Source organism: Nicotiana sylvestris, chromosome 9 (genome assembly GCF_000393655.2).
Source record: "Nicotiana sylvestris chromosome 9, ASM39365v2, whole genome shotgun sequence".
Taxonomy (NCBI): domain Eukaryota; kingdom Viridiplantae; phylum Streptophyta; class Magnoliopsida; order Solanales; family Solanaceae; genus Nicotiana; species Nicotiana sylvestris.
This window is the reverse complement of record NC_091065.1, coordinates 133761355-133833443: the sequence shown is the minus strand read 5'-3', so window position 1 is coordinate 133833443 and position 72089 is coordinate 133761355. Positions and strand designations below refer to the sequence as shown.

The 72089-nt window shown below is 40.0% G+C and overlaps 2 protein-coding genes across 2 annotated transcripts; both read right to left on the bottom strand.

The window, feature by feature from the left end:
* Positions 1 to 1893: 1893 nt before the first annotated feature.
* On the bottom strand, positions 1894 to 2325 carry LOC104228084 (uncharacterized). Its single transcript, XM_009780481.2, has one exon. It carries the CDS (start codon positions 2323 to 2325, stop codon positions 1894 to 1896), a length of 432 nt encoding a protein of 143 aa, XP_009778783.1.
* A 39489-nt stretch (positions 2326 to 41814) lies between these two features.
* Positions 41815 to 42591, bottom strand: LOC138878255 (uncharacterized). Its single transcript, XM_070157922.1, has one exon. It carries the CDS (start codon positions 42589 to 42591, stop codon positions 41815 to 41817), a length of 777 nt encoding a protein of 258 aa, XP_070014023.1.
* Positions 42592 to 72089: the final 29498 nt, after the last annotated feature.

Genomic DNA, 72089 nt, shown 5'->3' with positions numbered 1-72089 from the left:
TATGTAATCCGGAGATTTCTTCCATTTTACCATTTTGTATGCCCTATAATTTATTGGTTGGTCAATCACCATCTGTATATGTTCCCATGAAGGTTTAAAGTTCACTTTCCTGAATCTTTCTTTGATCAATTCCGAAAGGTTGTTTGATATACTAATCTCTGATCTACGGACTGAAGGGAGTTCATTTCCATACCTGGCTGCACACCTTGATCTCCATAACTCCCATAATCATTGCAGGGAGTACTTTAGACATGAATGAAGCAATAATATTAACATTCCTATGGTTCCACCATTTGTCTATCAATTGACTAAGTTGCAGGCCATCCACTGATATGCCAAAAGGGCTTGCGAACCTTTTCCATACTATTTGGGCATGCCTTCCTGGAGGTTTCTAACTCATCTACGGGGGGAGAACAACAAAAGCATCCAGCTTGAAGGTTGTACCCAAATTTTGCAACTCTATCATCCGTTGGTACTCTACCATTTAGGGCCCTCCTGTCATAAACGCCATCTTGAAAGGTACATACTAGTGCCATATTTTTGTATTTATGATCATGTGTTCTTTCTTGTGTCTAAGGCATTCCCATGCCGATGCCATTGAAAAATTTCCAGCTGCACTAGCAGACATATCAATTTGTCCGGCAAACCTGGAAATAGAGCCTAAGTGTTGGTAGGCCACTATAGTTATAACTGAGTCAGGAGCTTCTACTTCAGTTTTGTCATAAATCCAATTTCCTTCAATTAGGATATCCTTCAATAGGACATTCTTTGGCTTCACTCCGTCTTGAAGATAGATGTCGAGGGCTCCTTGTTTTGTCCAATTATCATACCAAAAGGACAGGGCCGGCTCCATAATGCCCATTTTTTAAAAATAATAAGTTTGTAAGTATTTAGAAAATAATATTTACTCCCTCCGTTTCAGTTTATGTGAACATGTTTGACTGGGCACGAAGTTTAAGAAAAAAATTAAGACTTTTGGAATTTGTGGTCCTAAACAAGTCTAAATGGGCCCCAGAGAATTTGTGTGGTTATAAAAGCTTCTTATTAAGCATACAGTTGTAAGTTTAAGCTAAATTGTTACCAAATTTAGAAAGGGGTCATTCTTTTTGGAACGAACCAAAAAGGAAATAGGTTCACATAAATTGGAACAGATGGAGTAATATTTTTAATATAAAAGTAGAGTTTTTAATATAAAAGAAAAGAAAACTTTTTAGATAAATAAATGAGGTAATAATTTGACTTACTTAAAAATGGATAGATGAATACTTTTTTCAATGTTTCGATTTTCCACTTTTTACTCCTTTATTAAAATTTTTGCTCTCTTCCCTAATTTGTCCAAGTCACTCTTCTTTTTTCTAATCTCTTCATATATCCGAAAATTCTATATATTTTCTGTCTTTCTCTTTGATATTCCTACTCACTTTCTTTCTCCAAGATTTCATTATTCACCTTTTTTTAAAGATTTCATTTTTTTTTTCCGGGTCAATCAAATCATTGATCAATTAATGAGGGTCAAACGTCTATTTCAAAGACATTTTTGTATCCTCTCCTCGTACAAGTAGGTCCAAAGACAAAATTTAGAAATCGTTACAAATATGCAGAACTCCAGAATCAAAGTCCACTAAAATTTCTTATTTGTATATGTTATCGACTACTATCTGTCAAACAATATGACTTTGATGCCTAGCGGCAACACGGATCTTATGTTCTTTAGATGCCCATGATATCAAAACAGACCAAATAGAAGACTCAAAAACCAAAGTCAGAGATACTCGAACTGGGGTTAAATCATCCGTCTTTCCATGGAAATATTTCATCCACAGCTGACATGCTCACTTGGTATGAAGCTGATCTCTGCCTTCTAATGCGCAAATCTTCTTTAAATGTACCTCTTCAGTCACTTTTTAATTGGTTTTGTGGCTGTGAGAAAAACTCTTTGGCATTATTTGCCACTTCTGCCTCCAGTATCGCTTCTAACACAATGTCAGACCCTTTTGCTTCATCAACGTTATTTGCAGCTGCTGTGTTGATGCTGTCTACTAGCCTCGATGTCATTGGACCAGGATTCATAAAAGAGATAGTTCGAATTTCATGACGTATGGCTTCCAGTTGAGCAATGGTATCTTGCAAATCCTTATGCACCTGACGAGCTTGAGACTGCTGCATAACACTTTCAAATTGACCACGGGCCAATTGAACATAACCAATGGAACGCCCAGCAAATCTGCCAGTTGTTCTTGCTATGATTGGCAAATCTTTAGGTCCAATAAGAGCAGCAGTAGCGCCAAGCAAGAGAAATAGCTCTCCATATGAAATTCCCAACATATCTCTTCTTTCACTTTGTTTCTGTCATATGTTTGAAGAGGAACGCGATAGGAGATTATAAAACAAGGACCCGGCCTTATAGAAAATTTGGTCGGAGAATTCGTCTGAGAGTACCCCGCCGGTGACTCGTTTGCACTTAACCATGCTAGAGACGGTGGACCACGCTGAGGGTAATTGGCTCTCGATGAACAAATGAATTGTTTAAAAATTTCATTAGTTCAAGTGTTCAGCAATATTTTTAAGTTTTCAATAGTTCTATACTTCTATTGCTCTGTAAAATTTTATCTAATACAACAATATCTCAAGAAAGATTAAATGAGTTAGTTATATTATCAATTGAACATGAACTATTAGAGAAAATCGATTATAAAAAAGTTTATTAACAATTTTGCATCTCAAAAAGTTTGAAGAATAGACTTCAAATAAAAACATATCTTATGTCACTTTAAAAAAAAATTAGGTCTCATATTAAACTATGGCTTTTGGCCCCGTATATGCTTGAGCCGCCCCTACAAAAGGATATATTTCCTTCTTTTGGAACCATATTCTGCTCCACTTTCTTTATTATTTCACATAAGGCCTTCCGACTGGTTGATTGTCCAGATCTCCATTGGGCTGCAATCGGATGTTTTCTTTTACAGTATTTAGCTACCATGAACTCCTTCCAAAGTGAGTTTCTAGTTCTTAGGTTCCACCATGCCTTCGCTGTGAAAGCATTATTTATGTCTTGCAGACTTCCTAAGTGAGCTCCACCCTCTTGATAGGGATAATACATTGATTGTGATGATCAAAAGGGTTATCTTTTACTTTAGAATTCGAATTCGGGTTTCAAAACCTTGAAAACCTCATTTTATTCCTTCTCAATTTGCGTGCACAGTTCGGGCGCGTTTCCGAAAAGCTGTTATGTGAAACTTAAGAAAAATATGGAAATTTGCCTTTAAAATTGATTAAAGTTGACTTTGGTCAATGTTTTGGATAAATGGACTCGGAGGCGTAATTTGACGGTCCCGTAGGGGCCATAGTAAAATATGGGACTTGGGAGTATGTCCGAAATCGAATTCCGAGGTCCCTAGCCTGAGAAATAAATTTTTGTAGAAAAATATTTGCTGGAAAATATAAGGATTTTTCGAAATTGAATAATGGTTAAAATCGTCGGTATCAGCCCGTATTTTGGTTCCGGAGTTCGGTACTAGTTTCATATAGAATTTAAGTCGTATTTATGAAATTTGGTGAAAAACAGAAGAGATTTGATATAAATCGGACCCTTGGTTGAGGAAATAGAAATTTTGAACTATCTTATGAATTTCATGAGTTTTGGTGTTAAATTCATTGTTTAAGATATTTTTTTTTTGCGATTAGATCGCACGAAAAAGTCCGTATGATATTTTTAGACTTGTGTGCATGTTTGGTTTGGAGCCCCGAGGGCTCGGGTGAGTTTTGGATAGGCCACAGAGTGAGTTTAGATTTAGAATAATCTCTGCTGCATCTGGAATTTTGTTGCAGGCTCTCATCTCGTAATTGCGAGGTCAGGCTTCACAATTGCGAGCCTCACAGGCTTGACAATTGCGAGGGCTTGATCGCAATTGCGAAGAAAACCTTGGCCAGCACAGTTCGCAATTGCGAACATTTCCATCGCATTTACGAAGTCAACAGGGAGTCAACCTTCGCAATTGCGACATAAGCAAATATTGCATCGGGTTCGCATTTGCAAATGCGACATCTACAACTGATCAAAACATCACTTGGATGGGATTTTGAACTCATTTCACAAATTTTCAAACCCTAAACTCCCATAGGCGATTTTCCAAAGAAGGGTTCTTCCCTAAATCATAGGTAAACGATTTCTAACTCATGTTTTCAATCTATTTCATCTTTTTAGATGATTTCATCTCAAAATCTACGGGGTTGTATGGGAAATTGGGTGTTTTTGGGTAGAATTTAGGAATTTTGAAATTTGGGGATTTGAACCTCAAATTGAGTTCGGATTTCAAAACCAATTGCATATTTGAGTTCATGGGTGAATGGGTAGTCGGATTTTGGTTCGAACTTCGAGTTTTCACTAAGCAGGCCTGGGGTCGGTTTTTGACTTTTTGGGGAAAACATTGGGAAATCTATACTCATGCATAAGAATTGGTTTATTCAGTGTTAATTGATGTTAATTAGTTAATTATGCATAGATTCGGGCGGTTTGGACGTGGAAATCAAAGGAAAAGCGGTAATTGATGCTTGATTTGTGGCCGTGGAATCGAGGTAAGTGTTTGGTCTAATCTTAGATTGATGGAATAGGAGTTGTGGTCTTTTTTGCAATGTGTTAGTGTTGAGTACGACGTATAGGTGTGGTAACGAGTATCTATACGTTGATGTCGAGCATGCAAGTGAGTCTTAAACTGTGACTGTTGTGATTCTTATTATGTACTATTCATGCTTAAATTGATGATTATCCATGTTGAACAAGACTTATGATATTTTCTTGGTAATTGACCATTGTTGAGTATTGACTTAAGTTGAGATTTATTTTGTGAAGTTAACTGTTGAAACGAGATTGGTTATAGCTAATTCCCTTGCTGGGATGTATTTGTTTCTATTGTTGATTCCCTTGCTGGGATATTATTGTTTCTACTGTTTGGGTCAGGAAAGAGTGATAAAGCACGAAGGGTGATGCCATGCACATTCATACTTATGCATATGATGAGAAAGAGTGATAAAGCATGAAGGGTGATGCCGTGCACATTTACATTTATATTGCTACATACGATGAGGAAGAGAGATAAAGCACGAAGGGTGATGTCGTACACATTTCTATTACTGATTGCATGGTGAAGATTGAGAGTAAAAGCACGAAGGGTGATGCCGTGCACATTTCTATTACTAATTGCATGGTGAGGATTGAGAGTAAAAACACGAATGGTGATGTCGTGCATTTTTCTGTTTGTCGTGTTCATTTGCTGTTATCGATTCAAGTGTTTTAACTGTTTTAAATTCCTTTACTGCTGTAATTCTTTGTGTTGATACCCCTCATAGTATGTTTCCCCTTCCCACTCATTTATGCTTAGTTTTTATTAGTTGTTATTCTGTTATTATACTAATTAACTGCACAGGTTCATGATGTTTGTCGTGTCCTAGCCTCGTTACTATTTCGTCGAGGTTAGGCTCGACACTTATCAGTACATGGTGTCTTGTACTGATACTGCACTCTGCACTTTTTGTGTACATCTCGGTGTCGGACCGTGTGAGTAGAGTTGGGTGGCTGCCTTCAATCCAATGGAGACCCAAGGTAGTCCTACAGGCGTCCACAAACCTTGGTGTCCCCTTCTATCATATTTCTTTTCTGTTTATCTACTTTCGAAACAGATGTACATTTCTTTGTTCAGACCATTGTTGTAGTATTCATAGACCGTTAGTGAGTTGTGACACCAGTTCTGGGTGGGGTTTTATTACGGTTTCGTCAGGGTTTTCAAGGTGGTTACTCAGCCCGTCAGGGTCAGTTTCAAGGTCAGCAGTCTCAGCAGCTGAAGTCTTGTTATACTTGTGGCGATACGAGCCATATTGCTAGATTTTGCCATTGAGCCTCGAGCAGTTCTCAGCATCGCGGTTCTCGTGCCATAGTTCCAGCACCGGGTGTTCCACCGCCTGCTCAGCCAGCTAAAGATAGCGGTCGAGGTATTATAGGTGGAGGGCATGCCGTTAGAGGTAGAGGTCAGGCAGCTAGAGGCGGAGGATAACCAGCAGGAGGCCGTCCCTGGGATGTAGTTCAGAGTGGTAGGGCCCAGCCCCAATGTTATGCTTTCCCAGCTAGGCCTGAGGCTGAGTCCTCCGATGCAGTTATCATATGTACCATTCTGGTTTGTAGTAGAGATGCTTTAGTCCTATTTGGTTGTGCCTCGTGATTCTTTGAGTGCTCCCATATATGTGTCCACACCGGTTGGTGATTCTATTGTGGTAGATCGTGTCTATCGTTCATGTGTAGTTGTTATTGGGGGTCTTGAGACTAGTGTAGATCTCCTACTTCTCGATATAGTTTACTTCGGTGTTATTTTGGGGATGGATTGGTTATCACCTTAGCATGCCATATTGGATTGTCACGCCAAGACCGTGACCTTAGCATTGCCAGGGTTGCCTCGATTGGAGTGGAGGGGGACTCCTGGTTATTCTACCAGCAGGTTTATCTCTTATATGAAGCCTCGACGTATGGTCGAGAAGGGTTGTTTGGCTTATTTGTCTTATGTCCACGATTCTGGTGCCGAGGTTCCTTCTATGGATTCTGTGCCAGTTGTTCGGGAGTTTCCTGAGGTATTTCCTTCAGATCTACCGGGGATGCCACCAGACAAGGATATTGACTTTTGCATTGATTTGGCTCCGGGTACTCAGCACATTTCTATTCTGCCATATCATATGGCCCCGCTATAGTTGAAAGAATTGAAAGAATAGTTGGAAGACCTGCTTGATAAGGGCTTTATTAGACCTAGTGTCTCGCCTTGGGGTGCACTAGCATTGTTTGTTAAGAAGAAGGATGGATCGATGAAGATGTGCATAGATTATCGGCAGTTGAACAAAGTCACCATCAAGAACAAGTGCCCATTATCGAGGATTGATGATTTGGTTGATCAGCTTCAAGGTGCCAAGGTATTTTTGAAGATTGATTTGAGATCTAGCTACCATCAGTTGAGGATTAGGGCATCCAGTGTCCCTAAGACAGCTTTTCGTACCCGCTACAGGCATTATGAGTTTCTTAAGATGTCATTTAGGTTGATAAATGCCATAGCAGCTTTTATGGATATGATGAACCGGGTGTTCAAGCCTTATCTCGATTCCTTTGTGATTGTTTTCATTGATAATATTTTGATCTACTCCCGCAATGGGGAGGAGCATGAGCAACACCTTCGAGTTGTTCTTCAGACTCTGAGAGACAACCAGTTGTATGCTAAGTTTTCAAAATGTGAATTTTGGTTGAGTTCAGTAGCATTTCTGGGTCACGTCGTATAAGCAGAGGGTATTTAGGTGGATCCTAAGAAGATTGAGGCAGTCAAGGACTGGCCTAGACCCATATCAGCTATAGAGATCCGAAGTTTCTTGGGTTTAGCGGGTTATTATCGTTGGCTTATGGAGGGGTTTTCATCTATAGCAGCTCCGATGACTAGGTTGACTCAGAAGGGTGCCCAGTTTAGGTGGTCGAACGAGTGTGAGGCGAGCTTTCAGAAGCTCAAGACAGCTTTGACTACGACACCGGTGTTGATATTGCCCATAGGTTTAGGGCCATATAAAGTATATTGTGATGCATCTCATATTGGACTTGGTGCGATATTGATGCAGAATGACAAAGTTATTGCATATGCTTCGTGGCAGTTGAAGATTCACGAGAAGAATTATCCAGTCCATGATTTGGAGCTAGTAGCCATTGTTCACGCGCTGAAGATTTGGAGGCACTATTTATATGGCATGTCATGTGAGGTGTTTACTGATCACAAGAGTTTGCAATACTTGTTCAAGCAGAAGGAGCTAAATTTGAGGCAGAGGAGGTGGTTAGAGCTATTGAAAGACTATGATATCACCATCTTGTATCATCTTGGGAAGGCCAATGTGGTGGTTGATTCTTTGAGCAAGAAGTCAGCCAGTATGGGCAGCCTTGCGTATATTCCAATCGGTGAGAGACCGCTTTCTTGGGATGTTCGGGCTTTAACCAATCAGTTCATGAGGTTGGATGTTTTTAGCCCAGCTATGTTTTAGCTTGCACAGTCGCTCGTTCTTAATTATTTGAGCGTATTAGAGATTGGCAGTATGATGATCCTCATTTCCTTGTCCTTAGAGACATAGTGCAGCACAGAGGTGCCAAGCAGGTTACAGTTGGAGATGACGGAGTTTTGAGGATGCAGGGTCGAGTTTGTGTGCCTAATGTGGATGAACTTCGTGAGTTGATTCTAGAGGAGGGCCATAGTTCCTGGTATTCTATTCATCTAGGTGCCGCTAAGATGTATCAGGACTTGCGGCAGCATTATTAGTGGAGAAGGATGAAAAAGGATATTGTTGCGTATGTAGCTCGGTGTTTGAATTGACAACAGGTAAAGTACGGGCATCAGAGACCTGGTGGTTTGCTTCAAAATATTGAGATTCCTGAGTGGAAATGGGAGCCTATCATTATGGACTTCGTTGTTGGACTCCCATAGACTCAGATGAAGTTTGATGCAGTGTGGGTTATTGTGGATAGGCTGATTAAGTCAGCGCATTTCATTCCTGCAGCAGTTTCCTATTCTTCTGAGCGATTCGTAGAGATTTATATCCAGGAGATCGTTCGTCTTCATGGTGTGCATGTGTCTATCATTTTTGACCAAGCTACGCAGTTTACCTCGCATTTCGGCAGTACAACATGAGTTGGGTGCACGGGTCGAGTTGAGTAAATCATTTCATCCTCAGATGGACGGACAGTCCGAGCGTACTATTCAGATTTTGGAGGATATACTCTAAGCATGTGTTATTGACTTTGGAGGTTCTTGGGATCAGTTTTTACCGGTAGCGGAGTTCGCCTACAAAAACAGTTATCAGTCGAGCATCCAGATGGCCCCCTATGAGGCATTATAGGGTAGACAGTGTCGATCGTCGGTTGGGTTGTTTGAGTTGTGAGAGGCTTGGTTGTTGGGTACAGATTTAGTTCAGGATGCCTTGGAGAAGGTTAAGATTATTCAGGATAGGCTTCGTACAGCTCAGTCCAGGCAAAAGTGTTATGCCGACTGTAAGGTTCGTGATATGGCATTCATGGCCAGAGAGCGAATATTGCTTCGGATGTTGCCCATAAAGGGCGTGATGAGATTTGGGAAGAAGGGCAAGCTAAGACCTAGGTTCATCAGTCCTTTTGAGATCCTTGATCGAGTGGGAGAGGTGGCTTACAGACTTGTGTTGCTACCGGGTTTATCAAGTGTGCATCCAGTGTTTCATGTGTCCATGCTTTGGAAGTATCACGACGATCCATCCCACGTATTAAACTTTAGCACTGTCCAGTTGGACAAGGACTTGACTTATGAGGAGGATCCAGTTGCTATTCTAGACTAGCAGGTTCGTCAGTTCAGATTGAAGATTTACCCTTCGGTTCGTGTCCAGTGGAGATGTCAGCCAGTCGAGGCAGCTACCTGGGAGTCCGAGTCCGATATGCGGAGCCGATATCCCCATCTTTTCACCGACTTAGGTACTTTTCTATGTCCTTTTGAGAACGAACGGTTGTTTTAGAGGTGGAGAATGTGATAACCCAAAGGGTCATTCTTTGTTTTAGAATCCAAATCCTGGTTTTGAGGCCTTGAAAACCTCATTTTCTTCCTCCTCGATTTACGTGCGCAGTCCGGGAACGTTTCCAAAAAGCTTTTATGTGAAATTTAAGAAAAATATGGAAATTTGCCTTTAAAATTGATTAAAGTTGACTTTGAACAACGTTTTGGGCAAACGAATTCGGACTCGTGATTTGACAGTCCTGTAGGGTCCGTAGTAAAATATGAGACTTGGGCGTATGCCCGGAATCGAATTCCGAGGTCCCTAGCCCGAGAAATGAAGTTTTGAAAAAAATTATTTGCTGGAAAATATAAGGATTTTTAGAAATAAATAATGGTTAAATTTGTTGGTATCGAACTCGTATTTTTGTTTTGGAGCCCGGTATAGATTTGATATACTATTTAAGTCGTATTTTGTGAAATTTGGTGAAAAATGGAAGAGATTTGATATAAATCAGACCCTTGGTTGATGAAATAGAAATTTTGAACTATCTTATGAATTTCATGAGTTTTGGTGTTAAATTCGTTGTTTAAGATGTTATTTTGACGATTTGATCGCACGAGCAAGTCCATATGATATTTTTAGACTTGTGTGCATGTTTGGTTTGGAGCCCCGAGGGCTTGGGTGAGTTTTAGATCGGCCACGGAGTGAGTTTAGACTTAGAAAAATCTCTGTTGCATCTGAAATTTTGTCGCAGGCTCTGATCTCGCAATTGCGAGGTCAGGCTTTACAATTGCGAGCCTCACAGGCCTGACAATTACGAGGGCTTGATCGCAATTGCGAAGAAAACCCTGGCCAGCACAGTTCGCAATTGCAAACATTTCCTTCGCACTTGCGAAGTCAACAAGGGGTCAACCTTCGCAATTGCGACAGAAGCAGATATTGCATCAGGTTTGCATTTGCAAATGCAACATCTACAACTGATCAAAATATCACTTGGACGGGATTTTGAACTCATTTCACAAACTATCAAAGCCTAAACTCCCATAGGCGATTTTCAAAGAAGGGTTCTTCCCTATATCATAGGTAAACGATTTCTATCTCATTTTTTTAATCTATTTCATCTTTTACATGATTTCATCTCAAAATCTAGGGGTTTTTTTGGGAAATTGGGTCTTTTTGGGTAGAATTTAGGAATTTTGAAAATTGGGGATTTGAACCTCAAATTGAGCTCGGATTTCAAATCCATTGCATATTTGAGTTCATAGGTGAATGGGTAGTCGGGTTTTGGTTCGCACTTCGAGTTTTGACTGAGCAGGCCCGGGGTCGGTTTTTGACTTTTTGGGGAAAACATTGGAAAATCTATACTCATGCATAAGAATTGGTTTATTTAGCGTTAATTGATGTTAATTAGTTAATTATGCATAGATTCGGGCGGTTTGGACGTGGAAATCAAAGCAAAAGCGGTAATTGATGCTTGATTTGTGGCCGTAGAATCGAGGTAAGTGTTTTGTCTAACCATAGATTGAGGGAATAAGAGTTGTGGTCTTATTTGCTACATGTTTGTATTGAGTACGACGTATAGGTGTGGTGACGAGTATCTATACATTGGTGTCGAGCATGCAAGTGAGTCTTAAACTATGACCGTTGTGATTTTTATTATGTACTATTCATGCTTAAATTGATGATTATCCATTTTGAACAAGACTTATGATATTTTCTTGGTAATTGACCATTGTTGAGTATTGACTCAAGTTGAGATTTATTTTGTGAAGTTAACTGTTGAAACGTGATTTGTTATAGCTGATTCCCTTGCCGGAATGTATTTGTTTCTATTGTTGATTCCCTTGCTGGGATGTTATTGCTTCTACTATTTGGGTGAGGAAAGAGTGATAAAGAACGAAGGGCGATGCCATGCACATTCATACTTATGCATATGGTCAGAAAGAGTGATAAACATGAAGGGTGATACTGTGCACATTTACATTTATATTGATGCATACGGTGAGGAAGAGAGATAAAGCATGAAGGATGATGTCATGCACATTTCTATTATTGGTTGCATGGTGAGGATTGAGAGTAAAAGCACGAAGGGTGATGCCGTGCACATTTCTATTATTGATTGCATGGTGAAGATTGAGAGTAAAAGCATGAAGGGTGATGTCGTGCATTTTTCTATTTGCCGTGTTTATTTGCTGTTATCGGTTCAAGTGTTTTAACCGTTTAAAATTCCTTTACTTCTATAATGCTTTGTATTGATACCCCCCATAGCATGTTGCACCTTCCCGTTCATTTCTGCGTAGTTTTTATTACTTGTTATTATGTTATTATACTGATTAACTACACAGGTTTATGATGTTTGTCATGTCCTAGCCTCGTCACTGCTTTGCTAAGGTTAGGCTCGACACTTACCAGTACATGGGGTTGGTTGTACTGATACTGCACTCTGCACTTTCTGTGCAGATCTCAATGCCGGACCAAGCGAGTAGAGTTGAGTGGCTACCTTCAGTCTAGTGGAGACCTGAGGTAGTCCTGCAGGAGTCCGCAGGCCTTGGCGTCCCCTTCTATCATATTTCTTTTCTGTTTATCTACTTTTGAAACAGATGTACATTTCTTTGTTCAGACCATTGTTGTAGTATTCGTAGACGGTCCATGAGTTGTGACACTAGTTCTGGGTGGAGTTTTATTACAGTTTTGTTATTTGTATTAAAATAATCTGTTAAATTCTGTTCTTTCGCATTCATTCCGCTGAATTACTTTTGTTAACTTGCACATTGTTAAAAGATAAAGGAAAAAGGTGAAATAATTTGTAACGTTGGCTTGCCTAGCGAGTACATTGTTAGGCGCCATCACGGTCCTAACGGTGGAAAATACGGGTCGTGACATTGATTTCCATGATATCCAAAGGTGTCTCTCGTTTCCATTTTAGCCCCTCCAAAAAAGTTAGACAAAATTCTTTCTATATGTGTGAAGACCCCTTTTGGTGGATTCATAGTAGCCAATAGATGTATGGGCACTTCTTGAAGCACATGTTTGATAAGAATTGCCTTTCCCCTGTCGATAACAATTTTGTTTGCCATCCTCTCACTTTACTTGTTACCTTGTTGATTAATTCAGAGAAGTAGGCGATCTTTTGTCTTCTCGCAAATAGAGGGAAACCTAAGTATTTTATGGGAAATTGTTTAAAGTGCATCCCGGTAATATTTATTCCTCTACTAATTGCATTTAAAGAAGCCCCTTGTTCTAGCATGAAGAAGCTCTTGCTTTTGTTTATTTTTTGACCTGAGACTCTCTCATATTTAGCCAATGTATCTATCACTAATTTCAAAGTTTTTCTCCGACCACTTGTAAAGAGAATGATGTCATCTGCAAATGCTAAGTGATTAACTCATGGCCCTTGTCTTGACAAATAAAAACCCATGTATCTTCTTTTACTTTGGAGATCATTCAACATTACCGAGAAAAGTTCGGCACTTAGCACAAAAAGGGATGGTGAAATTTGATCACCTTGCCACAATCCATTTTTAGATTTGAAAAAACCAAACCTCTGCCCATTTACTATCAAAGAGTACCAGTTACTCGATCCGTGATAGTAGATTAAATTCACTCATTCCTTTGAGAACCCCATTCTCCTCATTAGGCTACACAAAAAATGCCCAATCGACCTTATCGTATGCTTTGGTCATGACGAGCTTTAGTACTACATTTCCCTTCTTTGGCTTTGAAATGTCTTTTATAACCTCTTGTGATAGCAGTATATTCTCAGATATTAATCTTCCTTTGATAAAACTTGACTGGTTACGGGAGATAATCCTTGGTAGGAGTTGAGAAAGTCTGGCATTTAGTATGTTAGCAAAAATCTTGCTCGAGACATTACATAGGCTAATTGGCCTCAAGTGTGATAGCTGTTGTAGGAAGTCCACCTTTGGAATCATTACAAAACATGTGTGAGAAAATAATATTGGGATAGCAGATCCTTGAAAAAAGCCAACACAAGATTATAAGCATCCTCGGCAATCACTTCCCAGCATGTTTGATAAAAAAAGGTATTTAGTCCATCAGGTCACGGAGCACTATCAGTACTAATTGGGAAGGCACTATTTTTAACCTCTTCCATTGCTGGTAATGTCGTAAGCATTTCATTATCTTCATATGTGACTGTTTACCTCAAAAAATGGGGATAACAATTAAAGATACTTTGTGATTTTAACGATATGCGATATATTCTAATACTAGTGATTATACAAGTAATATTGAGCTTAAGTAAGAAGAAATAATGAACCAAATTAATGTTGTCGAAACAGTAGGGGCCTCGAGCTCGTATATCAAAGGACCTCGAGGTCAGCTAAGACCAATCAAGTATGAACAATAAAGTAAAAGCAATAAAGCTGAAGAATAATTGATGAGCACGTTAAATAAGAAAAGAATAAGAATGTTCTATTGCAGTGAATGATCTGATCTCTACAAAATGATTGGGTTCCCTTTTATATAGGAGGAGAAAATCCCAATATAGTACCTTGCTCATAAAGGTAAAGAATCCTATTGATACAGGTGTATAAAAGCCTAGTACGAACCTGTACCATTTCGTACAATCCTTATCCTACAATTAATACGCTGATCCACGTGTCCTAAAGAAGTTCCCGCTCTTTCTTGATTGACTTCGAGATTATGCTGCCCTCGATGCAAGCCGTGTCAGGCCTTTGATCATCTTCCTTGAGGTAGGTGTCCCTTAGCCGAATCTACCCCCCAATTCGAGTCTCCCGAGTTCAAACTCAAAGCCTAATCCAAAACTTCAAAATCGGGGTGCTTGATTTTGACCGCATACAGATAGTCCCCTCGTTTCTTAGAATGGAATGATATGAAATGATTTTGACCTTGATTTTCCCAAACCCCTAGTGATGATGTCATCCTTGTGAAACCAACGTTCGAAATGACTGAAACACCCTATCGGCCCACTTCCCCAAAAACATTAAATGCACGCCAGTGTTGGTCGATGATTAACGCCTTCAAACCGTCGCTGCCCCTCTATAAATATGGGGCATCTTTCTTTAGCAAATAACTCTATCTTTCTTAAATCTCTTCCAATCCTCATCTCTTTCTTTAATCTCTTCCAATCCTCATCTCTTTCTTCAATCACCTGTTTCCTCCGCCTCATTAAATGCCGTAAAATACCAAGCTCTAGCCGGAAACGCTGCATCCCTGTTCACCCGCATTTCTTACCTTACAACCATGGCCAAAACTTCCAAAACGGTCCCTAAAAAAGATAAAGCATCATCTTCCTCTGCTTCCCGGCCGGCCAAACTGGTGGTGCCGCCAACACTTGAAGAGATCACCCCTGGGATTGCATCATCAAGAAGGATTTTGGTATCGAGAATCCTCCAGATGTCGAGGGCCGATACAATCACGTGTCACGATATATCAGCCTGATAACCAAGAAACTCATATTGCTTTGGCCAAAGATCTTAAGGACCTCCGTATTGCTTTGGCCAAAGATCAAAATAGTGAGTCCGAGCTGGACGAGAAGGTAACTTTGCTTTTAACAGTGTTTGGCATTCTTGTCCCTGATTCAGAGGCTAATACATTGATGTATCAGCTGTAGCAAAAGCTGGACATGATTGGGCAGCTTCGGGGCAAGGTGAATCAAGTTGGGGCTGATTGCCACCAGTGGAAGGAGAACATAGATCGACTTGCCGCCGAAAAAGAAGCTGTAAAGGCTCAACTACGCTTGGCTAAAGCTCAGCTCCGTGGTGCCGAAGCGAAAGCCTTGGCTCAGGCCAGGGAAATCGAGGGGCTGGGGGCCGAGCTGGCCAAATCCCGGACTAAAGCTGCATATGCTAAGGTTGAAGCTACACAAGCCAAGGCCAAAGCTGAGAAGACAAAGGTTATGGTCGATAAATCCATTGCTATATACAAGAGAGAAACCATGACCGTTCAAGTTGAGTTGAGGGCAGCCTCCAACCGTTCATGAAAATTTCTGATGATTCACATGTTAGGTTTGAGTATTGGTTTAGACTCGTAATAAGCCCTTAGGCTTCTATTGCCCAATATCGTACCCCTTAGGATTTTATACGATCCCTAAGCCACTTAATGTCAAATTAATGCGAGCTTGAGGCCTTTGGGTCCGGGTTAAACGAGAACGGGGCCTCAAACTCCCATAGGTCTTTGACCCTATGTTTCTTTCTTTTTAAGCTAGCCCTTAGGCTCTAGTATATAGGCCCTTAGCCTCTGTTTTAGAGTTGGCCTTTAGGCTCTTTTAGGTTAACCCTTAGGCTCTTTTTGGTTGCCCCTTAGGCTCTTTTAAATTGCGTCGTTTCGGCCTCCAAAATGGCTATATAGTTTTCCCTCACTTCGGCTAAAAGTCTTAATGAAATTTTAGTTATTCCTTAGCATGTATTTTTATACTTGTTGGGGTTTTCGATGACTCGACGTATCGGAACCTTATTAGTCGTTTTGTTTGTGTGGACATAGTCGATTATCTCTTAAGGGTTTTCTGAAGGATGATTTATCAAAGCCCTTGGATTGTTCGAGGGCTGATTTATCGAATCTCTTAGATTGTTCGAGGGACGATTTATCGAAGCCCTTTGATTTTCAGGGGCCGAATTTATCGAGGCCCCTTATATTTTGCTTTTGCCATGGGTAGCCTGTTTTAACCGAGTTTTCAATGTTTGAAGTCCTTTAGTTTTATAGTGAAAATCGAATGTATCTGAATCGCGTTATTTTGGTCGTAGCCTTTATGTGACCGTAGTCTTTAATATGGCCATAGCCTTCGGGTATGTCACTTGGACTTGTTTCCTGATAACTCTTCGAACTTATCCGAAGAGTTAGTCCCCGAGTATATTGGCCATGGCCTTTGTTTTGATGGAGGTGCCTCTTTGAGGTCTTATGGGTCTGAGTTGTCGATGACTCGAATGTGTTGTCTGTCAGTGACAATCCCCGAGTTTTTTGGGGTGTTTTGGACCTCGAGCTGCTTCCCGTAGGATTGTAGGTGTAGAGCTCATACGATAGTAAACTTTTTTGAGATACAAAGTGTTTATTGATATAACTAGAATGCTTCTTCAAATAGTTATTATATGCGTACATGTTTTGCCATTGGGGCTTGATTATTCTATATGTACACAGTTCATTTAACCGTTTGGACCATTACAAAGTTCTCCTGCCGAGGCCCTTTTAGGCGCGAAATATCTTTCTCAAAGCTATAACCTCCGAGGTTGATGCCCCCTAGTATTCGAGGTTGAATGAAAAGAAGCCTTGAATACTTATTGAGTGACCCTCAGGTAGAATATAGGTGTTGCCTTGTGAAAAACCTTGCCGGTAAATCCCATTTGGGATAAAACCCGATCTAAGGGAAAAAAGAGTGCAACACATGCTTTCAAACACAAGGTCTTCAAGCTCAGCAGTAATATTGCTTGAGCATTGATATGTTCCAATTATTTGGTAGTAGCTCACCTTCTATTGTGCTGAGTTTGTAGGATCCTTTCCCTATTACTCCAAGGACACGGTACGGTCCTTCCCAATTGGGACCTAGCTTCCCTTCGTTTGGGTCTCGAGTATTAGGAGTGACTTTCCTTAAAACTAAGTCCCCGACTTTGAAATACCGAAAGTTTGTCTTTCTGTTGTAATACTTTTCGATTCTTTTTTTTGGGCGTCCATTCGAATTAATGTTGCCTCATGTTTTTCATCTAGTAGCTCGAGAAAGTGTTCATTGCTTCGTGATTTGAGCCTTCGGTGGCACACTGAAACCTTGCACTAGGCTCCCCAACTTTGACTGGGATTAAAGCTTTGGACCTATATACCAAAGAAAATGGGGTCTCCCCCGTGCTTGACTTCGATGTTGTCCGATATGTCCATAATACCTCGGCCAACATTTCTCTCCATTTACCATTTGCATCATCTAGCCTTTTCTTCAAGTTTCGAATAATTGTTTTGTTGGAGGACTCGGCCTGCCCATTTGCACTCGGGTGGTAAGGTGCTGATAGAATCCTTTTGATTTTATGGTCCTCGAGAAATTTTGTCACTTTGCTTCCAATGAACTATTTTCGTTGTCACATGCTATTTTGGCATGTATCATGAACTGGCATATGATGTGATCCCATATAAAATCGATTAATTCTTTTTCTCTTACCATCTCGAAGGCTTGCACTTTAACCCAAAAGTAATCAGTCATACACAAAATGAATCTAGCTTTACCTGGCACCGTTGGTAGGGGGCCGATGATGTCCATCCCCCATTTTATGAATGTCCATAGGGATAGGACCGAGTAGAGTTGTTCACTGGGTTAATGAATTACTGGTGCAAATCTCTAGCATTTATCACACTTTTGAACAAACTCCTTGGTATTTTCTTTCCATGCTATCCCCATAATATCCTTCTCTGATCACCTTGCGAACCAAAGAGTATGCACCAAAATGGTTCCTCCAGGATCCCTCGTGGATTTCCCGTAGCACATAGTCTGTATCCCCGGGTCCCAATCATACTGCCAGTGGTCCATCAGAGGTTCTTCTGTATAACGTTCCATTTTCATCGAGCGAGAATCGAGCCGCTTTGGATCGGAATGTTCTTGACTCCTTTGGGTTTGCGAAGAGCTTCCCATGCTTTAAATAATCGATGTACTTATTCCTCCAATCCCATGTTAAGCTTGTCGAGTTAATCTTCGCATGGCCTTCTTCGACCACCGACTTCGATAGTTAGACGACAGTCCCCGGTACGATATCGTCTTCTTCAACTGATGATCCCAAGTTTTCAAGTGCATCAGCCTCGCTATTCTGTTCTCGGGGTACATGATCCAGCGTCCACTCCTTGAAGCGGTGCAATGTCACTTGGAGTTTGTCCAAGTACCATTGCATTCGGTCGTCTCGAACCTCAAAGCTCCCGTTTACTTGACTTACTACAAAAAGAGAGTCACACTTTGCCTCGATGACTTCAGCCCCGGGGCCCTTGGTTAGTTTAAGACCTGCAATCATGGCCTTATACTCGGCTTCATTGTTAGTCAATTTAGGAGTTTTAATAGATTTCCTGATGGCACTGCCCGTAGGTGGTTTTAAAATAATGCGAGCCTGGACACTTTCACATTTGAGGCATCGTCTGTGAAGAGGGTCCATACCTCAGATGGCGTACCCATTTTTAGCAAAATTTCCTTTTCTACTTCGGGTATGAGGGCATGCATGAAATCGGCTACGAAATCTGCCAAAATTCAAGACTTGATAGCCGTTCGAAGCTGATATTCAATATCATATCCTCTGAGTTCGATGTCCCATTTGGCCAATCTTCCCTATAATTCGGGCTTATGCATGATATTTCAAAGCGGGTATGTAGTCAGCACACATATATGGTGGCTTTGAAAATATGGTTTTACTTTCCTAGATGCGCTTATTAATGCAAAAGCTAACTTTTCCAAATGTGGATACCTGATTTCAGCATCCCCAAGGTCCTACTCACATAATAGATAGGAAATTGCGTACCTTGATCTTCTCGAACCAACACACCACTTACCGCCACCTCAGACACGTCCAAGTACAAGTAGAGTGTTTCATCCTCCTTCAGAGTATGGAGTAGGGGTGGGCTCGAGAGATATCGTTTTAACTCTTCCAAGGCTTGTTGGCATTCTAGAGTCCATGTGAAGTTGTTCTTCTTATTGAGGAGAGAGAATAAATGATGGCTCCGATATGATGATCTCGAGATAAATCGTCCTAGGGCAGCTATCCGTCCGGTTAGCCGTTGTACGACTTTCACATTGTTCACTATGCTGATTTCCTTGATGGATTTGATTTTATCGGGGTTGATCACGATACCTCTGTTTGACACCATGAAACCCAAAAACATGCCCGAGACGACTCTGAAAGCGCATTTTTCGGGGTTGAGCTTCATGTTGTACTTTCTTAGGATGTCGAATGTTACCTGCAAATGGGTTAAATGGTCCTCTACGAGCAGGGACTTAACTAGAATGTCATCAATACTTCCATGGACCTGCCTATTTGATGTTCGAATATCTTATTAACTAGGCATTGATATATGGCTCATGCGTTCTTTAGCTCGAGGGGCATTACATTATAGAAATATGTGCTATACTTCGTGATGAACAAAGTCTTTTCTTAGTCCTTCGGGTTCATTTGAATCTGATTGTACCCGGAGTAGGCATCGAGAAAGGTAAGGATCTCGTGGCCAGCCGTAGCATCGATCAATCGATCGATGTTGGGCAGTGGGAAAATATCTTTAGGACATGATTTGTTCATATCCTTGTGTCGCGCCCCCTTTTTCTCTCGAAATCGGGTTTATGACATTTGGGAGACAACTCCTTCCCTTTTGGGAATTAGGTTTTGAATTGAAGAGTCGCCACCTAATTATTAAGGTGCATTAGGACACTAGGAGGGATTTGTTTTGAGTAACCAGAGATTGGGTAAGGGCTTGAAATTATCCCAAGGGGAATGTGTTAGGCACCCCTTAGGATCCACTAGTGTGGTTCACGGCCAAACTATTGTTGTGACTTAAGTGCAAATAACACATAGGCAAATAAAGGCTTCAAATAAGAGGGGATTTTCATGTAATGGTTACAGATAAACAAAAGTAAGAAAAAGGAACTAAAAAGAGTTGATTTTCTTAAAAGAAATAGTTTAAAAAGATTTAAAAGAAATAAAGAAAACAAAGGGAAGGGGGGTCCTAGGTTTATTAATAATATTTCATCCCACACAACATCCGGTAACCACTCCTCAGTGAGGGGCTACACGTGATGTTATCGCATGATCATCATATCCATATCTACCCTTTCCCACCCCGTTAATGTATTAAGACGCAGAATTGTCTCATTTACTTATTGCATGTTATTACCCACCCAATCCTATCAGCCCCGGAGGCACTTGAGACTACTAATCCTAAAGGGAGGAGGTATTGGGCTTATTTGTGGTTTCAAAAGGTAAAATACTAAGGCAACAACCAAAACACATATAGCAAGTTTGGGGAAGCATATAAACAAATAAAAGGGCTCAAACAGACCTCCTTTAAACCAAAGTAAGCACATAATGTAGCATGACTTGCATATACTGTTTAGGGTCTGATTAATACTTAAAAGGTTGAGGCAGACTGATTTATTACATAGTTCAGATAAGAAGCCCGAATCAGGCTTTCCTGCTGGTTGTAGCAAATAAAATCTAATTCAGTTTATAAACTTTCACCATATGGCTTGCCTAAGTGTTACACAAAGACCCTATGGACATGATATCTACTGATTCCAGAAACAATGAAGTAAACATGAATACATACTGATTTAAGAAAAAATCATTTGTTATTAGAGAAAGGCAAGTTTTAGCAAGAGAGCATGCATTACTGTTACTGGTTTTAGACTTATAAGCGAGTGAAGCGGTTCAGATTCGATGCGTCACCTATAGGCATGCTTTCTATGTGTTGTCAATTTTGGACACTTTTATAAACATAGTAAAAAATGCAGAAATCCTATAGGCATGGCATCTAGATGCTGAACTTTATATGAACATGATATCTAATTGCAGTTGGTTATTTAAGACCTACAAACATGTTTGCCTAATGAAAAATGGATATGCAAGATTCAGAAAGACCTATAGGTAGGCTATCTATATGATATGCAAAAATTCAGAAATAAACTATAGGCATGGTATCTATATGGGAATGCAAGATTCCTATAGACATGGTATCTATACATGAGAATGTAGAAATTCTTAGAGACACAGTATCTATATAAGAATGCAAGATTCCTATAGACATGGTGTTTATATGAGAATGCAGGAATTTATAAACTCTAATTGGCAGGTTATCTACCCCTTTTTGCATACATAGTTACCCTTCCCTTTTCACTAGCCATCCTTGAGAGTCTTATTACAAAGTTATTACAGCCCAGAAAGAGTAAAGTAAAGAAAAAAAATACAATCAGAAATTAAAAAGTACAACCAAGGAGAGCCTGATTCAGACTTCCTGTCTGAAGTATGAAGTAAACCAACTCCAAAAGATCTTATTTCAAATCCTTTCTCCCATTTGGATGTGTCAGAGTTCCCTAAGAGTTTCATAAGAACTCCGGGTAGTGTTTACACCCAAATGTATCACCAGATTAAGCCATAGTGCAGTGTGGAAGGGCCAACCCTCAGGTGTCCAAGTTCAGAGGGAACTCAGGTCCCAAGGGAAGGCTTACAAGAGGGGGGGGAAGCACTTAGGGACTAAGAGAGAGTGAAAGTGCAAAAGTAGGACTTTGAAAGGGTAAAAGGAAAAATGGGAATAACTTAAAATCAGTATACATAAGGGTGTAGGGGAATGGGGAAGTTGCAAGAGGCAAAAGAAAAGCAGGCTGAAGGGCATACCCAGCAATGGGAGATACTGGCACACCTTCCAGTCTGTTTGCTTAGAGGTCAAGACCCCAGTGGTTCAAACTTAATTCATGGACAACAACTTACATTGTCATGCCTTAAGTCACAACTCAAAACACATAGGGGTGATAGGGATAAGGAGCAAGGATTCACAGCAGAAACAATAAAGTAGACATGGATATAAAAGTTGTAAATGAACACATTGTGATGATGCTGAAGCTTAAATTAGGACATACCAGTTTCAAAGAAACAAATAGAGAAAATGCAATAGTCTTGTAAAAGCCACAGTGCAGACAAGAAGAGAAAATACTATTATGTGTAAGTAAGAGTTCAGGCGGATTGTGAAAGTGTCTTATTGTTTGTGAAGAGGGTCGTGCCTTTTATAGTGCAAAATCAGGCAGAAATAAGGTAAGAAAATAGTTGAGGAACTGATTGTCAATCAATTACACAAAACTCCCTCTAATTAAGGGATTCATATTCAAAACGGGTAAAAACCATTTAAGAAAAGAAAAAAATATACTTTGTGCAAGGCATGTAATTAGGGGCAAGCACATAAAAGGTTATTTAAGGACAAGGTTTTGAAATACACGGTTTGTGCAAATAAGGTAAGCAAATCAATTAACAGGCAATAAATCAAGAGGGTCTGAGATTTTGTATGAATGAACCTAGTCAGAAAAGATGAAGAAGGGTTTTAACTTAAGCCGAGTCACAGAGAAAATCAGCAAACAATGGAAAGAAATCAATCAAGCCATATTCAGAAGGGAGTTTGAACTAATTGCAAATTTGAAAAACATTTTAGAGGGAAACTCATCATATATAAGGAGCATACGAACATGTTGAGCATGAAAAAGACTGTGGTGTCATTGTAAAATCAATAGAAAAATCCAGTTGAAAAGAGTTTAGCAAAAAGCCAGAATCAAAAGATGTCCAAACTCAGTTTAGAGACCCGAAATTGGTCTGAAATAATTAGGGGTTCTGAAATAAAACCCTACTTCAAGCCAATCAAATAACCAAACTTGGAAGAACCCCAAATTCTTTGGTTTCCACCATTAATCGAGTACAGAGATAAGGAGGCAAGTGATCGAAACAGGTTCAGAGATCTCAGGGAAGAACTGAGACCCCTTGCATGTTTCTTTCAGCAGCAGAAACTCATGGGAAAACAATGATAGCAAGTAACACGCAGAACATAGTAGACGAATTCAAAGAAAATAGAGTAGAAGAAGATAATACGAAACATAATAGAAAAGACTGATACGAACAGTAGAAGAAGCATGCTAAGAAATTTTATAAGAAACTTAAACAGAGCTCAATAGAAAGAACTTAATAAGGAAACTTAAGAACAGAAAAAATACAGTAGAAAAAACACAAGAACATAGGAGAAAAGAAATACAATAGAAAAGCATGCGAGAACATAGTATAGGAAAACACAGTAGGAGAAGCATACAAGAACATGGTAAAAGAGAAATACAAGATCACAGTAGAGGCAAATACACACAAATATAAAAGAAAGAAGGTCAAAGAAATATTTCAGAAAACCCTAGATCGAAGAAGAAATGGTTTTAAAAGTAATTTTTGAAAGAAAAGCCAGAGAAATCGTTTGAAAACTCAGGGAAATCATAGATACACAACAGATCTAAAGGAATCGGAGAAAACCTTGAAGGTTTAGGGTTTTAGAAGAACCCTAGAAATGAAAAAGGCTTTGAAGAGTCACCGATCTGAGTCGGAAAGGTCAGAATCAGGCTCAAACAACCATGGTACGCCGGAATAAGGCCGGAGATGACCATGAAACTTCGAATCGACAGAGGTATGGATACGACCCTTCATGGTCAGGCCTTGAATCTTCAAAAATCAGACGTGTGGGAGCCATAGGAGTTTGGTGTACGCTTTCCATAGCCTTGGACGCCATGGATTCCGGTGGCTTTCTGGGCGGAAGCGGTGGAAGGCGGCTAGGGTTTGAGAAGCTTCAAGAGAGTTTGAGAGAATTGGGGGGGGGGGGGTTCAGAGGCGGCTGGTAGGTGGAAATGATTTAGGGTTGGTGGGGTTGGTAAATTAAAAAAGGAAAGGAAGAAATGTGGCCATTTATCATTTCGATCAACGGCCTGGATTAAAAGGAGGGTCGGGCGAGTCATTCAAACGGGTTGTGGATCGGGTAATTTTAGGAATTGGGCTGGGGTTCAATTGGTTTAACTGGGGTAGAATTTGGGCTACAATTGAAATAAAATATGGCTAGATTTTAAATAGCCATTTTCCCATTTATTTTATAAATAATAGCAAATTAAATTCTGGAAATAAATTGAAAGTACTAAACTGATTTATAACATATAATTATCAATTAAAAAATGCTGGACTTAATTTTTATAAATATAAATGCAATCAAATCATAAATGAGGCTAATATTGCAATTAAATGCAGTTGAGCTTTAAAAATACTAAATAAATTTGTAAAAACATTAAAAATTATCTGAGTTGTAGTTTAGGATAAATATGAGAACTCAACAAGTGAATCACCAAAAATGATAATTTTGGACACTTATTGGATTTTTCTTGATAAAATAAGGCAATAAAAATGATTATAAAAGCCTTAAAAATTAAGAAACAAATAATAAAATATTTGTAAATACTTATATATGCATACATATGCTATTTTGAAAGTATTTTTCATAGAAAAATATAAAGGGAAAAATTGGGTATCAACAGCTGCTCCTCTTTACCGGGGAAGGATGAAAGAGTTGTCAGGTAAAGATATGATGGCCGATTTTGACCAAACGAAATGGTTTGAAGAGGTTGATCGTGCTCTAGTTCTTGAGCTACCTACATATCCCTGGTCTTACAGGAATCAGGCCATATGTAGTTCAGGATCCGTCAGCGGAATATGCCGATGGAGATTATTCAAGACGGACACGATATTTGGGTTGGGATGGATGGTTAAAGTCTAACAGGGCTGCGGGAGTTGGAGAGGGATTGCTCCTATTGAGACGGCCATTGCTCGGCGGTTTATCTACAAATAAGCAATACAAGTGTATGTAATGCGGAAATTTAAATGTGATGCAAGTTCCCGTCGGACCATAAATGTTGTCTTTGGACGGTTAGGATGACATCCTCAGACCATGACGTCCTGGGCCATGAAGCATATGATAAGGGATTTGCAGGCCATGAAATGATGCTCTCGAGCTATGAGAATGATTCCTCCAAACTATGACGCCTTTGAATAATGATATGCAAAAGATAAAAGGGGTCCTCAGGACATGACATAGCATTCTCAGGCTATGAAAATGGTGCCTTCGAACAATGACGCCTTTGGATAGATTGGAGATCTTTGAGCCCATGATGTAGAAGGTGGCGGTCTTTCAGCCGATTCAAGATGTAAATGAAGTGGCGATCTTTCAGCCGATGCAAGATGTAAACAAAGTGGCGATATTTCAGCCATGCAAGATGTAAATGAAGTGGCGATCTTTCAGCTGATGCAAGATGTAGATGAAGTGGCGATCTTTCAGCCTATGCAAGATGTAAATGAAGTGGCGATCTTTCAGCCGATGTAAGATGTAAATTAAGTGGTGATCTTTCAGCCGTGCAAGATGTAAATGAAGTGGCGATCTTTCAGTCGATGCAAGATGTAAATGAAGTGGCGATATTTCAGCCATGCAAGATGTAAATGAAGTGGCGATTTTTATGCCGATGCAAGATGTAAATGAAGTGGCAATCTTTCAGCCGATGCAAGATGTAAATAAAGTGGCGATATTTCAGCCATGCAAGATGTAAATGAAGTGGCGATCTTTCAGCCATGCAGATGGAGACAGAGGTTAGTCTCGGAAGGCAGAATGGTAGCCTTATGCAATGCAGAGAATGCAGATGGAGACAAAGCTTAGTCTTAGAAAGAAGAATGGTAGCCTTATGCAATGCCGGAAATGCAGATGGAGACAAAGCTTAGTCTCGAAAGGCAGAATGGTAGCCTTATGCAATGCAGAGAATGCAGATGGAGACAGATCTTAGTCTCGGAAGGCAGATTGGTAGCCTTGTACAATGCATGAAATGCAAATGGAGGTAGAGCTTAACCTCGGAAGGCAGAATGGTAGCCTTATGCAATGCAGGGAATGCAGATGGAGACAGAGCTTAGTCTTGAAAGGCAAAATGTTAACCTTATGCAATTCAGAGAATGCAGATGGAGGTAGAGCTTAATCTCAGAAGGCAAAATGGTAGCCTTATGCAATGCAGGGAATGCAGATGGAGACAGAGCTTAGTCTCGGAAGGCAGAATGGTAGCCTTATGCAATGCACAGAATGCAGATGGAGGTAGAGCTTAACCTCAGAAGGCAGAATGGTAGCCTTATGCAATGCAGGGAATGCAGATGGAGATAGAGCTTAGTCTTGAAAGGCAAAATTGTTGCCTTATGGAATGTAGAGAATGGGGATGGAGGTAGAGCTTAACCTCGGAAGGCAAAATGGTAGCCTTATGCAGGAAGTAAGAATGGCAATTGGCAATAGAGTTTTCTTAGCTGATAGCGGATTGTGGTATTATGATTGCTGGGGATATTGTGCCTGCTTGGGACACTGTTGTGTGCGGATAGCAGTTGCGAGCAAGTGCAACGGTTTGAAGAGTTGTATTCCTAAACTTTGTGAGTGAGCGTATTGTAAAGGGGGAAAGGTTAGTTCGTATACCCGCTGGCTTTGCTTGACCTGCTCGGCTTTGATCCGGCGATACTGTATATATCACTGGGGTAACGTTGCTAAACAAGGAAATCTTAGTGATAAACATACATGATTTTAGTAAAGAAAATGTAACATAAATACATAATTAAGAATAGTTTTCTTTAGATGAACCGACAATTGCGATGTGGTTCAAGACATCGCAACTTTTCTTGCTCCGGAATTTTGACGGTCCTTTTCAAAATTCTGCCCCAGTTTACTAGGCTTCTGCTTCTGATGGCTGTTAATGATAAATGGCTGGAATCGACTTCGGAATTTTGAGGGTCCTCCTCAAAATTCTACCCCGGCTTCCAATAGGGGGGGGGGGAATGAAAATTTTATTGACCTGTGGCCGAACCCATAGGGCTACCTACGTATCCCCTATTAAACGGGAATCAGGTCAGACATAGTTCAAATTACATCATATAAGGAAAGCATAAAGGTTACACATAGTATCGCTTGACTGCGTCTGAATTGATCGGCTTTGGCCAAACTTCTCTGTCCATTTCTGCAACTATGAGGGCTCCTCCAGTCACAACCCGGTGAACCATGTACGGACCCTTCCAGTTGGGAGAGAATTTCCCTTTGGCTTTATCTTGATACGGAAAAATTTTCTTTCACACCAGTTGCCCCGATGTGAATTGTCTCGGCTTGACTATTTTGTTGAAGGCTCTGGACATTCTATTCCGATAGAGCTGACCGTGGCAAACTGCATTCATTCTCTTTCCATCTATAAGAGCTAGTTGCTCGTAATGACTTTTCACCCATTCTATGTCGTCGAGCTCTGCTTCCTATATGATCCTTAAGGAAGGAATTTCCACCTCGGTGGGAATGACTGCCTCTGTACCGCAAATTAGCATATAGGGGGTTGCCCCAGTTGATGTGCGGACTGTGGTGTGGTACCCCAATAAAGCAAATGATACCTTCTCGTGCCACTGCTTATGCTTCTCTATCATTTTCCTTATTATCTTCTTGATATTCCTGTTGATGGCCTCTACACCTCCGTTCATCTAAGGTCTGTAGGCTGTAGAATTCTTGTGTTTGATCTTGAAGGTTTCACACATGGATTTCATCAGATCACCGTTGATGTTGGAGCCATTATCAGTAATGATTGACTCTGTAATTCCGAACTGACACACGATATGGTCGCGGATGAAATCCGCCATGACTTTCTTAGTCACTGCCCTATAAGATGCTGCTTCAACCCATTTGGTGAAATAATCAATTGCTACTAGGATAAACCTATGCCCGTTTGATGCAGCAGGTTCGATTGGTCCAATAACATCCATTCCCCATGTGGCGAACGTCCACGGCGAGCTTGTTCGCATTAAGCTCTTTTGGAGGTACTTTTATCCTGTCTGCATGTATCTGACAGCGGTGGCACTTTCAGACGTATTGGATGCAGTCCATCTCCATAGTCATCCAGAAGTAACCAACCCGGAGTATGTTTTTTGCTAAAACAAAGCCATTCAAATGTGGACCGCAGGCCCCAACGTGGATTTCTTCTAATAGTCTGGATGCTTCCTTTGCATCGACACACCTTAGTAATCCCAAATCAGGAGTCCTCCTGTACAGGATTCCTTCACTGTGAAAGAAATTGTTGGATAACCTCCAAAGCGTGCGCTTCTCAGTAGCGTTTGCGAGTTCTGGGTATTCTCCTTTTGCCAAGTATTCCTTGATATCATGAAACCAAGGTTTTCCGTCTGCTTCTTCTTTGACATGAGCACAGTAAGCTGGCTGATCATGGATTTTTACTAGAATGGGATCAATGAAATTCTTGTCTGGATGCTGTATCATGGATGATAGGGCCGTCAGTGCATCGGCGAATTCATTCTGGACCCTGGAAACATGCTGGAATTCTGTCTTTGTGAACCTCTTTCTCAACTCCTGTACATGATGCATATAAGGGAGTATCTTGGAGTTCTTGGTCGCCTATTCTTCTCGTACCTGATGTATAAGCAAGTCCGAATCTCTAATTTCTAGCAACTCTTGAATGTTCATGTCAATTGCCATCTTGAGCCCTAAGATGTAGGCTTCATACTCGGCCATATTGTTGGTGCAGGGGAACCTGAGTTTGGCAGACACTGGATAATGCTGACCGATTTCTGATACTAGGACCGCTCCTATGCCAACTCCTTTGAAATTTATTGCTCCGTCGAAAAATATACTCCAACCGTCATAGGACTCTGCAATATCTTATCCTATGAATGATACCTCTTCATCAGGAAAATATGTTTTTAGGGGTTTGTATTCTCCGTCCACGGGATTTTCAGCAAGGTGATCTGCTAATGCCTGTCCATTGATTTCTTTCTGAGTCACATAGACAATGTCAAATTCGCTCAACAGGATTTGCCACTTGGCTAGCTTGCCAGTGGACATGGGCTTCTGAAAGATGTACTTCAAAGGATCCATCCTTGATATGAGATATGTGGTATAGGCACAGAAATAGTGCCTCAGCTTCTGCGCCCCCAAGTCAAAGAATAACAAGTGCACTCTAATAGAGAATATCGGTCCTCATATAGGGTGAACTTCTTACTGAGGTAATAGATGGCCTGCCCCTTCCTCCCTATTTCATCATGCTGCCCCAGAACACAACCTAATGCTCCATCCAGTACTGTGAGGTAGAGCAATAGAGGTCTACCGGGCTCAGGCGGGATCAAAACCGGTGGTGTTGACAGGTACTCCTTGATTCGGTCGAAGGCTTTTTGGCAGTCATTGGTCCATTGGGTAGCAGCATCCTTCTTCAACATCTTAAAGATTGGCTTACAAATAACTGTAGATTGTGCTATGAACTGGATGATATAGTTAAGTCTCCCCAAGAAACTCATTACGTCCTTCTTGTTCTTTGGCGGTGACAATTCTTGAATAGCTTTGGCCTTTGATGGATCCAGTTCTATTCCTCGGCGACTTACAATGAACCCAAGTAGTTTTCCGGCAGGAACCCCAAATGCGCATTTCGGTGGATTCAATTTTAGGTTGTACCTTCTCAGTTTATTGAAGAACTTCCTCAAATCCTCCATGTGATCAATGGCTTTCTTGGACTTGATGATAACATCATCTACATTTACTTTGATCTCCTTGTGTATCATATCATGGAAAATGGTAGTTATGGCCCTCATGTAGGTGGCCCCTATATTTTTAAACCCAAACGACATCATTTTGTAGCAGTACATTCCCCACGGCGTAATGAAGGCCGTTTTCTCAACATCTTCTTCATCCATCTAGATATAATGATAACCAGCGAAACAACCTACAAATGATTGCAACTCGTGCTTGGTGTAATTGTCAATCAGGATGTGTATGTTCGGCAAGGGAAAGTCATCTTTTGGACTGGCCCGGTTGAGATCCCGGTAGTCGATACAAATTCTAACCTTCCCATCCTTCTTTGGTACCGGCACAATGTTGGCTAACCATGTCGGATATTCTACTACCCTGAGAACCTTAGCTTTGACCTACTTAGTGACTTCTTTCTTGATTTTCAGACTCATATCAGGCTTGAACTTTTTGAGCTTCTGCTTTACCGGTGGACATGTCGGATTAGTTGGCAGTTTGTGGGCCACAATAGATGTGCTCAGACCAGTCATGTCATCATATGACCAGGCGAATATATCCTCGTCTTCTATTAGAAATTCTGTGTACTTTTCCTTTTCTAACGGTGATAAGTGGACGCTGATCCGAGTTTCTTTGACATTTTCTGCATTTCCCAGGTTAACAATCTCGGTCTCATCCAAGTTGGACTTAGGTATGTTCTCAAAATTCTCAACCTCTTTAACAATCTTTTTCGGTATATCGTCTTCCTCTGAATCTATGTCCATTTGTTGCGTTGTCTCGTTGCATGTCACTATCGTTGGTTCATCAAGATAAGTAATAGTAATGCTGTATAAATAAATTAATGAGAGAAAATAATAAGAGTAAGATTTATAAGGAAACCGAAATGCTTTAATAAATTTCATAACTATTTTGAACATTGGAAATCTTATTGCGAAATTTAAAATGCGAAAGGAAAATAGACTAGTGAAAATAAAAGATAATGCATGATGCTTTGTTCAGCCTTGCTACCCCGAAGCTTTCCGGGCTCTGGTGGTTCTGATGGTCCAGTTATTAAGACATACTCCTATGCTCACTGCATGTATGGAAGGGACTTCTTCCCCCTCCTCCTCGAAAATGACACAACAATCCATGTCATCGTCTTCTAGGAACAAGTTCCTCACTGCTGCCAGTGCTTCCTCTTCTTCTGACCCATAGATAACATCGGCTGGCTGGAAAGTCTGCTTCAAATGTGGTATTGGCTGCTCCAGTGGGTAGTATGGACCGCGCTATGGTGGCGACCAGTTGTTGAATTCCTCCCAAGTATACTCATATCCCAGACCAAAAGTGGTGCCATGTTTCTTCAGCTTGATAGGCTTGGTGATTCCTTGGAGGTTCTTGTCAAGTCCCTTGCCAGGTTCATATCCGCTCTAGTTCAATATGCTTTCAATTTTGTTGTCCCACCATTTTTCCTTGTTAATGGCATTGACTTGCTCGATGTGGTGATAGGTTTCCCTGCCTATCTTTTTTCTTCCTCCGATCGCTGGGATGGTTTGGTGACTATATATGGGATTGCTACTGTCACTGTGAATGATCACCTCTTGGTGATTCCACTCAAACTTCACTGCTTGATGTAGTGTTGACGCTACAGCCCCAGCGGCATGAATCCACAGTCGTCCTAACAGCAAGTTGTAAGATGCCGGCACATCTATTACATGGAAATCGACATCGAACCAAGCAGGCCCCATTTGCAAGCACAAACTAATTTCCCCAATAGTGGACCTTTGGGAACCGTCGAAAGTTTTGACGTTGATGGCCCCATCCTTGATCTCATGCAGCCCCTTCCCCAATGTTCTGAATGTTACCAACGGACAAATATTGAGGCTGGACCCTCCATCAATCAGGATCCTAGTGATAAAATAATCTTTGCATTGCACGGTGATGTGCAACGCTTTGTTGTGACTCAACCCTTCTGGTGGCAGCTTATCTTCATGAAAAGTGATTTTGTGACTTTCCAATAACTACCCTACCATGTTTGCCACTTCTCCTCCAGTGATGTTGCTTGGTACATATGCCTCACTCAACACCTTCAACAAGACATTCTTATGTGCATCGGAACTTTGCAGTAAAGCTAGGATAGAAATCAGTGTCGGTGTTTTGTTTAGCTAATCAATGACTGAGTATTCCTAATCATCGGGCCCGGTTTCAGTGATGGTCGGCTGACTAGAGGCCTGCTTACTCGACTTAGGTAAATGCTCCGGATATAGACCCTGCCGGTTCTTGTCATACCCTGTGCCGCAATCATTTCCCCGAACTTGGCTTTCCCTTTCCTTCTTGCCTCGACTATGTAATCCCAAAGTACGATATTTGTATGGAATGGTGTTACAGCCGACATTGCTACCGGAATCAGCACGGGCACCTTTACTCCGAACGGAGCATGTATTTTCGAAGGTAACACAACAACTTCAAATGGTACAGGTGCATTTGCTGGCGACCCAAACTCGACCTCAATCGGTGCTGGCATATTTGCCGAGGATGGTGCTTCAAACTCAAGTGTTATGGACATGTTTACCTCGGCATCCCCAGAAGGCTGAATCTGGATTACGATTGGATTGAGGGTGACTATTGGCTTCTTTGGTTCGTCGCCTTCTATGATCAAACCAATTGATCACTTAGGGTCCCAATCATCCTCTATTTCAATCATGTGAACACTTCCACACTTATGGTCCGGCAGAGGGTTATTGCGGACAATCGGAGTAGGCTTCTTTGCCACTATGATTTTGTTATCAATCAAAGTCAGGATCTTGTCTTTCAGAGAACGACATTCATCAATGGTATGTCCTTTCACGCCGGAATGCTATGCACAGGATTTATTTGGATTGAACCATTGAGAAGGGTTTTCAAGGGTTATAGCAGGGATAAGTGTGACTTAACCAGCAACTTTGAGCCTTTCGTACAGCTGGTCAATTGGCTCAGCAATTGTGGAATACTATTTGGGGGGTCTGTGGTCAAAATTTGGTCGAGGTATAGGAAAGATTTAGCGTGCGGGAGGTGAATGATAGTGGTATGGTTGAGTATTGTAGGCTTGATAGACATGTGCAGGTTGGGAGTACTTGGGTGAAGTAGGTTGATATGTGAGTGGAGGTATCGGACAGGCTTGGTATTTGATAGGGGATTTGGCTCTTTGTGCAACCATTATGGCACCTACGTCCCTTTTCTTGGATGTACCACCAGACTATAAAGCCTTATTGGTAGCTTGCAAGGCTTCAAAGTTTGTAACCATACCACTTTTGATGCCTTCCTCGATCCTTTCCCCTAGCTTGATGATATCATAAAATTTCTAGCTCTCAATCAACATCAGCCTTTCATAGTACTGCGGGTCTTGAGTCCGGACAAAAAACTTGTTCATTTGTTCTTCTTCTAAAGTCGGTCTGACCTTAGCGGCTTCTGATCTCCAACGAGTAGCGTACTCGCGAAATGTTTCCATGGGCTTCTTCTTTAAATTCTGGATGTAGAACACATCTGGCGCATTTTCTGTGTTGAACCTGAACCTGTCCATAAAGTCAAATGCCATACTCACCTAGTTTGACCATTTCTTTGGGTCTTGGCTAATATACCAAGATAGAGAATCTCCTCTCAGACTCCTCATGAAAAGCTTCATGCGAAAAAGTCCTTTCGTCCTTCCCTACTACGACCAGCTTGTTGCAGTATGTTCTCAAGTGGACTTTCGGATCCCCTGTACCATCAAACATCTCGAACTTAGGAGGTTTGTACCCCTCGGGCAGTTTGACATCTAGTTGTATACAAAGATCTTCGTAGTTCAACCCTTCAATCCTCTTACTTCCTTCGACACCTTGAATTCGGCTAGTCAACTTCTCAAGCTCTTCAGCCAGACTCCTGATGAGTGAGTCTTTATCATCAGACTCGGGTGTGCTTGAAATAGGTTGGGTGGAGTGTGGCACGGTTTCCACGTAGATGGGGGTGTTTTGAGTGTGGAAGTGGTCATTTGTGGAGTTCAAAGGTTCTGGGATGAGCAGTGGAGTATTGTTGGAAGTGTGGCAAGTATTGCAGTGGTAGTGAGGAGTGTGATGGTTTTGTGGTTTTGGGATATTTTGTGGAGGGGTGGGGTTGATATCTGGGGTAGTGAGGGAAAATGACAGATTTGCCAAGTTCCGAACTTGGTCAAGTTCCTCTTGAAATTTTAACAACTTTTTCTCGAGTTGGGACGCACTTTCTTTGGAGACCTGAGTACCATGAGTGACCTCTACCCGTTTAGTTGAGTTTTCCTTTCTAGTGCTGTTCAAATCTTCCATCTTTCCTTTGTTCCTGTTTCTGACGAGGCTAGAAGGAGGAGTGGGTGGAGGGCCCATTGATCTTGTGGAATATGATGACGATGCCAGAGTGCACGAACTAACCTTTGGGGAGGGGAAAAAATAAAAAAAAAGTAAAAACCAAAAAAGTAACAAGTCAGCGCGAATTATAAGAAAAAATATTGCGATATTTAAACACATAGTGCAAGAATGTAAATTGTGTCCTAATTTGGGGAACCTCTTGTGCCCGAGGTAGGCCTAGCGACAAATTGATTTGGAGAACTTGAATGCTAAATGCCTCATTTTATTGATAAAAGTAGACGAATACCAAAACGACACTAAATAACAAGGAATAAAATGTCACTAGTGGCCATTAGCCTTATTACATTTCTTAAAGCAAAAGAAAAGATTCCTATCTATTTGGTCCCAGAAGGACCTTCCCCAGAATCGGCATCTTTGGCTCTACCGAACAGCTTCACCAGCTCGCGAAGTCCCAGCAGCAGGTAGGCTCTGGCCAGGTGTCCACCCTCGTTTCCTTCAGGATTCTGGCAGTCCTCGATCCTCTTAAGAAACTTCCTTTCCAGCTCCACTAAACCTCGTTCCAAGTATCCCAGTCGCTTGTTGGCACTAACAGCCATGTCTTTCCACTCTTCAATCAGTTTTTGGTGGGCTTCTTGAATATCACGATGCTCGCTTTCACATTCCAAATCCTCTTGCGCAGTTGGTTGTATTTGACCTGTGCTTCAGCCCTTTCATCGATGATTCTGTGACCTCGAAAAAACCGGGTTGGCCTAGACCATTATGATTATCCTCCAGCCAACCTAAATAGTATGGAGTACAACCAGCATGGTATCTGTCTGGCTCGATGGTATCCTTTCCCATGACGATTTTGTAATGCCACATATGCTGACCCTGGCACTTGTAAGGGTTATCATTATCCTAAAATTCAGCCTGGAAGTGACTTATCTTGTCGACCCTTGGTATAACCTGCTTCCTACCAGCCTGTCTCATAACTTAGAGAGGGACATAAGGGTAGGTTCCTCTCAAACCTATCAGTATCAGAAATGGTGCGTCCCTGGATCAGGCGATGAATTCCTCAGTAGGGAACCACTCGAACATCCATTGTACTTGATCCTCAGTTAGATTTTCAAATAATTCTAGCCACCCTTTGGCATCTTCTGGTTGAGAAAACATGTTGGGCATGTAGTTCATTCGTCTTGGATGATGGAAGGCTATGTGATCATCCCAATCCCTTCGCTAAATCTCTTGTTGGTATTCACCTTTTTGGAGGTGCTCTATGAGCCAGAGCTGGAGTAGCAAATTGCAAGCCTCAAAATGTTGGGCTCCTTGTTGACACTTCTCCAAGGCTCGGTATATCTCTGCGAGGATCATGGGCACTATGCTGAATAGTTGCCCACCAATTCCCTCTATTAGAGTTTTGGTTACCATAGCTAGCCTGGTGTGGATCCTTGCTTTCTTCATTAGAAACACTATCATCCCCAAGAAGCAGAACATGAAGACAAAGACCCTTCGGTGAATATGCCCCAACGATGTAAGGGCGAACTCATCCGGATAAGTACGGTAGGATTTTCTATGACCGTACCTCTCGTACAAATAATCAAAGGGAATGTAGGACTCCTTCAAACATGCCAAGTTTGTATTCTTCTTTAGGCCCATCATTTTGAGAAAACCTCTACCCTTGCATTTTTTCGGCATTAACAAACCCGGAGTATCTTATGGTATACCAGCCAATCCTCCTATTTCCTCTAGCAGGGGTGTCAACTCAATCTCACCGAAGCGAAACACATACCTATCACTATCCCAGAACAGAGTAGCAGCTTCTCTGATTTTATTGTTGGTTTGGACCTCCAGGAGGGAAGGTAGATTTCCTAGGTATTTCCGGACAAGAGTCTGATCACTGGAATGAAGATCCTCCCACCAACTTAGCAACATTGGGTGGATGTTAGTGACCATGCCGAATCTGGGGACTTCGTGCCTCATGTTTCTGCAAGATAAAAGGGTTAGGCCCTTACCCCCACCAGACTCGACTATTAAATACCAATAATTGGCATAAGACATTTAGTTCTCCAAATAAATGCACAGAACGTGGTAGTGTCCGTTTGGGTTTTGGGAAAACCCAGTGGACTTTGGACAAGGCTATCTTAAAGAGTCATTATGCGAACAACACAACTAACTCGGCTAGGTTTGACCATGATGCATGCATAGTTAAACAGAGTAAGGTTTCTATAGGGTTTTAGACTGGTACCCTTGAGCGGACAACTCAAGGGGGAAAGGCACAGAACCATCGACTACACCGTTGATCGACTGGTTTTACCGCAAATACGCCTTTTCCGGATTTAGGGGGTGATAATATCGGAAGAGCGCAACCACTCATTATAAGCGTTACAATGGCATTTTGTTTGGCACGAGTGGAACATGATGTTGAAAACATGCTTATGCAATAATTAAAACAAGTTGTCACGTATTTGCACATTCATAATGTAATAATTACAATAATTTAAAACAGTAATAAAGTAGTGCAGTAAAGGAAAGTAGTAAAAGAAATAAGGGAAAGAAACAAGAGACAAGTCAATTTTTGCAGTAGAAGAGGGAATTAAATGCTTAAAGGTATTAAACAAATAAAGGCACATAAGAAATGTAAAGTCACAGTAATAGCTTGAAATGGTAAAAGCCTAAAAGAATATCCCCAAAAGAGTCGCCATGCTGTCGCGCCCCCTTTTTCTCGCGAAATCGGGTTTATGACATTTAGGTGACAACTCGTTCCTTTTGGGAATTGGGTTTTGAATTGAAGAGTCGCCACCTAATGATTAGGGTGCATTAGGACACCAAAAGAGTTCAATTTGAATAACCAGATATTGGGTAAGAGTTTGAAATTATCCCAAGGGGATGGTGTTAGACACCCCTCAGAATCCACTAGTGTGATTCCCGGCCAAACTATTGTTGTGACTTAAGTGAAAATAACACATAGGCAAATAAAGGCTTCAAATAAGAGGGGATTTTCACGTAATGGTTACAATTTAGCAAAAGTAAGAAAAAAGAACTAAAAAGAGTAGATTTTCTTAAAAGAAATGGTTTTAAAAGATTTAAAAGAAATAAAGAAAACAAAGGGAGGGGGGGTCCTAGGTTTATTAATAATATGGATCACCCCACACAACATCCGGTAATCACTCCTCAGTGAGGGGCTACACGTGATGTTATCGCGTGGTCATCATATCCATATCTACCGTTTCCCACCCCGTTAAGGTATTAAAGTGCGGAATGGTCTTGTTTACTTATTGCATGCTATTACCCGCCCCAATCCTATCATCCCCGGAGGCACTTGGGACTACTAATCCTAAAGGGAGGAGGTATTGGGCTTATTTGTGGTTTCAAAAAGATAATATACTAAGGCGACAAACAAAACAGATATAGCAAGTTTGGGAAGCATATAAACAAATAAAAGGGCTCAAATAGACCTCCTTTAAACCAAAGAAAGTACATAATGTAGCATGACTTGCATGTACTATTTAGGGTCTGATTAAAACTTAAAACGTTGAGGCAGACTAATTTATTACATAATTCAGATAAGAAGCCCGAATAGTTCAGAAAAGAAGCCCGAATCAGGCTTGCCTGCTGGTTGTAGCATATAAAATTTGATTCAGTTTATAAACTTTCACCCTATGGCTTGCCTCAGTGTTAGACGAAGACCCTATGGGCATGATATCTATTGATTCCAGAAACAATGAAGCAAACATGAATACATACTGATTTAAGAAAAAATCGTCTGTTATTAAAGAAAGGCGAGTTTTAGCAAGAGAGCATGCGTCACTGTTACTGGTTTTAGACTTATAAGCGAGTGAAGCAGTTCAGACTCGATGCGTCACCTATAGGCATGCTTTCTATGTGTTGTCGATTTTGGAAACTTTTATAAACATAATAAAAAATGCAGAAATCCTATAGGCATGGCATCTAGATGCTGAACTTTATATGAACATGATATCTAATTGCAGTTGGTTATTTAAGACCTATAAACATGTTTTCCTAATGAAAAGTGGATATGCAAGATTCAGAAAGACCTATAGGCAGGCTATCTATATGATATGCAAAAATTCAGAAATAAACTATAGGCATGGTATCTATATGGGAATGCAAGATTCCTATAGACATGGTGTTTATATGAGAATGCAGGAATTCATAAACTCCTATTGGAAGATTATCTACCCCTTTTTGCATACATAGTTACCCCTCCCTTTTCACTAGCCATCCTCGAGAGTTTTATTACAACGTTATTACAGCCGATAAGAAGTAACGTAAAGAAAAAAAATACAATCATAAATTAAAAAGTATAACCAAGGAGAGCCTGATTCAGACTTCCTGTCTGAAATATGAAGTAAACCAACTCCAAGAGATCTTATTTCAAAGCCTTTCTCCCATTTGGATGTGTTAGAGTTCCCTAAGAGTTTCATAAGAACTCCAGGTAGTACTTACACCCAAATGTATCACCAGATTAAGCCATAGTGCAGTGTGGAAGGGCCAGCCCTCAGGTGTCCAAGTTCAGAGGGAACTTAAGGTCCCAAGGGAAGGCTCACAAGAGTGGGGCAGAACTTAGGGACTAAGAAAGAGTGAAAGTGCAGAAGTAAGACTCTGAAAGGGGAAAGGGAAAAAGGGGAATAACTTAAAATCAATACACAAAAGGGTGTAAGGGAATGGGGAAGTTGCAAGAGGCAAAAGAAAAGCAGGCTGAAGGGCATACCCAGCAATGTGAGATGTTGGCACACCTTCCAGCCTGTTTGCTTAGGGGTCAAGACCTCAGTGGTTCAAACTTAATTCATGGACAACAACTTACATTGCCATGCCTTAAGTCACAACTCAAAACACATATGGGTGATAGGGATAGGGAGTAATGATTCACACCAGAAATAGTAAAATAGACATGGATATAAAAGCTGTAAATGAACACATTGTGATGATGCTGAAGCTTAAATTAGGACATACCAGTTTCAAAGAAACAAATAGAGAAAATGCAGTAATCTTGTAAAAGCCACAGTGCAGATAAGAAGAGAGAATACTATTATGTGTAAGTAAGAGTTTAGACGGATTGTAAAAGTATCTTATTGTTTGTGAAGAGGGTCGTGCCTTTTATAGTGCAAAATAGGGAGAAATAAGGTAAGAAAATAGTTGAGGAACTGATTGTTAATCAATTACACAAGACTCCCTTTAGTTAAGGGATTCAGATTCAAAACGGGTAAAAACCATTTAAGGAAAGAAAAAAAATACTTTGTGCAAGGCATGCAATTAGGGGCAAGTACATAAAGGGTTATTTAAGGACAAGGTTTTGAAATACATGGTTTGTACAAATAAGGTAAGCAAATCAATTAACAAGTAGTAAATCAAGAGTGTCTAAGATTTTGCATGAATGAACCGAGTCAAAAAAGATGAAAAAGTGTTTTAACTTAGGCCGAGTCACAGAGAAAATCAGCAAACAATGGAAAGAAATCAATCAAGCCATATTCAGAAGAAAGTTTGAACTAATTGCAAATTTGAAAACCATTTTAGAGGGAAACTCATCATATATAAGGAGTATTCGAACATGTTAAGCATGAAAAAGACTGTGGTGTCATTGTAAAATCAGTAGAAAAATCCAGTGTAGAAGAGTTTAGCAAAAAGCCAGAATCAAAAGATGTCCAAACTCAGTTCAGAGACCCGAAATTGGTCTGAAAGAATTCGGGGTTCTGAAATAAAACCATAGTTCAAGCCAATCACATGACCAAACTTGGAAGAACCCCAAATTCTAGGGTTTCCACCATTAACCGAGTACAGAGATGAGGAGGCAAGTGATCGAAACAGGCTCAGAGGTCTCAGAGAAGAACTGAGACCCCTTGCATGTTTCTTTCAGCAACAAAAACTCATGGGAAAACAATGATTGCAAGTAACACGTAGAACATAGTACAAGAATTCAAAGAAAATAGAGTAGAAGAAGCTAATACGAAACATAATGGAAAAGACTGATAAGAACAGTATAAGAAGCATACTAAGAAATTTTAAAAGAAACTTAAACAGAGCTCAGTAGAAAGAACTTAATAAGGAAACTTAAGAACTGAAAAAATACAATAGAAGAAACACAAGAACACAGAAGAAAAGTAATACAGTAGAAAAGCATGCGAGAACATAGTATAGGAATACACAGTAGGAGAAGCATACAAGAACATGGTAAAGGAGAAATACAAGATCACAGTAGAGGCAAATACACACAAAGGAAAAAGAAAGAAGGTCAAACAAATATTTTCAAAAAACCCTAGATTAGAGAAGAAATGGTTTTGAAAGTAATTTTTGAAAGAAGAGCCAGAGAAATCGTTTGAAAACTCTGGGAAAGCATAGATACACAACAGATCTAAAGGAATCGAAGAAAAGCTCGAAGGGTTAGGGTTTCAGAAGAACCTTAGAAATGAGAAAGGCTTTGAAGAGTCACCGATCTGAGTCGGAGAGGTCAGAATCAGGCTCAAACAACCATGGTACGCCGGATCGGAGATGACCATGAAACTTCAAATTGACAGAGGTCTGGATACGACCCTTCATGGTCAAGCCTTGAATCTTCGGAAATCAGGCGCGTGGGAGCCATAGGAGGCCAGTATAGGGTTTCCGTAGCCTTGGAAGCCATGGATTCCGGTGGCTTTCAGGGCGGAAGTGGTGGAAGGCGGCTAGGGTTTGAGAAGCTTTGAGAGAGTTTGAGAGAATGGGGGGGGGGAGGGTTCAGAGGCGGCTGGTAGGTGAAAATGATTTAGGGTTGGTGGGGTTGGTAAATTAAAAAGGGAAAGGAAGAAATGTGGCGGTTGATCATTTTGATCAACGGCCTGGATTAAAAGGGGGGCCGGGTAGGTCATTCAAACGGGTTGTGGGTCGGGTAATTTTAGGAATTGGGCTGGAGTTCAATTGGGATAGAATTTGGGCTACAATTGAAACAAAATCTGGCTAGATTTTAAATAGCCATTTTTCCCATTTATTTTATAAAAAATAGCAAATTAAATTCTGGAAATAAATTGAAAGTACTAAAATGAGTTATAACATATAATTATCAATTAAAAAATGCTTGACTTAATTTATATAAATATAAATGCAATCAAATCATAAATGAGGTTAATATAGCAATTACATGCAGTTGAGCTTTAAAAATACTAAATAAATTTGTAAAAACATGCAAAAATTATCTGAGTTGTAGTTTAGCATAAATATGAGAACTCGACAAGTGAATCACCAAAAATGATAATTTTGGACACTTATTGGATTTTTCTTGATAAAATAAGACAATAAAGTTGATTTTAAAAGCCTTTAAAATTAAGAAAAATATAATAAAATATTTGTAAATATTTTTATATGCATACATATGCTATTTTGAAAGTATTTTGCATATAAAAATATACAGAAAAAAATTAGGTATCAACACCTTGTAGTCTACACACATTCTAAGTTTATTCCCCTTTTTTGGAACTACCACTACGTTAGCTAGCCATTCGGGATTTTATTTTCCTGATGGATCCTATTTTGAGAAGTTTTGATACCTCTTCTTTGATGAATTCATGCTTTATCTCGGACTGAGGTCTCCTCTTCTGCTTCACCGGTTTAAACCTGGGATCGACACTTAGTCGATGGGTAGTTATCTCTGGCAGGATTCCTGTCATGTCTAAATGGGACCAAGCGAAGTAATCAATATTATTGATGAGAAATTGAATGAGTTTTTTTCTGAGTTTGGGAGTTAACCCCGTCCCCATGTATACCTTTTGTTCCGGAAGATGCTCGATCAATATGACCTGTTCGAGATCTTTAATCGTGGATTTCGTTGCGTCTGATTCTTCGGGGGTGATGAAAGTTCGAGGGGTGAGGAAATATTCTTCTTCATTCCCGGACTCCTATTTATTTGACATTTGTCCTTCGGGCTCAACCGAGGCACGAGCTGTGATTTTTATTTGGTCACATGTTCGTCCTTCGACTTTTCCGATGTGGATGGAGTCAACACCGGTGCTGAGTCATGCACTGAAAACATTTCCTTGGCTGCATGCTGCTCCCCATATATTGTTTTCACATTATCCTTCGTCGGGGACTTCATCATTTGGTGGAGGGTCGATGGTACCGCTCTCATGCTATGGATCCACGGACTTCCGAGCAAAGCATTATATCTCATGTCACCTTCTATGACATGAATTTTAGTGTCTTGTATGGTTCCGACCATATTTATTAGAAGGATGATTTCTCCATTCATAGTTTCCCTTGCCATGTTAAATCCATTCAAGACCCGAGATGCCGGTATGATTTGATCGAGCAACCCGAGTTGCTTCACGACCCTAGACCTGATTATATTCGCCAAACTACCTGGATCCATGAGAACACGTTTAACTTGAACTTTATTTAAAAGGATAGAAATTACCAGTGCATCGTTGTGAGGTTGAGATAAAGCCTCGATGTCTTCCTCGATGAATGTGAAGGTGTCCTCGGGCAAGTAATCCCGAGTCTGGTTTTCCTTTGTGATGGATATTTTGGTGCATTTGAATATTTGTCCCTGTGGGACGTCAGCTCCGCCGATGATCATGTTAATGACATGTTGAGGTACTTCTAGTTCACTCTTCTTGCCTGCATCCCTCTCCTCGAAGTGATTCTTAGCCCGATCACTTAGGAATTCTCGAAGGTGACCCTCATTGAATAACCTAGCCACTTCCTCCCTTAGCTGTCTGTAGTCCTCCATTCTGTGACCATGTGTGCCATGATACTTGCACATCAAGTTCGGGTTCCTTTGGGAGGGATCGGTCTATATTGTCTTAGGCCACTTAGTATCTTTGATTCTCCCAATAGCCGAGATGATCCCTAATGCACCTACGTTGAAATTGTATTATGATAATCGGGGGGCTTTGGCGGGGTATACGTGCTTATTGAACTCATTATTGCTCATAAGCCCCCGAGAACCTGGACCTTGGTTATTTCCTAGATCGCTCTGAGAGGTACTGTAGTTCAGGCCTTTATTTTTTTGATCATATTATTGGTACCGTTCTTTGTTGAATCTTGATCCCCAATCTGTGTCCCTTGGGGGCTTGGCTGCGAATCTGCTAGGGTGAACTGAGCCAGAGAGGGCTCCCAACTGGTCATCCTCGACACTAATTTTCGACTGATACCGATTTTGCACATCCGACCATGTCACGGCTGGATGCTCGATCAAGTTCTACTTTAGCTGTCAAGATGCTATCGAGATTCTTCCATTCAAACCTTGCATGAAGGCTTGAACTACCCAGTTATCAGAGAGCGGGGGTAGTTCCATCCTTTCCATCTGAAACCAAGACACGAACTCCCTTAGCATTTCGTCGTCCCTTTGCTTTATCTTGAATACGTTTGATTTTTTTGTGGCCACCTTTATGGCCCCAGCGTGCGCTTTCACGAAGTCATTCGCCTATATAGCAAATGAATCAATGGAGTTAGGAGCTAAGTTATGATACCAGATCATAGCTCCTTTTGATAGTGTTTCTCCAAACTTTTTTAACAATACTGACTTGATTTCGTCATCATTCAAGTCATTTTCTTTAATTACACAAATGTAAGAAGTAATATGTTCATTAGGGTCAGTAGTTCCATTGTACTTCGGTATATCGGTCATGCGAAACTTCTTGGGAATTGGCACCAGAGCCGCAATCGAGGGGAATGGTTTTTGTATAAATTTTTTGGCATCTGGTCCTTTCAAAACTAGAGGTGCTCCCAGTATTTGGTCCACCCCGAAGTTGTAATTTTCCACCTTTTTATCATTGTCTTCTATCTGCTTTTCTCCTGACTCGATTCTTTTAGTTGGTTCCTCGAGAATTTTCATGATTGTGGGGTCAGTCCCCGAACCACTTTCATCGGGCCTTTCGAGCACAGGTTTGTGTTGTGGGTTTACTAGTTCGGTGGTGTTAGGAGTCCTGTTCTGACTCTGAAGTTGAGAGATGACGACTTGATGAGCTTGCAGCATCTCGAATACCACCTAGAGGCTGACTCCTCATTCTTCCGGTCCTCGTGTTTCCTAGCCTCCAGCCTGGGCTTCCCTGTGTCCAGTCCTTATGGGGTTTGTGCATACTTCCGTGTTTAGAGCGTTGTGGGAGTTGATATCAACTGGCTCCATGTTTGGCACTCCCTTAGGGTTTACAGGTTGTACACCGAGCCCTATGCCACTATTTTTTCCTAGACCTTCATCCTCGTGAATGGGTGCATTCTGTGTGCTAGACATGATTAATCCTGAAATCAAAGAATCTTTGACAAGAAAAAGTGTGAAGAATAACGTGTGTTATCAGAAAACTAGTACTAAAATAATCACTATTATCTTTAGCCCCACGGTGGGCGCCAAACTATTTACCATAAAAAATGGGGGTAACAATTAAAGATAATTTTTGGTTTTAAAGATATGCGATATATTCTAATACTAGTGATTATACAAGTAATAATGAGCTTAAGTAAGAAGAAATAATTAACCAAATCAATGTTGCTGAAACAGTAGAGGCCTCGAGCTCGTCTATCCAAGGACCTCGAGGTCAGCTAAGACCAATCAAGTATGAATAATAAAGTAAAGGCAATAAAGCTGAAGAATAATTGATGAGCACGTTAAACAAGAAAATAATAAGAATGTTCTATTGCAGTAAATGATCTGATCTTTACAAAATGATTGGGTTCCTCTTTATATAGGAGGAGAAAATTCCAATATAGTACCTTGATCATAAAGGTAAAGAATCCTATTAGTACATGTGTATATATGCCTACTACGTACCTATACCATTTCGTACAACCCTTATCCTATAATTAATACACTGATCCACATGTCCTAAAGAAGTTCCCGTTGACTTCGAGATTATGCTGCACTAAGTGTAAGCCGTGTCTGGCCTTCATTCAGCTTCCTCGAGGTAAGTGTCCCTTAGCCAAATTTGCCCCTCACTTCGAGTCTCCCGGGTTCGAACTCATACCCCAATCTAAGATTTTGAAATCGAGCTCCTTGATTTTGGCCGCATACAGTGACCTTTGATGTTATGCAGTTCAGAACTGATAAATCTACTGAAGCTTAATTATGATTGAAGATTTTTCGAAAATATTCAATCCATGTTGTTGCAATATCCTGTTTCCCTTCTCTCCATACACCATTATCATCTTTAATCCTCTGTATATTGAGTCTTTTCCTTCTCCTGTTTATAATTCCATGGAAGTGTGCGGTGTTTTTGTAACCATCTTTTAGCCAATTTGCTTTAGCCTTCTTCCTCATAACTTCATCTTGGATTTTTAAGTACTGGTAATATTCTGCTTTAATCTTGTTCAGTTGAGCTCTTTTCTTAGTAGAATTGTTTAAAACCATTCCTTCTTCAAGACTACCAATTGGTGTTTCCAGCTTTGTTGTCTCTTTATAAATATTCCCAAAAGCTTCCTTGGACTAGCCACTAAGTCTATGGCTTACCTTCTTTAACTGCTGGTGCAGTATCCACATTGGATTTTCTATTATTGGTTCCTGCCACACCTTTCGAACAACAGGGACAAACTCTGAGTGCTCTACCCAAAAGTCCAAAAGTTTGAAGTATCTTTAACCTTCATGTTGATCAGGAGGGGAGCATGGTCTGAACAAGCTCTTGCTAAGTGTGTTACTGAAGTCTCATTTAGTGCATCTGTCCATTCTGAATTGATGAGAAGTCTCTCGAGTCTTTTCCAAATTATTTTGGTTGGACCCCTATTGTCATACCATGTGTATTTAGCCCTATAATATCCATCATCCTGAAGACCACAGTCATCTAAATAGTTTATGAAGTCTAAACTCTTGCTCAAATAGTATGGTCTACCCCCAAACTTCTCTTTTGCGCCAAAAATTATATTGAAATCTCCCATCACCGCCCATGGTCCTTGAATATGATTACTGCAAGAGCTCAATTCTTCCCCCAAATTGTCTTCTCTCATGGGTAGTACATTTAGCATACACTATTGTTACATGCACTGGAGTTTCCAACATTGTAAGGGTCACATGACATGTCACATGTTGTTCTGCATCTTCAAGAATGTTAACTAATATGTCTGATGACCAAAATAGCCAGATTTTGTTATTGCAATTGTCCTAGTAGTGTTGCATTCCCAAATATTGTCTGTATCTTTCAATTTGTGTTGACCTTACCATAGGTTCGTGTAAGGCAATAAAAGGTAATATATGTTGTTGTTGTAGTAATTTTAGCCTTTCAAAGGCTTCTTGGGACTTCATGCCCATAATGTTCCATAATAGCATGTTATACATGGGAAACATTAGGGGTTGAAATTTTTGTCTCCTTTTTCATTTGTTTGATTGTCCTAGGTGATGGTCATCCTTTTGTTACACCAGCAGAACCTTGATAACCTCTAGGTGAGAGGTTGTTAAATTTTGTAATTTTTTCCTCGACTCATGATACTGTTTCCCTTGTATTTTCGAAGTATAATGCCCTATGAGGCCTTCTAAGATTCTCATCATCAGATTTATCCTCTTCCAACTCATTGTCAAAACTTAGCCTTACATCCACCTGTGTGTTTAGTACCATCTCTACTTCTTCTATCTAACTCCCTTTGCCTTTTCCCTTTTGGCCTATTGTTATTGCCAAGGGACCTTGTGTTGGAGATTGTCCTGGAGTTCGAGCATAGACTTTTATAGGTATTGCATTTTTGAGCTTTTGTCCCCTTGTTTCACCCCCACCTTTACTGCATTCAAGTTCAAGTAAGGGAAGGATCCATCTCTAGTAAATCCAGGAGGGGAATTAAATTCGGGCAAATTATTTTGTTCTGGTATTTTTGATTTGAATCTCCACTTTTTCTTGGATGAAAGCTTCTTCACTTGGTCCTCTAAAATGTTTAAGAGCATTGTTCGATTGTATAATGACCCGATCGGTTGTTTTGAGCATTTATATTTTTCTCGATTGTTTAAGGGCATGAATAGCTCTGTATGAAGTATTATGACTTATATGAATCATCGATTTTGGTTTTCAGGTTATTTGGAATGGATTTGGAAGAATCATTCTTAGCTAGAAGCTTTAAATTTGAAATGGTTGACCAAGTTTAACTTTGTAGTATTTGACCTCAGATTGGATTTATGATGGTTCCGTTAGCTCTGTTGGGTAATTTTGGACTTAGGAACGCGCTCAGATTGTGATTTGGAGGTCCGTAGTAGAGTTTGGCTTGAAATGACGAAAGTTGAAATTTTGAAAATTTTGATTGGGAGGGGAATTTTTGATATCAGGGTCATATTCTGATTCTGGAAGTTGGAGCAAGTCCTTAATGTCAAATGTGACTTGTGTGCAAAATTTGAGGTCAATCGAACGTGATTTAATAGGTTTCGGCATCGGTTGTGGAAGTTGATGTTTCAAGTTCATTAACTTTTGAATCGAGGTGTGATTCATCATTTCAAGATTGTTATGTGTGTTTTGAGGCCTCGAGTAGGTATGTATCATGTTATGGGACTTGTTGGTATATTTGGACGTGGTCCCAAGGGGCTCGGGCGTGTTTCAGATTGATTTCGGATCATTTTCTTCATGTTTCCATTGTTGAGGAGCTGCTGGTTCTGGTATGACCACGCCTGCAGCTGGTTTGCATAGGTGCGATGGTCAGAGAAGCGTTAATGGAGTCGCAAAAGTGAGAAGAGGCTGGGTGAGGAAGACTACAGAAGCGGATTTTTTGTAGCGCACCTACGTGCGCACAGATGCGTGATTTTGGAATCGCATGTGCGTAAGGCTTCACAAAAGAGGAATTCGACATCCGCAGGTGTGGAGATTTCTAGGCAAGGATATTTTCACAGAAGTAAAGTTTTTACCGCAGATGCGACTATTTGTCCGCAAATGCGTAAAGTGCTGGGTATAAGCAATAAAAATCGAGGGTTTTGTTCTTTCTTCATATTTTGAGATGTGGGACTCGAATTGAGGCAATTTTTAGAGAAATTTTCATAACAAGGATTGGGGTAAGTATCCTACACTTGGTTTTGATCTTATTCCATGAATCTATTTTCATTTTTGGCAATTGGTTGATGAATTTTAAAGAGAAATTGGGGGGCTTTGGCCTAAAATTTCATAATGTGAATTTTTGAGTTTTGAACATCGATTCGGAGTCGGATTTGAGTGAACTAGTATGGTTGGACTCATAATAGAATGGGCTGTCGAATTTTGTGAGTTTTGTTAGATTTTGAGGTACGGGCCCTGGTGTATTTTTGGTCGGATTTGGGATTTGATTTAGGATTCGATCTTTATCGTTTGGAATTGCTTCCTCGGGCTTCATTTGATGTATTTGAGTTGATTTTGGCTATCTTTGAGCCATTCAGAGGTTTCTACATGCGTGATTGCATTTTTAGAGCATCGCTTGGCTTTCTCGGTATTGGAATTGGATTGTTCGAGGTAAGTAACTCTTCTAAACTTAGTGTTGGAGGGTATGAAACCCCGAATTATGTGCTATGTGATTGGTGTTGAGGTGACACACATGCTAGGTGACGGGCGTCTAGGCGTGCACCATGGGAATTGTGACTCCGTTATTTCTGTGATATTGTGTAGTTACCTGACCTTACTTGTAATCATGAAATTTCTATGTACTTGCGCTATTGAGCTGTGATACATTCTAGACACCATGTCTAGGCTACATACTTATGTTGTTGGGACCCACTGAGGTCATTTCTGTTGTTGAGCTATCTGTTTTCATTACTTTATATACTCAGTCATACACATTCATATGCATATCATATCTCAGTCTCTGATGTTATTTATTGATACATCATATCATTGTTGTCGGGCTAGTTTCATGGCATTGAGAGCCCGAGAGACTGGAGAGGTTGATGACTGAGTGAGGCCGAGGGCTTGATTGTGAGGATATTTATGGGATCAAGTTGCATTGCGCAACATGTTTCATTGATTTTGCCATGATTGGCTTGATATAGCGCTTGGGCTGTAGCAGCCCATCCGGAGTCTATACACACCCCCAGCGAGCGCAGGTACCTACTAAGTGCGAGTGTCGAGTGCCGAGTGATTGGGAAGACAAAGTGACTGGGAGAATTGAGTGAATTGATACTCTGAGAATATGCATATGGTTCTATCACTGAGTCGCATCGCATTCGACATGCACATTACATACATGCATAGAGATGTATTTTCCTCATGATGTACAGTATCACATCATTCATGACTTCTCACATATTGACATATGGGCATCGAGAGGTATTTTACACTTGCTATCTAGAGAGAAAAGGAAACATCATATTTATTGTTGAAAGGATTTTTGGGAAAAATCACAGCTTTCAAACTTACTTGTATTTTTGAAGATTTTGGTAAAAGTGTTGGGTTTTCACTGGTATACTTGAAAATCGTAACTATTTTCGGAAAACTATGAAAAAATTGAGCATGTTTATCTCTGAGTTACTCTTTATTTAATTGCTTTATGTTGTTATGAACTGTTGTTGGCTATTGGTGTTGGACCCTACCTATGTTCTAGCTCATCACTACTTTCAACCTAAGGTTATATTTGTTACTTACCGATACATGGGGTCGGTTGAACAGATACTACGCTTCTGCATATTGCGTACAGATGTTGGTTGTTGAGGTTGCTGTGTTCGATAGGAGCTAGATTTTAAGATGTACATGCATCCCTGTCGTAGCTGCCTTTTGTTCATGGTAGCTTTAGATTATAAAACTCTATTTATGTACTTTTCAAACAGAAGATATATTTACTATATATCAGCTTTGTAAACTCTATTCTTAGAAACTCATAATTTGTACTACCGGTCCTTGGGAAATGTTTAAGATTCAGATAATTCCTTTGTTTGATGGTCTTATTACTATTATTGAAATTGAATAGTTATTAGTTGGCTTACCTAGTGGGTTGGGTTAGGTGCCATCACGACTAGTGGATTCTGGGTCGTGTCAGATTAGTATGAGCTCTAGGTTCATAGGTTCTACAAGTCATGAGCAAGTGTCTAGTAGAGTCTTACAGATCGGTATGATGATTTCCATACCTATCTTCGAGACGCTACAGGGCATTTAGGATATACTTCCCATCTTTCTTTCCTTATCGTGCAACATTGAATCAGCTTGAAGCATAATTCTTTGAATTCCCTCCACATATTTGTATGCGCACATGAGCACTCGGTATCAGTTGTGCATTGATGACTTGTGATTCCATGGATAAGGTGCAAGATATGATTTCAGTATGCTGATGATGGGCTAGTATGGAGGACTTGAGGCCGGGTTTTGACTGTAGCTTGAGCACAGCGATATTGATTGTGTGAGCACGTGCTTCTGGACTTATATGTCCAGTAGCATCCCTATGAGTGGAATTTATGACTAGATGAGTGGTTGGATGGCTATATGGTGAGTACGATGTGACTATAGGTGTGTTCAGATAGATTGGATTTGACGAAAAGAGTTTGCTTGATATGTAGAAAGGACTATTAGGAGCGTGATTATGTCTTGATGTGACACATAGTCTCGAGTTATGAGTGTGTTGAGGGATCTTTCATGTCTTTTAATTGTGGAATGAATTATATTTTCATGTCTTGTTGATGAGTTCAGACGTAGGAAGATTAGGTGATCGCGTATTAGTCATGGCTGTGAAAGGGTATAGAGAGATATTAGTTTGAGGCTAAGCAGGTGAGTTATCACGTACGGGGTAGTCTACAGATATGTAATCCTTACGATGATGTGTGGAGGCTTTCTTTTTCTACTAGTGGGTTATATTTGTAAGATTTGAGTAGGACCAGTGGTAATAGTTGACCTGACTATCACTAGGAGGAATGCAAGCTCAACGGACAATTTGGAGTATTCTGTGGTTTGTGTTACATGAGTTTACAAAGGATTCAGTTGAATCTTGCTGCAGTATTATGGCTGTAACAAAGTATGGGCATTGTGAGTTATTGTGTGTTTTGATCTATGGCTTGGATCCAAGTGGGGGAGTCCGCTATTGATAAGTTGATTGCACGATTATGTGTTGTATTGGTTTCAGTTTGAAGTATACTGGAAAATTAGTTATGACTTGCAGAGGTTGAGATCGAGAATGACTCGAGTAAGGAAAATTTTGGATATGGGTTGTATTACACTCATTGGGTATATGGGAATCATGGAATGGATCGAGTTTGTTATTCGTGATGGATGTAGTGTGCTGGGAGTAGGGGTCTATTTGGTTGCTTAGAGATGTGAATTACTTCTTAGAGTGTTGGTGTGCAAATAGGGCATAGGTCATTCGGTCTGTTTGGGTGGTGCAATTGAGATTTGAGAAGAGTGGATGACTCTCGAGAATGGTTCTAATGAATTCAAGATTTATATGTGGCAATTAAGAATTTTGCGGATTTGTGTATGGCTAGGATCTGAGAGATTACATTGGATGGTGTCGAGACTCGCAGTATTTCTATATCATTATAGACTCTACATTTCAATATCAGGAAGGTAAAAGGAACAACTCTAAATCAAAGAAGGTCTCTTCAGAGTGGGTATATTGGTTGTAGTGATTTAGGATGATTTAGAGGGAATTCAGCGGCTTATGAGCGTTAGGGCAGTGTGGTTTTATGCTAGGGTCTCGTGTGGTGAGTTTTGGTTGAGGATTGTGGTATTATGGTGAGGAGAAGTATCAATTTAAAGGTAATTCGGGTGGAACTCGGAGAAATAGGATAGCTTGGTAGTTGGTTGAATCGGTATGGTAAAGGGTATGATCGGTTCTTTGGGTGCTTATGGCATGGTCAGTTTCTACAGGTGTTTCGTGGCAACGCTCTTGGGTTTTGGCGACTTGCGTGGCTTGGTTGAGTTAGAGTGATTTGGTTCTGATGGCTTAATTAGGTGCAAATGGGTTTCGAAGAGATCTCAATAGTTTCTACCACGGTTCGAGGAGTATATTTCCTACTAGCGTGAGGAGCAGGTGGTGTATAGTGATTTTCTCCTGGATAAAATCAAATGGAAAGTTCTTGGCTAGTTGAGTATGTAGTTGCTTGTGACTCAGAGTGGATTACGAAGTTCTCGTATTTTTCATACGATAGCATGGTATATGCAGTGTGTTGTGTAAGATTGAGATTTGCATATGTAAGGTCGCAGTTCAATTTTGAAGGGAAGGACATGAGTCCTTAGACAGCATGGACGGTTTCAGATGACTAGGTAAATGATTTGGTATGGTTTGATGAGAGTATACATTTCAGAAGGGGCAATGTATTTTGATTTATGGATACTTCATTGATATGCAACACTCTCTTAGTTGATCAACTGCTGATATTCAATTTTTGCTCTGTGGCACAGAAGAATTTTAGAAGTATTCCTCATGGCATGATCGTGTATGAGAGATGTGTTAGATATTCGGACGGTGGAGTTGGGATCAGATATGGTGATTTGAGGGCTCTATGGATTTGGAGATTGGGAGTTCTCATGAGTAGATTATTTCATGGTTATGGATTGTGAAGTTGTGGCTGAAGCTAGCCAGATGATAGTATGTGTTATGATTCAGTCATTGTGGACTTTCGGAGGGTTATGTATCTAATTGCGGGTGACCATAGTGGATTTGGGGTCTATTGACAGGCCCAATGAGGATGTGTATTCGACACCGAGCCGGATTGGTTGGCTCTATACTGCTATTGTTGAGGGATGTGCCATTAGGTTATTATTGAGCTTATTCGTGTTTTGAAATGATAAATGAGTTACTCTTCTATGCTACGAGGAGTTTTTATTCATTGGTTATATGCATTTACAGTGCGGTGCTATTTGGGCTTTATAGCGGAATTTGAGTGAGATGAGTATTTGGGTATTGCGTGATTAATTGCACATTGGCTATGTTCTTTCCGAGTTGTGGCAATGTGTTGTTTGCTCTCCGTGGTTATGGCAATGCACTTTGGGTAATTGATGTCGAATTGCGCGTGGTTATTGATTTTGAGCATGGTGGTTGGGGTATTTCATATAAACCAGTGATTGGATAGGGTTACACATCGCAATGAAGTTATGTTGAGATACGACTCTTTGTGTTGGATTCGTGCGTTTTGGTTCTACGATGTGTGATAAGCCCTTGGCGTGGCGTTGTGATGGTAAGCTGGCGAGACTGTTCTCTTATTTGAGCCATTTTTCATGATTGAGTACATTTGGAATGTTGCTATTTGGTGCACAAATTGCACGGAATGTGGCTTTAGATTGTATTGATGTGTCATGTCACTAGAGTGGTAGTGTTAGATGAGATGAGGTCATTGGAACTAGAATGGATACTATCAGATTTGATTGTGGTATATTTGGAAGTATAACATCGAAAGTCAGCTTACAAGTTGGCTATAGTTCTTGTCGAAGGAGATAGAGCTCCATGACTTGTTGATCTGATGAATGGTTATGAATTCTGCATGTTTCTTTCATCATCGGTAATGTACGAAGTTTTTAGAACGAGGCTTTGTTTGATATGAGGTTTATTACCGATATTGGGTTGTTTTGAGCAGCTACTGTGATTTGAAATTATCCCTATGAGTATTTGAGTTATGTGGTATATCATGTGATAACATCTTGGGTTATGGTGAAGGCTTGATACAGCTTATTCGAACTTATACAGTGTGTAGATGCGAGATTTCGATTTTATAGAAAATTTCGGATGTGAAAGATTTGGTTCTAAGGTTTATGGGCTAGGTTGAATTATGAAATTTCAGTTATGTTGTGTTATCAGACCTATATGGTATAGGGTGACGTGGGATCACCCCCGGGTATGTACATGGTAAGGTTACATGGCGATTTGATGGCCATTGGAACAACTCTTGGCACGTTCGAGAACGAACATATGTTTAAGTGGGGGAGGATGTAACGACACAACCGATTGTTTTGAGCATTTTCACTTCGCTCGGTTGTTTGAGGGAATGAGTAGCTACGTATGAAGTATTATGTCTTATGTGAATCATCAATTTTGGTTTTCAGGTGATTTGGAATGGATTTGGAAGAATGATTCTCAGTTAGAAGCTTTAAATTTGAAAGGGTTGACCAAGTTTGACTTTTTAGTATTTTACCTCGGATTGGATTTGTGATGGTTCTGTTAGCTCTATTGGGTGATTTTGGACTTAGGAACACGTCCATATTATGATTTGGAGGTCCGTAGTAGAGTTTGGCTTAAAATGACGAAAGTTGGAATTTTGGAAAGTTTGACCGAGAGTGGAATTTTTGATATCGGGGTCGAATTCCAATTCCGGAAGTTGGAGCAAGTCCATAATGTCAAATGTGACTTGTGTGCAAAATTTGAGTCAACATCGGTTGTGGAAGTTGAAGTTTCAAGTTCATTGATTTTTGAATCGAGGTGTGATTCATCGTTTTGATGTTGTTATGTGTATTTTGAGTCCTTGAGTAGGTCCGTATCATGTTATGGGACTTGTTGGTATATTTGGACATGGTCCCGAGGGGCTCAGGTGTGTTTCAAATTGATTTAGGATCATTTTCTTCATGTTTCCATTGCTAAGGAGCTGCTGGTTTTCGTATGACCGCACTTGCGGCTGGTTTACGCAGGTGCAATGGTCGTAGAAGCGTTAGTGGAGTCACAGAAATAAGAAGAGGCTGGGTGAGGAAGACCGCAGAAGCAGATTTTTATAGCGCACCTGCGTGCCCGCAGATGCGAGATTTGGACTCGCACGTGCATAAGGCTTCGCAGAAGTAGAATTCGACATCCGTAGGTGCGGGGATTTCAGGGCAAGGCTATTTTCACAGAAGCAAAGTTTTTACCACAGATGTGGTGGTTGCAGAAGCGACTATTTGTCTGCAAATGCAGAATGTTCTGGGCAGAAGCTATAAAAATCGAGGGTTTTGTTCTTTATTCATATTTTGAGATATGGGACTCGGATTGAGGCGATTTTTGGAGCAATTTTAATCACAAGGATTGGGGTTCGAATTCTACACTTAGTTTTGATCTTATTCCATGAATCTGTCTTCATTTTTGGCAATTGGTTGATGAATTTTAAAGAGAAATTTGGGGGTTTGGCCTAAAGATTCATAATATAAATTTTTGAGTTTTGAACATCGATTTAGAGTCGGATTTGAGTGAAGCTAGTATGGTTGGACTAGTAACTAAATGGGTTGTTGTGAGTTTTGTCGGGTTCTGCGATGCGGGCCCGATTGTGATTTTTTGAAGGATTTGGGATTTGATTTAGGATTCGATCTTTATCATTTGGAATTGCTTCCTTGGGCTTTATTGATGTATTTAAGTTTCTTTTGGCTTTCTTTGAGCCGTTCGAAGGTAGCTACGCGCGTGATGGCAGTTTTGGAGCATCGCTTAGCTTGCTTGATATTGGAATTGGCTTGTTCGAGGTAAGTAACTCTTCTAAACCCCAAATTATGTTCTATGTCATTGGTGTTGAGGTGACGCACTTGCTAAGTGACGGGCGTGTGGGTGTGCACCGTGTGAATTGTGACTATGTTATTTCTGTGATACTGTGCAATCATGAAATTTCTACGTACTTCAGCTATTGAGCTGTTATCCATGCTAGACACCATGTCTAGGCTACATGCTTATCCTGTTGGGACCCACTGAGGTCATTTATGTTGTTGTGCTATCAGTTTTCATTGCTTTATATACTTAGTCATATGCATTCATATGCATATCATATCTCAGTCTCTGCTATTATTTACTGATACATCATATCGTTATTGTCGCGCTAGTTTCATTGCATTGAGAGCCCGAGAGACTGGAGAGGTTGATGACTGAGTGAAGCCGAGGGCTTGATTGTGAGGATATTTATGGGATCGGGTTGTATGCCGCAACATGTTTCATTGATTTTGCCATGAATGACTTGATATAGCGCTTGAGATGTAGGAGCCCCTCCGGAGTCTGTACACACCTCCAGTGAGCGCAGGTACCTACTAAGTGCGAGTGTCGAGTGCCGAGTGATTGGGAGGACTGAGTGACTGGGAGGATTGAGTGACTATAAGGATTTATTGACTGGGAGGATTGAGTGAATTGATACTCTGAGAGTATGCATATGGTTCTATCACTGAGTCGCATCGCATTCGACATGCACATGACATACATGCATAGAGATGCATTTTCTCATACTGTACGGTATCACGTCATTCATGACTTCTCACATATATTGACATATAGGCATCGAGAGGTATTTTACACTTGCTATCTAGAGAGAAAATGAAACATCATATTTATTGTTGAAAGAATTCTTGGGAAAACTTAGCATTCAAACTTACTTGTATTTTCGACGATTTCGGTAAAAGTGTTGAGTTTCCACTGATATACTTGAAAAGCGGAACTATTTTCAAAACACTATGAAACAACTGAGCATGTTTATCTCTAAGTTACTCTTTATTTAACTGAGCATGAAACAATTGCGTGTAGATGTTGGTTGTTGAGGTTGCTGTGTTCGATGTGAGCTAGATTTGAAGATGTACCTACGTCCCTGTCGTAGCTTCCTTTTGTTCATGGTAGCCTTATATTATAAAACTCTGTTTATGTACTTTTCAAACAGAAGATATATTTACTATATATCAGTTTTGTAAACTCTATTCTTAGAAACTCATAATTTGTACTACCAGTCCTTGGGAAATGTTTAAGATTTAGATAATTCCTTTGTTTGATTGTCTTATTACTATTATTGGAATTGGACAGTTATTAGTTGGCTTACTTAGCAGGTTGGGTTAGGTGCCATCACGACTAGTGAATTTTGGGTCATGACAGATTTGCCAGGACCTCTTCCTTAACCTGATTAGGAGCTGTGATTTTGGCCCTTTTTTTTCTTCTTTGTCTTATTCTTTGGTCCACTCTTGTTTTTTTTCTTTTTGTCTTTCTTTGTTTTCACCTTGATATTTGATTTATCCCTATAAGGGATCATTGTTTTGTGTTGTTTCTCCTCCTGTCAGTTGTCATAGATTACTGATGTTGATTTGGTAGCACTTCCATTGGCCTAAATTCTTGGTCTGTTTGCTCCAATACATGATCAGTTATTGGTTGCTTCGCTTGTTTGGCTTTATTGTATCTCCTTGTTGCTTTTGATTATTGTTCTGTTTCTTCTTGTTGTTCCTTGAATTCTTAACCTCTATCCACCTTTCATACTCTTCTATCACATCCTTTTTCCCTTTTTTGCCTTTCCTGTTGGGCAGGACCATCCACTTTTGGGTATTGCAATCTACTATGGGCATCAACATGGCCCTATTTTCGCAATAGAACCAAAAATCGGGTACATGTTCATATTCCACCATATGATCGAATATGTCCACTTCCCCATTACGGTCTTTGAGGTCCACCTCAATCTCCTTAAATAGAGGCTTGGTCAAGTCAATCTCCACCCTCACCTTGGTTGTTTTTGGCCTTGTACGTGCTATGGTAGCTTTGTCCAATTGGGCCAATTGGTTAATGGGCCAATTGGTTATAAAATTGTCACGACCCAAAAGGTACAAGCCGTATGGAACCTAACTCAACCCGCTAAGTAAGCCAACTAACAAAAAATACAATTCAACTGAGATTATAAGAAAATATAGAATAGATAACTGAACATTTACAATTTACCCAAGACCTGATAGTACGACTCGTGAGCTTCTAAGACTTAGAATTTGCAAAACTGATACAAATAATTACACATTCTGTTTGAAAGTTACATAAATAGATTAGCAAAACCTAAGCTACCAAGGACAAGTGGCAGCTATATCTGGAAAGCACAAACATCTTCAGAGTCAGCACCTGACATCAACTGCAACTCTACTCCAGAAATCTATACACATCGTACAGAAGGGTAGTATCAGTACAACCGACCCCATGTACTGGTAAGTATTTTGTCTAACCTCGTCGAAGTAGTGACGAGGATTTTTAGTTAAAAGACACTTTCTGATAAAACTTGCATTACAAATCAACAATAGAACTATACCACAATATAATAAAGAAGAATACATGAAAACGAATACACAAAACAAGAACCAAGTGTTAACAGAGATCACAATTTGGCATCCTCAATACCTCAAACAATCCTTTCCTTAGAATGAGACTAATAAACCACAACAGTCAATTCTTAACTTTCTTAGCATGAGGGATGTACTCAGATATCAAGTCAATTGCACGGCAACATCCTTCGTGCTTTTATCTCATCCTCACCCAATATACGTATAACAGAACCAACTAGATGACAGAAATACCGATAACATGAATTACAAGGTAGGAAGTACGTAAGTAGCAATAATGAAAAAGGGTAACCATATGGGCAATAATAGAAGACTAAGTGGAAAGCATGTCAATGATGACAAAAATTGGAAGCAAGGAATATCAGCTTTAATTAGCTAGCATGATGAAGACCTAAATACAGGTATAACAAATAAGAAGGAAACACATGATCTTTACAAGTTAACAAGTAGAGGCATCAATGACTAACATAGAAAAAGAGCTTGTACTAAAGTGCAACAGAATAGATACGACGTGAGTGTAATTATAAAAGCAGGGAAATAGGCATGATATTTGCAAGTTAAACAAACAGAAGATATGAGCGACACAACAACAATTAATATAGATATAAATGATAGAATAATAGCAACAAGTCACATCAGATCTCAGATTGCGACAATAATAGCTCAAGGTAAAGACATGAGCATATACACGGGAAAAACAGATATCACAACATAATGCATGTCCCTCATCCCCGCCTGCATGGAAACACCCATCGTGCCATGACCTCACGATGATATAAAAGAATAACAGTATAAATAATATGGCAGGACATCACCCTTCGTGCTTTACACTCCCATAACATGGCACAACATCACCTTTCGTGCTTTTACGCTCAATAATATGGCACGGCATCACCCTTCGTGCTTTTACTCTCAATAATATGGCACGACATCACCCTTCGTGCTTTTACTCTGAATAATATGGCACGACATCACCCTTCGTGTTTTACACTCTTCCTTACCAAGCATATGTATATCAATGAAAACAAGGCAAGAAGCATAAATAACATCAAGGAGTGTGTTTTAACGGATATTCCAAACAAATCCCAATCACAACTTTACAAGTCAACAATGATTTAACAACCCTCAAGAACCGTATTATTCAAATACTTCCACAAATCTCACAAATGACCCACAACACAAGTATAGAGTCTAGTATCCAAGTCCTATTCGACTCTCAAATCCAAATTTCATTTTTGAAAACTTTGACAAAATCCCCAAAAATTTCCATAGATTTCTCATGAATTTTATGTTATTAAATCTTATATAAAATCATGAAATATAGTTGTAAATTGATTAGAGGCACTTACCCAATGATTTGGTATGAAAATCCCTTCACAAAATAGCCTTTCATAGAAGCTAGGGTTCAAAATATTTGAAAATGAAGCTAAATCTTGGAATTTTCTGCACTTAATAGGCTAGAGATGTCGCATTTGCGACATGGGGTTTGCAAATGCGAATCCCGCAAATGCGAACCTTGCAAATGCGAAGATATGGAATCTCTGCTGCCTTCACAAAAGCGGAAAATTCTTCACAAATGCGAATCCTTCTCTTGTAGACCAGCTTCGCAATTGTGGGGTTTCCTTCACAAAAGTGATGGCCTCATTTGAGACCAAAACATTGCAAATGCGATAAAACGAGAACCAACACTCAAGAATTATGAAAAATCATTCCGAAACCAATCCAAAACTCACCCGAGCCCTCGGGGCTCTAAATCAAATATGCACACATGTCTAAAGACATCAACCAAACTCGCTCGGGCGATCAAAACATTAAAATAACCTCTAAAACTACAAATCAAATGCCAAAACGCATGAAGAGTAACTTAAACTTCATTAACTTCTAGAATCGCAACCGAGCGTCCGAACCATATCAAATCAACTCCGAATGACGCCAAATTTTGCAGACAAGTTCTATATGACAAAACAAACCTATCCAAAGCTTCAAATCATGCATAACAACCTCAAAACAAAGAATCACACCTCAAGTCAAAATCAATGAACTTTGAAACTTCAATTTCTACATCTGATGCTGAAACCTCTCAAATCACCTCCAATTGACCTCAAATTTTTCACACAAGTCACATTTGCCATTATGGACCTATCCTAACTTCCGGAATAGGAATCCAACCCCAATATCAAAAAGTCCACTCCTGGTCAAACTTCTCAAAAATCCAACTTTCTCCATTTCAAGACAAATTCGATTATGGACCTCCAAATTACAATCCAGACGCTCGCCTAAGTCCAAAATCACCCAATGGAGATAATAGAACTGACAAAACTCCATTCCGAGGTTATGTGCTAAAAAGTCAAACTTGGTCAATTCTTCCAACTTAGAACTTAAATCTTGAAGATCATTCTTCCAAATCGATTCCGGATAACTTGAAAACCAATGTTGACGATTTACGCATGACATAATACATTTGCAGAGATACTCAAGCCCTCAAAATACCGAGCGTAGTGCAGATACTCAAAACAATCGGTCGGGTCATTACATCTTCCACCACTTAACCAAATATTTGTCCTCGAACGTGCCAGGAGTCGTTCCAAAGCTATCAAATCCCGGTGTAACCTTACTAAGAATCAACCCAGGGGTGATCCCACGCCACCCTCCTCCACAAAATCCCGCCAACACAACACCATTAGAGATCCTTATTTCAACCTTGGTCCTGAAACCTTAGAACCCAATATCAATCATACAGAATTCATTACAAGACCCGAATCCCACATATACATACTATATAAGTCTGAACAAGCTGTATCAAATCATAAACATAACTTAAGATGTAATCACATGATATACCCCATCACTTTGACACATATAGCAGGAACTGTTGACCACCATTACTGCCCAAAAACAAATTAGGTGCCGGCAGCAAACTACATATCGATTAGAACCTCGTTCAAAACCTTCATACCCTACCGATGATGGAAGAAACATGCATAACCGCTTAACCACTCATCCAATCAATAAGCCAAGAAACTCACTCATCCAACCATGGCCATTGCCCAAATCCTCATCAAAATATAATATTATTCTTCCAAATCTTCCTCACCCCAATACAATAGTGTAAATCTCATGTCTAGAAACCTCATCTCAGCCAATACAAGCAGCCACACCAACAAGTATCAACAACAATCATATGGAGCCCCACATAAACCGGTTCCATACACTAACACGTAATAATTCAAACATGACAGATAACACTATATACGACAAAAATTAGAGGGTTTGATTTTGTGACCGTTGAGGCACCTCGTAAAGACCGCCCCCGGAAGGCTCGAAGTTCAGCTCGGGGATCAACCCCGAGGGTTCTCAATGACCGACCTCCATGCAGTACAAATCAGTGGCTATGATGGACTAACGGGAAGTTCCCAAGGCACGTGACTAATGCTGACCAAGTCTATTAGGCTAGTTCAAGCCCGTACCGAGGCATTAAATAGTTGTACCAACTATATATCTTTATAATAAATGCATTTGTACTATGTTGGGATTCCCCCTGATATATAAAGTGGGCCCTTGTCATTTTCTAAAGGAAGAACATCACTTACAACATTCAATACAAGAACATTCTCTCTGCCCTCTAACTTAAACATATTCTCTTGATTTTTGTACTTACATTTATTGCTTACATTTATTGTGTTCTATTAATTGTTCTTCATTTATTGCTAATTATTGGTCAGTAAGAACCTTCATCAAATCTCTCAATACTATTAGCCCTTCATCGGCTATTCATAGCTCAGTATCGAGCCCGACCTCGAGGCCCCGTATAATCAGGCTTGAGGCCCCAATTCTCAGCTGCTTGGTTTGCTTAAACACACTATTCTCGAGTTCTTACCTCATTTTCCAGTCTCACACTTAGCATCTATCACCTAACAACTAGCATAAAAATAGATCACGTATTTTTAGAACAACAAAATCAAATCTAATTGTAACTACCATTTTCAAGGTAAACAGTTTGGCGCCCACCGTGGGGCTAAAAATAATAGTAATTGTTTTCTTGCTGGTTTACTACATAACACAAGTTATCTTTCACACTTTTTCATGTCCAAGAATCTTTGATTTCAGGTCAAAATGTCTAACTTAGTGAATGCATATGAAAACAACGGTCTTGAAGACCTTAGAGAGAACTATGTACCTGTTCTAGGTATTGGTGTACCACCATGAAACCCTGAGGATGCACCAGAGCCAATCCCTGCGGATGTGGTGTCATGCGATGCCCAATACGTCGATATAAGCTCCCACACTAACAAGAGCGTATGCCAAGAAGACCAACAAGAAGCTTAAAAAACCCAGCTCGGGAGGAATAAGAGGTTAGCCTTCACGTTATTTTTGAGATGTTACAGGCACAACAGCTGGAAATTGCTCAACTATAAAGCCACCAAAAAACCCCAGGTATAGTGGCCCCAGAAACGGCCCCTTGAACCGAACAGGTACCATAAAGGTCGAGAGACAACGAGTCAGCAACCGACCCTGCTATAATGAAGATGCTCGAAGACCTCACAAAGAGGATTGAGTCAGGAAAAAAGATGATAGAAGCCAATGACAAAAAGGTAGAGACCTACATCTCGAGGGTCGACCAGATCCCGAGCGCACCCCCGATTCTGTAGGGTGTTGATTCAACGAAATTCGTACAAAAGTCATTCCCATCAAATGCCATTCCAAAGCCTATCCCGAAGAAGTTCAGAATGGTCGATCTCCCAAAGTACAATGGGACCTCGGACCCCAACGAGCATGTCACAACTTACACTTGTGCGGTATAGGGCAACGACCTAAAGGACGATGAGATCGAATCTGTCTTGCTAAAAACGTTAGGTGAAACACTCTCGAAAAGGGACATGATATGGTATCACAACATAGCTCCGAATTCAATAGACTCATTTGCCATGCTAGTAGTCTCTTTCATAAAGGCGCATGATGGTGCCATCAAGGTGGCTACAAGGATATCCGACGTCTTCAATATCAAACAAAGGGAAAACGAGATGCTACAGGAGTTCGTATCTTTATTTCAAATGGAGTGAATGGAATTACCACCAGTCTCTGACAACTGGGCAGTGGAGGCCTTCACCCAAGGCTTGAATGAGAGAAGATCGATGGCTTTGAAGCAGCTGAAGCAGAATTTTGTTGAATATCCCGTCGTGACTTGGTCGGATGTCCACAACTAATATCACTCGAAGATTAGGGTCGAGGATGAATAACTAGGAGCCCCCTCGGGCTCGGTTTATCCAAGCAGACTCCTGGTAGAGGAGCCAAAGCCAAACAATGAAAGGTACCAACCATACACTAAAGATCAAAGAAACGCCCCAAGGCGAAACATACCCCAGAATGACCGAAGGACAGACAGAGGTCAAAATTCTTGGTGACTCGTAATCAGAGTTGAATTCAATAGACACACAGGACTGATGGAGGCACCTCGCCTGTCAGAATACAACTTCAACATTAATATTTCAGATATCGTATCCTCCATCAGTAAAATCAGAGACACCAGGTGGCCAAGACCTGTACTATCAGATCCGCCGCAGAGGGACCCCAACTTAGTGTGCAAATTTCATGGCACACAAGGTCATAGGACCGAAGATTGTAGACAACTCCGAGAAGAAGTAGCCTGGCTACTCAACAAAGGGCACCTCAAAGAGTTCCTTAGTGACCAAGCCAAAAATCAGTTCTAGGAAAGAGAGGCAAACAGGAAGAACGAAACAAATGAACCACAACATGTCATCCACATGATTGTTGGGGGAATCGACGTCCCATAGGAACCCACTATCAGAAGAAAAATAATATCCATCACCAGGGAAAAGAGAACTCGAGGTTACATACCCGAGGACACTCTCACATTTAACGACGAGGACATCGAGAGCCTGTCTCAGCCTCATAACAACGCACTGGTAATCTCTTTTCTTGTGAATACTTTTCAAATTAAATGTGTACTTGTGGATCCAGGTAGCTCGGCCAACATTATCAGGTCGAGGGTGGTGGAACAACTCAGACTGCTTGACCAAATCGTGTCTGCCTCTCGAGTCCTCAACGGATTCAACATGGTGAGCAAAACCACGAAAGGGAAAATCACCCTCCCGGTTAACGTGAATACAAGAACATTCTCTATGCCCTCTAACTTAAACATATTCCCTTGATTTCACTACTTACATTTATGCTTACATTTATTGTATTCTATTAATTGTTCTTCATTTATTGCCAATAATTGATCAGTAAGAGCCTTCATCAAAGCTCTCAATACTGTTAGCCCTTCATCGGCTGTTCATAGCTCAGTATCGAGCCTGACCTCAAGGACCCACTTAATCAGGCTCGAGGCCCCGATTCTCAGCCGTTTGGTTTGCTTAAACATACTATTCTCGAGTTCTTACCTCATTTTCCAGTCTTACACTTATCATCTATCACCTAACAATAGCATAAAAACAGATCACATATTTTTAGAACCACAAAATCAAATCTAATTGTAATTACCATTTTCAAGGTAAACAAACAGTAAGAAAACTAAATAAGAAAACTACTAAGCAAGTTAAACAGGCATGGAAATTTTAGCATTTTACTATGAACTATTTTCAACAAGGTGAAAGCAAAATACACAAAATACTAATAAGGAGTAACATTTCATCACTGTCTCGTTGCGGCGTACAACCCGTTCCCATCATATCAATCCACATAGGGTACTCATCGAGCCATAATACTCGGGCTCACTGATCACATGTGCGTCAACATCAACTATAACCGAGTGCACAAAAATATAACTATGGGAAAGTTATTAGGAACAAACAATACTGAGAAAGGCAAGCACAACTATGGTGCAATAAGCAAATCAACATCACGAAAGCCACCTTACCGATAGTGCCATTAGGCCTAAATTGAATCACAATATGCGTGTGAAAAATCATGTGACCCTCACAACCCATCATAGTATAAGAGAGAAACATATAACATAAATCATGGCGCAAATAATATCCCTTATGCCTGATGATATACATGTGGCAACAATTGTGCAAGAGCAAGCAAATCTAATACGATACAGAATACACACTCTCATTAGGCTCAAAAGCAACTCCCAAGCCAATTTCCGATCATCCCCAACATGTAATTAACCATCCAAAGGTCTGTCACAATCTTTCCGTAACACCTACTATCAATCATCCAATCGTCAACATTTCTTCACAACTCGCAATCAAGGAATAGTTTGCCAACAGGAACATTTCGTCTCTGAGCCTCACGAATACCAAAATCTTCATACCAAATCTCAACACTGCTACTCAAATGGCTGACATGTAACTCATACTCCATCATCTCATGGAAAACACCCATAAGTCAAAACACATTGTACCCGCCAACAGGCGAACTCTCCCCTGGTGGAAATACATAGTGCCAACAAGACCTTAAACATCCAAAATTCTCTGAGACATCAAGAACTCATATACTTTCCTCTAAAACTAAATCGCAACCTTGTGCATGCAACTTTTCAACTCCACACAGTGCATCGCCTCTAACATGCTAACTCACAACAGTATGAAAGTCTCATAGTCAACTTTAAACCATAAGCAATATAGCTCCTATACCTGTAGAAAACATCAACTCTGACCATGGTCATAACCATGATAAATTCTTCGGAACTCAATAACACATAATCGAGTAATCAGAACCAATCACCTCTAACTCAACTGAGTCACGCACACTACCAACCTGAAAGTAACTCAATCTGATATGACCGCCTTGAGGGAACTTCCTAGGGATTCGAAGACATTTCTTGTATCACCCCAACCTTGACATGTAGACCTTTTCTTGACAAGGAAATACCGCCGATCTAATAACCATTCACTACCGATTTCAAGCCTACCCATAAACAAATTCAAAAGTCCTTAAAGGCTACATAAGACCTGGAACTTGCCAGAACCTTCCCAATAACCACTTATCTCACTCTGATCTTCAATAAGTAGCTAATACGCGTCAGGCAACCCGTGCTTCACTAGCATATGACCATTTGAAGAAATAACCAAGCAATCCATCGGTCCGGAAACTGATATAGCCCATGATCCTACAATCCGATCGTTATTAGCGTACTCCACCACTTAGCTCGAAGCCATAGAACACTTCTTTAGCACCCAAAGAAACCATATCTTCATAGCATGCCCCGATCCCGCATGGCTATTTAGACGAATAGTTCAAAAACTCATGCAATGCTGATCATAGAACACCCCGAATACTCTGCCAAGCGCGTACTCATCATTGCAATAATCAAACCACTTCCCAAATGCTCTGAAATGATGACATATGCATTCCACTGAATGGAAACCTCATACGAAACACACGATCCAATCTCATAATGTAGGAGATGGCCTACTTGTTATACTCAAATCGACACCCTACCATGAACCCACCTTAGTCACAATAGCCAAGCTACCGGCCAATCATCCCAAATCTGTGCTTACCAACCAGACATATGAACCCGCCTCATACCACAAATGAATGACTAGAAGATTTAACATTGCATATGCTTCTGAGGCTAGACAACACAATGCGGTGATAATCAAGCATCCATAGCCCGTAGTAATCCATCTGTAGAATTACCAATCGTCGGCACATAGCGAATACTGAGCGATCGGGAAGAGTTAAAATCGTAGATTTTAAGTTGAAACAAGGTCGCACGATAAGGAAAGAATAAAGGGAAAATTTTCCAAAATTCCCTGTAGACTCAAGAAGATAGGTATAGACGTCATCATACCGATCTGCAGGACTCTACAAGACACTTGCTCATGACTCGTAGAACCGACGAACCTAGCGCTTTGATACCACATTGTCACAACCCAAAAACCACAAGTCGTGATGGCACCTAACTCAATCCGCTAGGTAAGACAACTAACAGAAAATACAACTCAACTGAGATTATAAAAAAATAGAGAATAAATAACTGAACATTTACAAATTTACCCAAGACCTGGTAGTACGACTCATGAGCTTCTAAGACTTAGAATATGCAAAATTGATACAAATAATTACACGTTCTATTTGAAAGTTACATAAACAAATTAGCAAACCCTAAGATACCAAGGACAAGTGGAAGTTATATCCGTAAAGCACAAACATCTTCAGAGTCAGCACCCGACATCACCAGATCTCTACTCCAAAAATTGTACACATCGTACAGAAGTATAGTATCAGTAAAACCGATGCCATGTACTGGTAAGTATTTTATCTAACCTCGTCGAAGTAGTGACGATGCTTTTTAGTTAAAAGACACTTTCTGATAAAACTTGCATTATGAATCAGCAATAGAAATATACCACAATATAATAGAGAAGAAACATGAAAACGGATACGCAAAACAAGAACTGAGTGTTAATAGACATCACAATTTGGCATCCTAAAATACCTCAACCAATCCTTTCCTTAGAATGAAACCAATAAACCACAATAGTCAATTCTTAACTTTCATAGCATGAGGGATCTACTCAAATATCAAGTCAATTGCACGGCAACACCCTTCGTGTTTTTATCTCATCCTCACCCAATATACATGAACTAACCAGATGACAGAAATACTGATAACATGAATTACAAGGTAGGAAATACACAAGTAGCAATAATGAACAAGGATTACCATATGGGCAACAGTAGAAGACTAAGCAGAAAGCATGTGAATGACGATAGCAATTGGAAACAAGGAATATCAGCTTCAACTAGCTAGCATGATGAAGGCCTAAATACAGGTATAACAAATAAGAAGGAAACACGTGATATTTACAAGTTAACAAGTAGAGGCATTAATGACTAACATAGAAAAAGGGCTTTTACTAAAGTGCAACATAATATATACGACGTGAGTGTAATTATAAAAGTAGGGAAATAGGCATGATATTTGCAAGTTAAACAAACAGAAGATATGAGTGACACAACAATAATTGATATAGATATAAATGACGGAACAATAGCAACAAGTATCAGATCTGAGATTGCGACAATAACAGCTCAAGGTAAATACATGAACATATACACGGGAAAACATATATCACAACATAATGCATGTCCCTCATCCTCGCCTGCATGAAAACACCCATTGTGCCATGACCTCACGATGATATAAAAGCATAAAAGTATAAATAAAATGGCACCGCATCACCATTCGTGCTTTACACACTCATAACATGGCACGGCATCACCCTTCGTGCTTTTACTCTCAATAATATGGCACGACATCACCCATCCTGCTTTTACTCTCAATAATATGGCACGACATCACCCTTCGTTATTTACACTCTCCCTCACATGATAATGTATAAACAATGGCACGGAATCACCCTTCATGCTTTACACTCTTCCTTACCAAGCATATGTATATCAATGACAACAAGGCAGGAAACATAAATAACATCAAGGAGAGTATTTTAACAAATATTCCAAACAAATCTGAGTTACAAATTTCCATGTCAACAATGATTCAACAACCCTCAAGAACCGTATTATTCAAATACTTCCACAAATCTCACAAATGATCCACAACGCAAGTATAGAGTCGAGTATCTCAAGAATATCGGTCATAGTAATGTAGTAATGATTTCACATACAGATGACTGAATTAGACACATCAAGGTATTCTCAGAATTTCCGTCAAGTTTGATCAAGTTATAATAAGCTAAGACTTGATTTTTATCATTAAATATTGTGTCCTTAGTATCTAAGATTCAAGTAAGGCATGAAGCAGGAGGTCACGAAATTCTACAAACATAATGTAACATAATCCACCCCCTCCCCCCGAGCATGATTAACACTGGCACATACATATACGCTTGTCACCTCGTACATGTATCACCCCCGCATTTAGCAAATAATGACAAATAGAAGGAAACATTCTCTCAATAAAGTTAGGCAAAACACTAACCTCAATTTGGCTAACTCAACACTCAATCTAGCCTTTTTCCTTTACAAATTTGCCTCCGCCCAGCTCAATCTATCCAACGATGACTTGAATACACCACACAATGCAAGAGAAAATAATTTCAATCAATAAAGTTGTGGGTTTTATTAGATTTTCAAAAAGTCAACAAAGTCAAACTCTTGGCCCGCCCGGTCAAAACCCGGATCCAAGGGTAGGTCTTGACTACCCATAGCCTCACGAGTCCAAATATGTATTTTGTTTTCAAATCCGAGTCTTATTCGACTCTCAAATTCCAAATTTTTATTTTTTAAAATTTTGAAGAAATCCCCAAATTTTCTATAGATTTCTTATGAATTTGATGTTAAATCTTATATAAAATCATGAAATATATTTGGAAATTGATTAGAGGCACTTACCCAATTATTTGGTATGAAAATCCCTTCACAAAATCGCCTCTCATCGAAGCTAGGGTTCAAAATATAAGAAAATGAAGCTAAGTCTCGGAATTCTCAGCATTTAACAGGCTACAGATGTCGCAAATGCGAACAACGTATCGCAAATGTGAAGATTTGGAATTTTTGCTGCCTTCGCAAATGCGACCAAATTGGTCGCAAATGCGAGTGCTGGTCCTTTGCAAAAGCGGAAAATTCTTCGCAAATGCGAATCCTTCTCCTGCAGCCCAGCTTCGCAATTGCGAGGCTCGCATTTGCGATCAAAACAACGCAAATGCAACAAAATCAGAACCAGCACTCAAGAATTATGAAAAATCATTCTGAAACCAATCAACACCCTCGGGGCTCTAAACCAAATATGCACACATGTCTAAAAGCATCATACGATCTCGTTCGCACGATTAAATATCAAAATAACCTCTTAAACCATGAATTGAATGCCAAAACGTATGAAGATTAACTTAAATTTCAAGAACTTCTAGAATTGCAATCGAGCATCCGAACCATATCAAATCAACTTTGAATGGCGCCTAATTTTGCAGACAAGTTCTAAATGACAAAATGAACCTACTCAAAGCTTCGAATCACACATAACAACCTCAAAATGATGAATCACACCTCAAGTCAAAATCAATGAACTTTGAAACTTCAACTTCTACATCCGATGCCGAAACCTATCAAATCACCTCTAATTGACCTCAAATTTTGCACGCAAGTAACATTTGCCAATTCGGACCTATTCCAACATCAATAATCGAAATCCGAACCTGATATTAAAAGTTACACTCCCGACCAAACTTCTAAAAAAAATCAAACTTTTGCCATTTCAAGACTAATTCGACTACAGACCTCCAAATTACAATCCGGATGCGTTACTAAGTCCAAAATCACCTAATGGAGATAATGGAACTGACAAAACTCCATTCCGAGGTTAAATGCTAAAAAGTCAAACTTGGTCAATTCTTCCAACTTAGGACTTAAATCTTGAACTTCATTCTTCCAAATCGATTTCGGATAACTTGAAAATCAATCCCGATGATTTATGCAAGTTATAATACATTTGCGGAGATACTCGAGCCCTCAAAATACCAAGCAATGTGTAGATATTCAAAACTACCGGTCGGATCGTTATAAAATTCTCTCCAAAGTTGCCTAGTCATGATAGTGCCATGGCAATTCCGACAGCGTTACCCATACCAGGGCTAGGGTGGACTCCATATCCGTCTTGAAATTGCGAGTCCAGAGATGGACTCACATAAGTGCACCACAGATTACCATTGATCTTTCCCCATAAAATTGTTTAAAGTCGTCCTCATCCGTGACGTCAAAGAAAACGTTCTTCCAGTCATACACTCCAATCTTTATCGAGCCTCGCATGGGGAAACCATCTGGCCGTTCATAATCACTAGGATTTGGTTGAAAATGAGAGATGAGGGTTGTTACCCTATAGTCTAGAGAAGTGGTGGTAATTAACAATATCTTGTTGATAATATCAATCAACAATCAAGAACTGGTGACTAAGATAACAATTCAATGCTATGCTTGATACTCTAAATTACAAAATTAAAAAGTATACAATGGACAGAAGTTTTCATATATCACCACTACAATTAAACCTCTTTATAACAACATCGTTTGTTTAGATATTTTTAGACTTTTATAGTGAATGACCGCTATATGCCTATAACAATATTTGACATTTAAATATTTTTGGATTGTTATAGACAAAAATTACCTAAAAGTTAATATTTTTTCCCTTCTTAATGTTACATATAAAAGACAAAAAATTATTCAAATCTAAATCCTAATAGATATGCATATTTCACTAATTAGCAATTAGAAAAAGTTAATCTATTATTAATAAATTCATAACTAAATATACAAAATTTTAAACTCTGAAGGAAACATTTTAAAACTACTAGAAAAATAAATTATTTTAAGATTGATGGAAGAACTCTGAAAAAGATATGTGCAAATCTTCGAATCTTAAGAATTATACAAGATGAAAATCTTTTTTTTTTGGAAAAGCAAGATGAAAACTTTATCCAATGGAATAGATGCAGATCTTCAAATATTAGATATTGTAAAAGATAGTACTATAATGATCAGAGATGAAATTAGAAAGAGTGGAGGAATATAAAAAGAACAGAAAAAGGAAATAGGGTTAATGAATTAGGAAAGGGGCGGAGATTACTAAAGAGAGCTGAAATATAAATGGACGGTGGAGATTAAAAGGGATCTGGATTAATCTAAGGGCTGAGGTTGAGTCCAATCCAACTAAATAGTTAGTTGGGTCAGCCCACAATTCAGTTTTTTTTTTCCGGTACTCTTCCAACTACTTTCTCTCTCTATCTTTCTCAATCTCTCTTTTCTCTTCTCTTTCATTTCTCAATTCCTCCATTAATCTTCTTCTTCTTCTTCTAATTCCCTAATCTCATTTTCAGGTTAATTCATTCTCACATTGGAGCTACAAGCTGAGAGAAGTGCGCTGTCTTAGCTTACTATATTTTTCTTCTAGTGATTGCAATAAGAATTCTCGATTGAAATCAATAAAGTTCAGTTTGGGGTTTGATTTGATTTCCTTCTCTTAGTATATTACAGCTTGGTATCAGAGCCCAATCCTGGCCCAATGAAGATTACAGAAACACGAGCGAAAAGTACAGAAGAATCAATTAAGAAATTGGATATACAATTTCAGAATTACATGGAGTCTAATGATGCTAAAATGGAGGATTTAGCTAAGAAGATGGATCTTCTAATGGAGAAATTGGTTTCCAACCAAGATGGGATTCTGGGGAGTGCACCAGCTCTTCAATTGGATGCTTCTGGAAGCAGGATCCACAAAAATGAGCAGTTCGAGCAAGCTAGAGATCAAAGGAGTAATCATCATGGCAAGTTCGAGTTTCCCTTCTTTGATGGAGTTGACCCCTGTTCGTGGTTGAGGAAGGGGGAGAGATACTTTCATTATAATAGAATCACTGACCCGGACGAGAAGCTGGAAATTGATGTCCTACAT

Coding starts and splice junctions, on each gene's coding strand:
- LOC104228084 (XM_009780481.2), bottom strand. CDS start 2,325: ATGTTGGGAATTTCATATGGAGAGCTATTTCTCTTGCTTGGCGCTACT.
- LOC138878255 (XM_070157922.1), bottom strand. CDS start 42,591: ATGGAGGACTACAGACAGCTAAGGGAGGAAGTGGCTAGGTTATTCAAT.